We start from the raw sequence: 72,089 nt of genomic DNA, 5'->3' as shown, positions 1-72,089 counted from the left end.
TACTTTATGAATCAATAAGAAATTACAATTTTAATTAAAAACCTGTGTTTTCTATCAAAATTACTTCTTGCGTGAATTTTGGGACACCCTGTAGAAAATAGGTATGAAGATTTGAAGAATTTTCCTAGATGGGCAAGAACACGCTGCAGAAGCTGGAGCATCAACTTTATCCTTACTCTGTAGGATAAGCTTACTTATCCTAATAAACATGCTATGACTCATACACTAATATACTTCATGGGCACAGCAAACTGAGAGAAATTCTGAAATGTCACTTGTATATTAATCAGAAAAGATATCAAAAGTCTGATAATGAAAAACATGTATCCCTGCTGTTTGAGCTGTTTTGGCTCAACACTTCTTTACTTAATCTCATTACAACCATTTGATGTCGTCCATCCTATTAAAATTTAAATAATCACTGACCTCTGCGATAATTCTTATCTCATATTCTTGTCGAAAATTAAATTTGTTTCCACCAACGAGTAGTAAGGAGAAAAGACGAGAACACAACAGACAACTGCAGCCTTATCACATTTCTAATACTAATTAATATTCATAATTATCTTCTCCATCCGCCTAAGGTGGATTGAGGATACCATGTATAAGAGCTTTCTAGTCCAGATGAAAAGCCAAACGGCTATATTTTCTGGCAAAGTTAATTAAATTAAGGGGATAAAAGTGGTCACTTACGCTTGGATTCGCCGATAGTTCTTCGGCATGAAACTCGTAGATCGTAGTTTTCGATCTTAGAGTTTCGCATACTGGCTGTAAAATAATAAGGGATTTTTATCCCCTTAATTTATAGCTTTCTAGTCCATTTATGTGCAGCTAAGTTATTAAATTTCTGAAAGAGTTCTTGATGTCTTTATCTATTTCTTTCTATGTCTTCCCAGGTATCTTTCCTTTTATATTTATTTTGGAGAATTTCAGGAAAGGTCTTAGTAGTCATCCTGTAAATGTTGATACCATTGTACCTGTTTTCTTTGATTCCTGTTCTTATTGAAATATGGTAGTGTAATTCTTCTCTCATCTGCTGATTGGTTTTCATTTCAGTCCATGCTGTTTTATTTTGTTTTATGTTCTTCAAATATTTGTTTTCAAAGCCTACGAATCTTTATTCTTCTGTACGTTTAATAACTCAAGTCTCTGTACCATAAGAAATTGTGGAGAGTACCATTCTCTCTCTCTCTCTCTCTCTCTCTCTCTCTCTCGAGAGAGAGAGAGAGAGAGAGATGTACATGTGCATTTTTCCATATATTTATAAGTTTGATCAAAGTAGATAATTCTAGATTTATTCACTATTTATCAGTTTCTTCATACTTTAACCGGCCTGTGATCAACGCGCTTTAGTAATTAACTATGTTTTTAATCTCTTCCAGTTTATGTCCTTCCATCCCAATGGCAATTCAATTTACTACCATTGTTTAGGATTTACTATTTTTTTTCTGCAATTCATACACTTTGCTAATTTTATTTACGTTTTCAATTATATTCTCCAGTTTTCCTATTCTTCTTGTAATAATTAACATTACAAGTATAATATGTACTTTCTGTGGTCGATTTTTCTGATCTCCAGTTATAAACTGGCCTCTTCTGGAAGAAAACAACCTTCTTACGAACACCATCGGTCATTTAATTCCAGAACTGGCTTGTAAGAAGGTACACAAAAGTTCCTCGGAATAGTGATTAAAGAAGACCCTACTATATCTGGACTGGGTCATGGAGGTAATTATAAGTTACACAGAAAAAAGAAAAGAAAACTTAGTTTAAAAAAATCCTTGAATTCGAACCAGAATAACGATTATTCTTCTGAAGGAGTTAGTCAGTGTGAATAAAATAGGATTTTACCTTACAGAAAGTGAGCCTTTTGTCTTGATGAAAACCGAGTAACTGGAGAATTTAACTGACATAACAAAATAACTTCTTAACATGAGTTGTTTCTTTTATATATATACTGGGTTACTTATTTAGGGAGGGCCACTAGTGGAACTTCATATATTTTTTCTTTTATATGAGTCATTCATATATATATAAATAATTTAAAACTCAGTCTTATTAAAAATAATATTATTAAGGTGACTTTTAGATTTGATTAAATAATTCAAATTAATTCGTTTGACCTTGTCAATAACACTTTTTTTGTTGTTTCTCAGTAAAAAAATTACTGAAATTGATTTATTATGATGATAAAAGTTAAACGTTTTCTTTTTATTCTATTATTTACTTCCATCTCAAAATGGAAATGCATAATTTATGTAAAATCATTTGATTTGTTACCCACCTGCTATGAACCAAATAACGTTAAAGGTCATAAGAATCCATCCACAACAACTTAGATTTTTATCAAAATTATTTTTACTGCAACAAAGTGTAATGCACCAGTCCTGGAACAAACCAAATATGCCTCCTACAATTAGGTAAATGGGAATGAAAGGTTGTGCTGGGCAGTCTTTGAGATGAATAGAACCTGTAAATAAGAAAAGAAAACACATTTGAAAATGATTACTGAAATACGAAAAGAAACTGCAAGAATATTTATGGTGCATTTTAACAGAAAGTGAAACTAAATACGTACAACAGATTCCCAGAGGAATATGGAAGATGATAATCCCCCAGACAGCGTTTTCTCCCCCCCCCAAAAAATTAGGATGTTAATCTTAATGAGAATTGTATATTATCTTTGAATATACAATACTCTACCTCGCTAACTAGATATCACCCTCTCGACTGTTACTTAATTCTCTAACTACGACGCTAATACCATCAAAGCCGTCCACCGCCAATCATAGAAAACGACAGTATTTTTGTCTGTAAATTGCGTGTGTTCTGAAGGGCCAAGTTTCTGTACGCCAGATAAAAAACCCTAGTGCCCGGGAAAAAACCCTGCTACCTACGTATGAGATCGGCTAACTCATCTCCAATTGAAAAATCCAACATAAGTATTCCCCTCGTCAAGACGAGAATCGAACTCAAATCTTTTCGAATCGAAGGGCACAATGTACTGCTGTTTTTCCAATTGCGCTATTGAGGCACCAAATGAAGAGCCTTTGTTCACAGGATCGCCAAGAGTCGAAAATGCTTGGACGGCACATACCACAACAATCATATAATAATGATCTTAACATATAAAGAAACAAACAAAACTTTATTTTTATGAAGCACCCACCCTTGGATTGGAATTTGTTTTTCAAATTGCAGTTCTCTTTAAAAGAAATTAAATGATCACATATCGATATTTTTGCCTAACCTTTCTGTACTTTAAGCAGTTACAATCTTTAAAACTTAAAGTCGAAATGAAGATGGTCATGAACGAAAACGATTTTAATGATAAGGGAAAAAGTGAGATAGAACTCAAATCTTAAAAATTCAAAACCTGAGATGTCTAAAAGCGTAAAGTTGATTGAAGGATATGATTAAAAAATATCCTTCAATCAACTATGATAAATATAATATAAAAAATATAAACAATCAATAATAATAATAATAATAATAATAATAATAATAATAATAATAATAATAATAATGGCGATTATGTCTTTCCCGAAACGCCTTACTTCATCCGCTAAATAGATTTCATCTTTAAATCATACATTTATTTCTGCTTCTGAAGTCTTTACATTAGCCTTTTTTCCTAACTCAAATCCCCATCCTTTGGGAAATTAAGTTACGCAATTTTAGACTTTTAATGTATTTTAACTTTTAATTTTTCAAGTTTTATGATGCTCTTTATTGCCGTTTGCTGCTACTAGCATTGAATTTTCAACTATTCTAATGATTAAATATTACCAAATAAAAGAAGTTACTTCTGGAAATTACTGTTCTAAAAGAAAACGTTTTTAATAGGAATTAGATACAAATGCAGAATATTCGCATGAAAAATAAAATTAAAATTCAGGTTTAGGTAGTTAGCATAAACATTCTATAACAAGAAATCATGGTTCTTACCTATGGTGATCATTGCGATGGGTATGACGCAAAAAATCGCTATTACAACCAGACATCCAGCTATAAAAAAATAAGTGACAAACGTTTTTACCAAATAATGGAGAAGTCAGTAATTTTAAATGAAAAATATTTCTATTTCTCTAGCATTCCACACTCAGTTATAAAACCGTTCTTCAGCGACGATAAAATTTCAGCAGAAGAATTTAGGACTTCTGATGTGCTTATACAAAAATGGCGCTGATCAACGGAGCCATTTTGTATATGCACATCAGTCCATGAATTACTTGATGAGTACGAATTAAAAGTCTATCACGCGAGTGTATTATATCTGTTTACTAATCATGAGAGCTTCAATAGCTCAGTCAGTATAGACGAAGCCCTTTTGTCGGAAAGACTTGGGTTCGATTCCCGTCAGTGACGCGAGAAACCCTTATCTGGTCTCTTTCGATCAACGGTGAGTTATTTGGTCTCATGCGTGGGTAGGGTTTTTTTTTCACCTGGAAACTCGGGTTTTTCGTCCCCTAGAACAGACAAACCGGCCCTGAACACACATGGAATACAGTCATGAATATGTCCCAGCCACATGCCGGTCCTGAGCCCGGATAAAATTGAGTGGTTGCGAAAAGCAATAGTGAACCACCCTGTAAAACTCCCACTAGGAATACTTTGTTGGCAATGCCTATAAAGTCGCCTAAGGTCGGAAACGACTGAAAGGGAAAAATTAGTACTAATTATACGTGTCCTCCAATGCCAATTGCATATTTTATGAGATACAAAATCCAGGCCAATTGAGGTTGATAACGAACTACACTTCCTCTAAATTTTGAAATTGCTTCTGTTTCACAAGATCGATTCTGGAATTTTCTTCTACTAATATATCTTGTAATAAGAGAGAGAGAGAGAGAGAGAGAGAGAGAGAGGGGGGGGGGGGAGAAAGTACGACATCATTTCTGCCACCCCTCCCCAAAAAAGGGTTAGATCACAACGGACAATGACTTGCTTGAACTGTAAAAGTAATGCACACCGGATCTGAATTCTCATATACGCATCTCCCATTCCTGGAAGTAGAACCCTTTTTTTTTTTCTATTCTTCTTATTGTGATTATGAATTACGTGGCGGTAGCTAAGCCCAAGAGGGCAAGTGTATTATATCTTTGTTCTGTGTTTCTCATGCCAATTTGTCTCTTTTCTGGGGGGGGGGGAAGAGATCCAAAGTTTCCAGGACATTGAAACTGTGTGTGTGTGTGTGTGTGTGTGTGTGTGTGTGTGTGTGTGTGTGTGTGTGTGTGTGTGTGTGTGTGTGTGTGTGTGTGTGTGTGTGTGTGTGTGTGTGTGTGTGTGTGTGTGTTGAGACCAGATAACTCATCTTCAATTAAAAGATTATAAATGTTCATAACATACTTTGGGAATTTGAATCAGAGTTCTATTATGACCGTGGATGACGAGGAATTGTAATTGGTTGGTGATAAAACTTTCTGCCATTGATTATCACTACGAAAAATCGGGCTCCATTTCAGCAGTAGGCACTGTCCGTTGTAAATATCATGTGCATGCCGTTCTGCACAGACCCAGTTTGAGTGTTTGTGTGTGTAATCCCACAGATTAAACTTTTCTGTAGGTTAGTGAATCCGTTGCGTAGATAGGTTCCGTAGTTAGGCTAGGGCAAAAAGCGAAAACTCTTCTGTATACATTAAATGAAGCCACTAACCCGCTCAATAAACCTGATGATTGATTAGTCGGAGACTGAGCGATAAAATTCTTCTACTTAAAGACATTCATAATCATGTTATGCAATCAATATCGGACTTGTTTGTTGAAGAGCTGATATCTTATTCACTCAGGCAACCAGGCTGGAAATGCAGGCATGCAGTTTATAGGAAATGTTGACTTTTGCATTTCGTGGTCTAGTCACCGTTATATGCCACGATTGAGTTGCCTGAAGAATCTCAAATGTGTATTTGAAAACGGAACGCCCTCCACTTCATGACTGCTATTCTTAATCGGATACTTTGTTGTAGCAAAATATCTGAATTAAAGTTCTGAGGCAATATATATCTTTATTAAGTGTGTTCTTTTAGCTAGTTCGTCTGTTTTGGGAAATTAAAAATCTAAGTTTATGTGAGGGAAAAAAAAAAAACTGCACGATCTCGATATGTGACTGTGTAAGTCACCTTCAAGTTGAACAGAGCTCAAGTTCTAGACGGCATTTAAACGAGGCCTTTCCAAATAAACACTAAATTGCGAGGTCCTTTTTCATTCACCGATGATATACATCAGTATATTGATAATATAAATTAATATCGTAATGTATATACAGAAAGTAAAATAATAAAATACCAGTTCCAATCAAGATCAAAACAACAATCAATAAAAATGCCAAGTGACCTGAAGACGTTTGCTTTGCTTTTGGAAGTCTTTCTAAAAGGGATTCACAATATCGAAGCAGACCTGTAAATGAAAGTTATAATAATATTATTATAAAATTTTCAATCAAAATAGTTTTGATTTTGAACTTTAAGAATGGAAGAGACTGGATATAAAAAACAGGAACAATACTTTTATATCTTTGATATTTTCGAAAACTAATAATTTTAGTTAAATTAAAATGCTGAAAATATACAACTCATTCAAGTTCCACTTTCTTTTTTATCTGCATCCATTGAAATATGTTGTGGTGTACAGTGCGAAGCAAACAAAGAGCAATGTTTGTTAGTTTTGTCTCCAGCTAGGAAGTAGCAGTGTTATGTGTACGTTTTGTAAATAAAAGCGCATGGAAGCAGTTGTTGGATTTAAAAAATAATTTTTTTTTATGTGTGTGTGTGTGTGTGTGTGTGTGTCATAGATAACGCTCAGAAGAAGAATTTCGATATTATGCTATTATTTATTTAACAAATCATACAAGAAGCTCCCACTTATTTTTTCATGAGTAATAACCTCAGTGAAATTTTTGTTTTCCATTTTATTTTTTTATTAAACTTTTTATTGATGAATGAAATTTATATATAATTCACAATAGATATCGTAAACGTTATTGTTAAAATAAAACTTACGGTCACTTGCTTTGGTACATGAACAAGGCGGAGCTGCAGATTGTTGACCGCTTGAAATATTAGTCACGGGAGATCCTTCTTGACCGCTTGAAATATTAGTCACGCGAGATCCTTCTTGACCGCTTGAAATATTAGTCACGCGAGATCCTTCTTGACCGCTTGAAATATTAGTCACGGGAGATCCTTCTTGACCGCTTGAAATATTAGTCACGGGAGATCCTTCTTGACCGCTTGAAATATTAACCACGTGAGATCCGTTTTGAATGTGAACGCCGATGTTAGCAGAATCGGAAGAGGAACTTACCTAGAAACAAAATAAATAAAACAATACAAAAATCATGATGTTAAACATTATTTTTACACTTCGACCTAATGCTATAACCCACTATCAATTGCATAAGATTTCCAGACACGGACAGACTGAAGCAATTTGAAGCATCACAATCGAATGTGTCGTAATTTCCATTCTTTTAACGCTGGAGCCTGAATTCATTTCACGCATTCAGTTCATGTAAGACAGATTAATGACTAAAATCAAATTTATGTTTGGCAAGCAAAAACATATTTTTGTTGGTCACAACACTTTCCAGTTGGCGACTAAAACATATCATGAGACAAAAAATCTCATAATCATGCTGAGAGTTAACACAACAAACTGTCAAGAGGACAACCGCTGATCTATTAATTATCAAAAACATTCAGGTTGGATACCATATCCGATGTTCATTTACAAGTTTAAGTTATAATCAAAAACTTGTACTGGAGCATCCGTGGCTCAGTCGATATAGGCGAATCACTTTTTCCGAGAGACCTGGGTTCGATTGTCGCCTGTGACGTATAAGAATCTTTATCTGGTCTCTTTCGACGAAAGAGACCAGAACCCCCCAAAACAGACAAACCAGCCTTGTGTCGTGGTCCCGTGGCTGGATAAAAATAGACGGGGGGGGGGTTGTAATGGTTCTGTACCTCGACGTAAAAGGGGCTCACAGCAGTAGTATCATCATACGAAATAAATAAATAAAATAAAATCTGTGTGTAATGACTGCTGTTAGTGCAAGCAGAGGGAAACAGTGGACCTTATAGAATTAACAGACTGTACTGATGATTCACCAGACACTGATATAATAATAATAATAATAAACTTGTCAATGATTGGCATTCATAATCATACTTTTAGGATAACGTCAATTTAAATATTGAGACGTAAGCCGGCGACACAATGATAAAATTATAAAGTCACAAAATGATATTTACATTAGGAAAAAAAAATTGTGTTTGTAAAATTTTTTCAGCTAGATTTTCTAGCCATTTTGAATACTGTTGAAAAGAGATAAACAACAATAAAAAACACCACTTAAATTGCCGGCGCATGTCAGTACATGCTATCATGAACACGAACATTTCTGTGCTTTAGGAAAATCTTCATTTAATTCCCGGTATGAAGACCTCATGTTCCTAAACATAAAACAGATTTGTTAAAATAAACAATACAACCGGATCAAGGATACAAGACTTGCATAAAGGGACAATAAAATTGCAGATGTACACAAGGGATGCCAGCACTTGAAAACTAGTACACATAAACAAAATGATCAGAAAAAAAAGAACCATGTACTGTATTAACTAATTCAAAATCATTGGAACAATGCTAGTTATTGCTCGTAGATTCTGTGGCATAACTCGTGTCATACCCGCGGTTGTGGGAGTTTTGATGAATGAAGACCAGACTTGGTGTAGGTTTGAACCTTAGTTTTAATGATATTGTGTTCAGACTATTTGGTGGTGGAGAATATTTGTCGTGTATAATCACGATCTGTGCATTCTTTATTTTTTACCCCCCCCCTTCAACGCCTTTTATATCTTCAAACATACTAATCTCGCCACACCGTTCAATCTGGTTTATGTAAAAAATACCACAAGTGCAATGGATTTCGCATGTCTCATTTTTTTTTTGAAATGAAGAAATTGAAAATACGTTATCAACTGGACGAGGATAACTCCATATATAATTATTAGAATTCATAGAAATAAACTTGATTAATTACAAATGTATGTACCACAGGAATGAGAAGCATTACTTATAATGACTTGCCAAAATTGGGGGAATTTAAGGCAATCGTTTGTTGAGGTTCGAATTGTGAATGTGGGCTTCACAACTTTCTTTATATATTCTTGAATTATATGCCTGTTGGATAAGGATAGCTGGCCAAATCAGACTTATCCGAAGCTTAAAATAAAATATACTCTTGACGTTCTTCTAGACGAAGCTCAACTGAACGACCGGTCTGTTCATAATTACAAATGCCGCATGAATAACGGATCCTGTAAAGTATCCTTCACAAACATTCCGCTGACTGATACAACATAAATATCACGCTATAAGTTTCCTCCTGACATTCCTTCCTGCTGATGGAACCGACTTTGTCTTCTTTGGCGCCGAACAACCGGATTCTTTCCACTGTTTTGACTGCTGTTTGGATTCTGGTGTGAAATGGTGAATTCAAGTCTCATCCATAGTAATAAATCGAAGCACAAATTCAAGTTTTACTAAGTTTTATTCTTGTTAAAACGCTTCAAGCACTGTTCAGAGATTTTCATGCGAGTGCGTTTTTGATCTGCTGTGAGCAAGCGCGGCACCCATCTTGCGCAAAGCTTTTACATTTTCAATTCTTCATGCAAAATATATCCTTTTGAATATATATCCTTTCTTTTGAAATGCCTATAGTCTCAGCAATTTCATGCACTTTGACTGGCTGGTCATCCAATAACATCGTATCGTGCCCCTGATCAATGATTTTGGTTTTGTTACACGATTTTACGTCCTTCACGTGGATCATCTTCAAGGCTGGTTCGGCCACGTTTAAACTCGGCAGTCCATTTTTTAATTGTCGAAAACGAAAGAGAAGAGTGCCCATAAACTTTTATGAACTTGGAATGAATTTCTTTTGGCGTTAAATCTTCTTTTACAAAGAATTATAACCTCACGATACTCAATTTTATCCATTTCAAGCGATACGGACAACACTTTTGCTTCAGACAGCTGAATAAAACAAACTGCTTGATAGAGTGACTTACAGTTCACACGGATCCTTATAACAGATGTACCAACGTAGAAAAAAAATCGTGCCGATAGTGTTGCCTTCTATGGTCGAAGCTGAGAACGTTCCAGACCACCCTCGTATATATATAATCACTTTTTTATGTTTTATATTTTAATCAAATACAATGTTTATATAACTGTTATTACCGAGAATAAGAGAAAAACAATATCTCTTCAGGCACTTGGGATCAAATGAAGAAAACGGCTATTCAAAGAACAAAATGTGAAGCTAATCTTCTTAACGGAGTCAGTCTAAAGAAGAGTAATGTGAGCATTTTCAAAGCGGAAATCGGACAATAAGTATAACAATTATTTGAGCCTAATTTTCTAATGGATGTTCCAGTAGTTGAAGACGTAAGCAGCCAAGTAGGATATGAAACGGAGACATATAGAAATATTTGCAGAAAATATGGAGAAAACGGTTAAGCTAATGTGATGGTATCGTCTAGATTTCTTTTCAAGACAGAACTGATGATCATTAACAGCATGTTCCGACATAAAAAATTCATAAATTCATACGAAGAGAATACACGAAACAAGAAGAGTCTCGTAGATTACATCCTTGTTGTTGTTGTGTGTCTTCTGTTGATCTAAGAACCAAGCGTGTATATAGGATTTGAAACAGGAAATTATCAATTGCTATTGAGAAGGAAAATAATTAGATTTGTAAAGGATTAGATTTACGCGGTTATTGATTGGTTTAGTTAATCAGCAAACATCGCTTGACTGATTCAATAAAAAAAGCACGGAGGTGAAGTTTCCTGTACAGATAGAAAATAAAAGAAAACAACTCCATGGTGGATCAGAAATTAACGAAGGCATTCATAATAATAAGAAAAAAGTGCATGAACCAAACAACGTTGAATTACGTACCAGAATTGCTGGCTAATAAGTCAACATAATGCTATCAGAGAATATTGACTAAGTTATGTGAAAACGCATTTTGGATGTAAGGGAAGATGTTGAAAGGAATATAAAAGATAAATATCATTAATCTGGCAAAATGTTTTGGAGGCTCCTGAGAAAGATGAGAAACGGAGGAAAGCGTACTGCCAAAAGAATCAGATATCTTAAAGGTGATCTAAAAACTAAAGATAAGAATATGATGGATGTACGGAGTAATCACTTTGAAAGAAATACTAACCGAAGAAGTAATTCTGGGTAAGGCTGGAGGAACATTTGAGCTCATTTTTCAGCGGTAGAAGTCGAAATATGAAACGTCTGAAACGTGAAAGGTCGCTGGTGTAGATGGTATTCGACAGCTATGATGAAAGACCTCAATTTACAAAAAGAGAAATGGAACAGAATGTGAGGATTGTTTCAACAACAATTACAATCCTGTATTGTAATTGTTAAATCCTACTGTATTGTAGGAAATTTTGTTTTTCAAAGTTACGTGAAAGTACAATAACTAAATTTACATTTGTTGATGTCGAAAGCGCATATTGTAGTATGCCACATGGGAAAACTGTTTAAAACTCTAAATCTCTGAGGTGTGAGTGGGAGCATGCACTAAGCGAAAGATTGCTTGCAAACAAGTTACATATCAACTAGGCTTGAAGAATTTTTAGTAGATTGCATGAACATAAATCACGTGTAAGGCAGGACGCTATCTCCTTCAGTAATTGTAATCAATTCGTTATTAAGGAAAGTATTATCAAATCGCACATTAAAAGAGATATTATGCTGAATTCCTTACTCCAGGAATCAGATGCAGGTGTTCAAAGAATATTTATCCAAATTAAATCAGCTGTGACAAAATTGGTATGAAGAACAAGATCAACAATAAAAACACTTGAACTATGAAAATAGCGAAAAAAAAAATCATCAGCTGCATTCTCTGTAGTGAATCGATGAAGGTGGTTAAATAATTCAGCTATTTAGCACAATTTTAGTGAAGATGGATCTGCCTGTTGTTGGATGAAGAGAAGTTCAGGTATTAAGCTGATCGTCGCATGACAGTTTCCTAGATTTTTGGTAAATTAATAGAGTCATGATATTAATTAATTAATACAGTCGGCGAGAAGCTATGAAACAATCTTTGATTTTATCAAAATCTGGGAGACAGCCATTTTGCGATCAACTTAATACTTGTAAACTACTCATTATCAAAGAATAGATTGACGACGACATTAGGGCTTCAGTTCTTCTCATTGTCCGTTACAGTTTTAAAACTGTTCCGGCTAACAAGAGATTACTGGTGTTCGAACAGTGTGAAAAACTATTTATGCCCCGATGACGTTGCAGATAAAAATCCCACTTAAATATTAACAGGTAAATAAATAAATATCGTAACATTTAAGCTTATCTAGAAAAAATCAAATAGCACAATTCATAACAATTTGGAGACCAGAGATGGGAGAGTTATGAGCGAAAATTAGGGGGGCGAACAGATCGCCACAACAGCTGAATCATTCATTTTTATTCTGCTTTCTTTGAAGAGAAGAGTGTAAGAAATCTAATTTATGGTGGTATCGGCAGTTTGAAGGGTAAAATGACAAGCACAAGACTTACAGAAAGATCGGAACATAGGTGTGCTTTAGAAGATGGAAAACGTACGAGTTGATGAAATTTGAGGCCTGAAAGATAATAATTATTATTATTATCATGGGCGACTCCAGGGAGTCCTTAGACTAATCGAGGGAGGCCCTAAACATCATGTCTACACAACTATACGACATTCTCACAGTATCTATCATACCTTGTCTTGAACTCACTCAATATTAACAGGTAAATAAATAAATATCGTAACATTTAAGCTTATCTAGAAAAAATCAAATAGCACAATTCATAACAATTTGGAGACCAGAGATGGGAGAGTTATGAGCGAAAATTAGGGGGGCGAACAGATCGCCACAACAGCTGAATCATACATTTTTATTCTGCTTTCTTTGAAGAGAAGAGTGTAAGAAATCTAATTTATGGTGGTATCGGCAGTTTGAAGGGTAAAATGACAAGCACAAGACTTACAGAAAGATCGGAACGTAGGTGTGCTTTAGAAGATGGAAAACGTACGAGTTGATGAAATTTGAGGCCTGAAAGATAATAATTATTATTATTATCATGGGCGACTCCAGGGAGTCCTTAGACTAATCGAGGGAGGCCCTAAACATCATGTCTACACAACTATACGACATTCTCACAGTATCTATCATACCTTGTCTTGAACTCACTCACCGTCATAGCACCCACAACAGACTTTGGCAGCTTATTCCACTCATTTACCACTCTAAAAGTAAAGAACCCAGCTCTAACACCCTGCTAACCACACTCTTGCCCAGCTTCCACAGGTGTCCCCTATTTCTCCCACCACTAGTCCTGATCTCAAAAATATCCTCTGAATTAATCCTATAGAAACCCTTCAGTAATTTGAATGTTTCAATCATATCTCCCCTCTTCCGCCTATCAACCAATTTCTGCAACCCACAAATCTTCAACCTGTTCTCATATGGTTCTTTCCATAGACCCGCTATCATCTTAGTCAATCGCCTCTGGATCCTCTCCACTTCCTCCCCATAAAGAAGGAACATAGGTGACCAAATCTGGGCACAGTAGTCGATATGAGGTCTTATCAAGGCTCGGTATACAGAGGTACAATAACTTGATTGTCTCTGCTCGTCAAGGTATTTTTCAACAACCAAGTGAGGTGATGAGCTGATTTAGCTATTTTTCCAATGCGCCCCTTAAACTTCTCCCTATCCGCCAACACTCCTAAGTTCCTGGCCTTATCAATCTCCTGGAGTACAGTTTTACCAATCTGGTATACTGCTGCTAATATTTTCACCTCAAAATGCATAACTTTACATTTGGTCACATTAAATTGACATCCATTCTCCTTAGCCCAGAACTCCAATCTATCTAGGTCATCCTGCAAGATTTTGATATCTTGTGCATTCACTATCGCCCTACCCAACTTTGCATCATCAGCGAACAAATGAACTGTTCCTCTTAGATCCTTCCCTATATCGTTAATGAACAGATTAAACAGCAGTGGTCCAAGAACAGAACCCTGCGGCACACCACTAGTCACAGGCCGTCTTTTGGACTCTACTCCTGAATAAACTACCCTTTGATTTCTCTCCATCAACCACCCACCTATCCATCTCACCAACCCTATATCCATTCCCATATGCTGTAGTTTACGGATTATAATTCCATGCAGTATACGCCTTTGCCAGGTCCATCAGTATCACTGTAAACCCATTACCCTTATCCAGTTCAACCATCACCTTGTTATAAAACATGAGCAAGTTACTGAGGCATGATCTACCCTTCACAAAGCCATGTTGTCCCCCGTACAGTATCTCATTTTCATCAATCTATAATATAACAGATAACAGATATAAAGATAACAGACCATTTTGAAAGAGACTGTTGAAAGGAAACTGGTGACGGATTGGGTTGTTCTCAGTTAAATCCGATCCAAAGAAGTCTTCGTAGTGTATTATTTCTGCGTGTGTTCTCGGACAACTCTGGATTGCGAGCGAGATGAACATCGCGAGTTCATGTCGAGAAAACGCCTTTCATCGCCATATTCTTTATATAGGATCATTAAATGAAGGTGCTAACGCACTTTCCTTTAATGATTTAATACGGTATTAATGTAGACAATGATGTCTGCTGGTGTGATTTTTATTCGGTTATATGCGTAAGCCGTAGAGTAGCGAAATCGTATTTTCAATTTTAGGTTGTGAACTCGTTGAATATTTTTTCTTCTCCATAATTGAATGATTTTTAGTGGCAAAGAAATTCCAAAATATGAAATCAATGATGATAATTCCCCTTTTCTACATAGAATGTTATTAAAATTTTAGAATTATGATTTCTATTAAAATTTCATATGAATCCTGTCCATAAAAGACTGTAAACTTATAGAACATTAGTGCACTGGAAACGACAAATGGTTAGACAATCCAGAAATCCTACTCTCCAGACAAATAAGGAACTTTTACAAGTAACTTCTGGGTGGGCTCATACAGTTCATGATATTCATCCATCACTGAATGAGAGTCACAAACAGCAACGCCTGAGGTGGGATTCGAATCCACATTCTGTTTGATGGATGGCAAATATGTTATCCAATCAACCAACCGGACTAACGTTTTCTCCGGTCATTTTATTTTTAAAATAGCATTTTAATGCAAAATTAGCAACACGAATTATGCTGTTGTTAATTTTATGAAATAAGGTTGTGCCTTTACTATGAAGTAAAGAAGCAATTTTTTAACCTGAGAATAGTTGAGAAGTAGTTTCAACATACCTTTTTACTAGTGATGGACTAAATAATAGATAGGTTCAAAATTTGAAACTGAAAGTTTTGTTGTGGTAATAGCATTTAAATCCCTAGTGCTAAGCTGCCAGAAGGAAGACCAATATAATTTAGATTGTAGTCGTTGACTACAGGATCTCTGATTACATTTTATCTCATTTTAAGAGGATCTTTTATTTTGTATCTATAAAAGTATATCTTCCAACTAGATGTCTAAGTGGTAGATGTCTATCATCATCTGGTGAATTACCACCATCGTGTTTATTCGAGACGTGAAATGGTTGCAGCAATGTCTCGTCGCTAGTGCAAAGTTTCTGGTGTCTGTTCACCCACTCTTCCCATATATATGCAGTGAGACTGACACCCTCAATTGCATACTATTGTCACTGTAGAAGTCCAGGATCCTTCCGCTTTCGAGGATACTGCAGTAAAACGGTCCTGCAGGCCTCCCACTGGGTATTACACAGGACTGAACCAGCTAGTATCAAATCTGGATCCCGATCAGCCAGTGTTAAATCCTCAATCCACGTATTTGGCAAGATTGTGACTGGAGAGAGACCAAATACTCTGGCTACAGGGGAACTGTCGATGGATAGGAGATCGAGTTCTTTTGTGTTGGTGGAATTTTTGCGAGTGTGATACCTCTCACTGCATTCCCAGGTTCATATTTATCTCCTCCTGATAAAATGCAATGAACTACAACACAAAGAAATGTGATATTCCTGCAGATCGTAAAAATACTCTCACAAAAATAGTTAAGAAAAACTCATGAAAAACAAAAACATCAAAAATTAAACAACCCACCAACATCAATATTTACAAAAACATTTCGACATTCACTTCACCAACATCTGTGGTGGTCTAAACAGCAATATAAACTGTGTGCATCATCACACTCATCTATAGCAGAAGTACTATTCCTATCACACCTCCAACTGACAACTTCAACAGCAATTTCACCTGACCTGCCCAAGCTACACATTAGAGAGCTCTTTCCGCAACGATGGCGGCAATTCTGTATACATCAGAGCTGATATACCATGCCAGAGGCTGCGATTCCTTGAATCCCACACTGCTTGATCTGCTTTGACACAAAATTCTCTTCCTAACCAACCTGCCATTTCTATATACTTTCTCATTACCAGGTTAGCAACTTTGACAGCTTCAACTATTTCTTTCTAAAGTCTGACTTTCTGTAATCGAAATATTGCATTACTGAGGTCATTCTTCTTGGTGGCTACAATGTCCACAACTCACATTGCCTACCCTTCTAGACTTTCTCCCATGAAGCTGGCTGGGATGCTGAGGTGTTTTCCATCAACAACGACTTATTGCATATCATCAACCTTCCTACCAGAATATCAGACAACCCTTCCCTCCCAATTTGCCAACACACTTGACATCTTCTTTTAGTAGCTACCCTTTCAGCCCTTTCAAGTATACCGTTGCGGTCGATGCTCCACTTAGTAATTCAGACGACAACCTCGTACGTGTCTCTATTGCCATACAACAACCTTCAGTTGTTGTATGGCAATAGAGTTTCATTTTGGAGGGAACGGTCAGGGTTAAGGTCAGGTAAACAGTACTATAAGGGAAAATAAACGAGTCAAGTGTCTTTGCAGTTACGACAATTCGTTCATCCTGTGAAGTTATCGTATTGTGTTGTGGTGATTGGTATCCAGGAAAGTAAAGTAAAGTAAAATAATGGGTGAGCCACAAAAGTCATTGAAATTTTCTTTCTTCAGGAAAATAGCACGAGACAAAACTCTTCACCTAGCTCTAAAAGGATGGAAACCGATTATTATTTTAGAAGACACGTACATTGTGATGTATTTATCCCGGACCACTTGAGAAAAATTACGCAGGAAGTGGTCTGATATCCTCGGCTACTTGCAAAGAAGAGTTGACTACGAAATGGACCTTGGTGATTGTTATATTCTGAAATGCCAAGATGGGGAACTAATACTTGATGATACAGGAGCTGATGGAAGTAAGGTATTTTCTATTAGTTGTGAAGAAGCTGAGAGATTTTCAACAAAAATGTATGACATTGATAATCATTTACTATTTTTGGAAACTGAATTACCATCTGTCCGTTTAATGGGAAAAATTATCGCTCAACATTTAAATTCATCGATGGTAAAATTAGACTTTCAAGATTTTATCCAATTCGATAAAGATTCTTTATTTTGGGACATTTACGAACATTTTACAAAAACTGTTTGTGTATATTTGCTGACAAAAGAATACACAGAATGTTTAGCGAGGCATGGTGTCATTTCCAGACTGACACAATATCAAACGTATGGAAGTGTGGTTACCATGGTATCTGATTTAAAAATTCTTTTGCGTGAGCAGCTATTTTGATGTAATGTAACCAAGAAACAGTGAGTAACAAACATTTTATTCATTGAACTCTTTGGAAAATGTTAAGAGTCTAAACTAATTATTGTAAAATATTTTTAGGTAATTACATGTTTTCGAATTTTTCTCAGTGAATATAGTTGTAAATAGTATTTCAGCAAAATAAAATGTGCATTTGTAAACTTAAATGAACAAAGATGTGTGTTTTTGTTGTTGTGTTTTTCCACAGTGAATTTTTACTCAGTTATTCTGATTAGATCTTGATATTTAAGTCCACAACTTTATATCTTAATGCAATTGTGTTTAATTATTTAAAAAAATCACAACTGTGAAATTAATGCCAGGACAGGAAAAAAAAGTGGTGAAAACGAAAATCCATGTATTGATTATTTTAGAAATTGTCTAATGCTATCTATTGACATTATTTGAGTTATCTGAAAACAAATCGTTCACATAATCGAAAATCCGAACTGTTAGAATTTGGTTATTTTACAGAGAGAGAAAGAGAGAAGCATCTAATTAAACCAACAAAACGTGACTTTAACACTTCTTTAATGTTTGGCATAGAGAAAATGTTTGTACTCTGCAGATAACACATATACAAATTTTACCTTTCCCTACACAAAGTAAGTTAAAAACACACCAACAGTATATCCAACAGCATGTGAAAACATGTCGTTGAGTCATCTGCGCAAAGGTTCATTTTTGAAGGAACAGTCAGGGTAGGGGATGGTAAGTGTAAACAGTACTATAAGAAAATACCAGAGAGTCGAGTGAGTTTGGACTTAAGGTAATCGTTCATCCACTGCAGCTGCTGTTTTGTGATTTGTGTTTGGTAATGCAAAAATAATGGGTGAGCCACAAATTCATTGAAAGTTTCTTTGTGAAAAGTTCTAATTGTTTAGAATTTTGTAAACGAAAGTTACCATAAAGTATACGATCAGAGCTAATAATCAGTGAAATAATAATAAATAACTATTTATTTGTGGTGCCATATGAAGTAATCGAAGAAGAAGAATGAAGGAAAACGATTATGAAAAATCGACAGTGGGTGAAAAATACGAATTTTCACTTATCATTGGGATAATTGATGTACAATTTTTGTTGAATAAGAGTTCAAATTTATTTCCTAAAGAAATTTGTATTTCTGATGGATTTAGTGTAAGATATGCAGTGACAAAATCACCTTGTAGTTGGAAAGAATTATCTGAAAGAGTTAAAAAACAGAATTCTTGGTTAATAAAATATAACCATCAGCTGAAGTGGGAAATTGGTTCACTAGCTTTGGACAAACTAAGAGATTGGATTATAGAATCAACATGCAAATATCATGTATTACTTGCCAAAGGAAGAGAAAAATCAAAAACATTAACGAAGTTAACAGGGAGGCCTGTTCTTGATTTAAATGAAATTGGATGCCCAAAACGTGAAAACATAATGTGTACTTTTAAATGCTTTTGGAAACATAACGAAAGATTCTGTGCTTTTAATAATTCTCTGAAGTATACGTATTGGATTCGAAAATATAAATATGCAACCCTTAATTTTACTACTACAGTAATAAATTCCCAACAAACAAACACCAAATGAAAATTAACTTTCAGATGAGAATCACATTGTCAAAACCATACGATGGCAATTCCACAACCATGGAAGAACCTTTGATGTATTTTTCAATTTATTTATTTTCTGTATTGTTAGATTCAGTAAATACAATTTGTAAATAATATTTCGTTCAATAAAATGTGTAAATTAAATGAACAAATTGGGTGTCGTAGATGTGTTATACAAATTTAAGAAGGAAGATAACTTTTTTTTTTTTTTTTTTTTTCCTTGTGAAATTTCATGCCACAAAGTAACCAGAGAATTTTTTTTTTTGATTCATTGAATTAAAAGTCTTATTTGTTCGTTATCTACAAACAAGGTTAATAAATGAAAACTAACAGTGTGGGAAAATAATTCATAAATAAATTCTACTTACAGAAATAGGTTAAGAGCACAAGGAATCGAAGGTAAAATTAATAGTTATATTGGTAATTTCCCAGCGGAAACCAAAAGTTCGAAAAAACAAAACACACGATTTCTCGCCTACGTACAACAAAAGGCGACCGGATAAGGCTTAATGAGAAATATACAGTGTTGGAAAATAAATTCTCATATACTTTATATATTTATTAATTCTGCTCAGTTATTCTGTTAGAATATGACCTGTAAAAGTAAAATACAGAAAATAACCAATCAATTTGAAAAAAAAAAAATAAATAAAAATTTCACTTGTCTGAATTCCATACTCTAACAGCAATCGGAATTCGAAAGCGGAAATAACACTTATCCTAAACAAAATGGCGCATAGACTTTCCCACTAAGCTTGGGGAACTTTAAGAAAAAACTTAATGAGAAATATTCAGTGTTGGAAAATAAATTCACATATACTTTATATATTTATTAATTCTACTCAGTTATTCTGTTAGAATATGACTTTTAAAAGTAAAATACAGAAAATAACCAATCAATTTGAAAAAAAAAATAATTTCACTTGTCTGAATTCCATACTCTAACAGCAATCGGAATTCGAAACCGGAAATAACACTTACCCTAAACAAAACAGCGCATAGAGCTTCCTACTGAGGATGGACACCCGTGGGAAAGATTAATACAGAGAACCAAACGGATACTAAAGTAAATTAAGTAGTCCACTAGCTTTTCTGGTTATTTACAGAAATATCTATCAACTCCTATGTTTTGTGTGTTTTGTGGTGTGAATATATGTTAGCCACAGTAAGCTATAATGAAAAAGTGAAATGTTCTTTTCAGATTTGTGTTTGTGTTCTGTGAATACATGTTAATCAACAATTGGAATATTCAGAAAACCTACTGTAAAAGACTTAATGAGAAATATTCAGTGTTGGAAAATAAATTCCCAATTTACGGATGTGACTCATGTCATCCCCTTTGAAGAAAAGCGCTCGCTGGGGGATATTGCAATGACGAAACCTCACCATCTATGCTCCATAATCTAAAGGACGAAGTAACTAGTTCAGGTTACAGTATTTACAGAAATTTCATTCTTTGTGGTTTTTGTGTTTGTGTTGTGTTGTGGATATAAAATTGAACTATTTTGGAATAATCGAATTTCGAAGAGTCATCTGGAAAGCTGTAAGTACTTTTTTAACTTAAACATAACTGATCGCATGTTGTTTGGTAAGCGTAATTCTAATACTGAATAGTTTTTTTTTTTTTTTCCATAAGAATAATCATAGGTTATATATTAGAGTATCAACATGGACACATTAGCGATTTTTTATGTCTAATGTGTATGTGTGTGTGTGTGTGTGTTTAAGGACAGGTACTTTAAGTATATAATTAATTATTCAGAAAAGATCGAAACACGAGAGCCATCACGACTTTCTCTAAGAATTCCCACACTTTAACAGGAAAGAAATACCCAAAATGTATTGGAAAATTAGTACAACCATCTAGAGAAGAAAAAAAAAACTGTATGTTTGTGTGACATAGAATATAGTTAAATTAAATTATCATTCCAAACTCAATAACAACAAACATTCACGTCACGAATCCTAATGTTATCTTGATCTTGATCTTGTCAGAAGTGTCCCACCAATCACGAGACGATTACTTAACCACTAAAATCATCCTTCCCATTCAAAACAATAACGTCACTTATTTACAACTAACAACAAATATTCACGTTACATTTCCTTATCTTATCTTGATCTTGATCTGGTTTAAAGTGTCCCACCAATCACGATATGATTTCTTATCCACTAATATCATCCTTTCCATTCAAAACAACAACGTCACTTATTTACAAATAACAAATGACATTTATTTACAAATAACAAATGACGACATTTATTTACAAATAACAAATGACGTCACGTATCTACATCTGAAAACAACACACACCCACAACACGAATCCTTATCTCTACCATCACCCATAATTCCATACGCGAACCAAAACACAAGAACTGAAGCCATTCACACACTTGCCCACATGGAAATTCCAAACATTCCAAACTCATGAAGCCACGCACACCGGAAGCATTTGGTTTAAACTGTCCCACCAATCACAACACGAATCCTTATCTCTACCATCACCCATAATGCCATACGCGAAGAAAAAAAATCACCCACAATTCCATTCACGAACAAAAAAAATCACCCATAATTCCATAGGTGAACCAAAACACAAGAACTGAAGCCATTCACACACTTGCCCACATGGAAATTCCAAACATTCCAAACTCATGACGGCACTCACAATGACGTCAGGAAGCCACGCCCACCGGAAGCATTTGGTCAGAACCTCCAACCTGAAGCCATTGACACATATACCCTCAGGGAAAAGCCACGCCAACCGGAAGTATTTTGTCAGTACCGCCACCCCTACTACTGACCACTGCATAATTTCTTGTAATCCAAACACCTGCTCAGACATAATAAAAGAAATCAGCCTTGCAGGAATGAAGAATTTCGTTCTCTTATTAAACTCCAAATTTTCAGATGGGATTCAACCGTTGGTTATCAAACAAGTGTGCCAATGTTGTAAAAAGAAAAATCCTCTGCTTATCACGAATGGTTCAATATCAAAACTCTGGTCTCCTACTGTGCCTACACTGCAGCTTGCAACCATTGCAAACGAATAATTACCAAGTCCGTCATACTTCGAATGGGCGAAATGGTCCTTTTCCAAAACCATTGGGTAGAACTTCTGCCCACCCAGATTTCCAACCCTCAGTCAACTGGATGTGCTGTAGTCATCCCCATCTACAAACAACACCAACTACTGGCATCACTCTTCAAATTCCTGCATTGATAACCTGTGAAGATCTCTCCGCACTACCAATAATGGTTCTCTGCATGACGCCCTGTATAATCTTCTGACACAGAGAAATTGGAAGGATCCTCAATAACCTGAACACAAACAAGGCATCTGGTCTTGATGGTATCGCACCTATTATGTTACAAATTGTACCAAAGAACTAATACCTACTGTATCGCCTCTTCAACCTATCCTATGCAAGTGCCATCTACCGTACAATATGGAAGCAAGTCCATATCAATGCCATCCCAGAAAACAGTTGATAAAAGTAAGGCAACAATCTACCGTTCAATTGTTATCACTTCTTTTCTTTCTAAAATTGTGGAGAAAGTTGGCAACAACCATCTAGAGTCATACCAACTGATCAGTGACCAGCAGTATGGAATCGGCCACTCGAGATCTACGGCTGATCTTCTTGCTTTCACCATTCACAGCAGTTTTCAAGCCAAAGGAGAAAGTTGAGAAACTCATCTGGGAGTCCTCGGCATTTCAAATGCATTTGATCTGGTTTGGCACAGGGACCTACTCACTAAACTGCCATCCTATGGTCTCCCTTCCTCACTCTGCAACTGCATCGCCAACATTCTCACTGGTGGCTTACTACTTGACATTGTGAATGACTTACTCCCTTCATATTTTCCCACCGATGCAGGAATAGCCCAGGGTTCTGTTCTCTCGCTCACTCTCTCCCCCTTGTATATAAATCACATGCACTCTCAGACTTCCAATCCCATCTACAGCTTGGCTGATGATAGTTCACTTCATTCATTGTTTTCATTCGACAGACCTTGTAGTGCCCAAGTGTTAGAATCCTCAAAATCTACCATGACCAGTAACCTGAACTCAGATCTCTGCTATATCCCAGTAGGGGGAAAGTCAACCTTATAAATTTCAAAGCGACCAAAACTGAGTCCTCTCTACTCACCACAAGAAGGAACTAACATCCATCCCCCTTATCTTCAGTAATACTCAGATATTAAACACGATCACATTTCTCTATTGGGAATGACCTGCACCACAGGTATTTCCTGGCTCAACCACATTTCAACTATAGTTTCAGCAGCTGCCAAAAATAATCGTGTACTTTTTCGCGCAAGATACCACTTCACACCTTCCCAGCTGCTAACTCTATAGAAAGCCCAAATCCACCCAACCATGAAATATTGCTCCCATGTTTGGAGCGGAGCACCAAAATCCTCCCTAATATTGCCCTGATTCTGTTTCAGAAGAGGGCAATCCTGTTAATTAACCGTGCTACCGGCCAAGACGTCTATAGACGTCAAGGTTATCACGGATGTGAAGTGCATACTAAAATTGCAATACCATTGATATTATATTTAAATATATGATGGATACGAAGCATATGAGGATGCGTATTTGATCCATAATGACTGGTAAGGTGGTTAATGATCCCTCTCTCACAGACGTTGGGTTTCTGTCTTGCGCCTCTACTACAGATAATTTCGTCGAGAATGGTGTGCTGAATTAGCCACTATTATTCCTCCACTCTCCTTCACACTCATTAAAACAAGAGTCACCACTAACCAACACTCTTCTAGAGTTCATCTTAAAACTCACTGAACCAACTTCACAGCCTCCTCTTTCATCCCGTCTACTTCTGTACTTTGAAATAATCCCTTCTCTGGCTTTTCCAAAGATTACAATCCTCAGCTGTTCAAGCAAAAATGTGAACAGGCACCTCCTTTTTTCTATTCTTCTTACACAAACATGGCACTAAAGTGCTATAGGTCTAGTGACCTTACGTTTGTGAATTAGATATATAAAAATCTAACTCATTCTTCAATCGGTTACCGAGTTAGTTAATCAATGACCTGAAACTCCCGTTTTTCAACTTTTATTCAAGAAAATCGACTTTAGAAGTCATGCTATTTCAGACAATAATAGATAGTGTTGGGGTAAGAGACCAGTAGAATGCATAATTGTCTGTCATTTCTCCTCTCTGGACGCCAATAAAATTTTTCATAATGCTGGGTTAATAATTTTGATCAACACCCATGTCGATTAACTGCCCAATACCTATACCTGTTTTGACAACTCCATTTCGGAATAAAAGCGTTAGCGGATTTATTTAAAAGTGGGTTGTGGCTGCTGAAGTAACATTTTGATAATCAGTGAATATGTACAATCGTTAATTATCAATTAACCAAGTAATTAATCACAATACATTTGTTATCGATCACTTTATTAACTAGAGTGTGACAATCAACACTAGAAGCAGAAAGATTCAGTGTTATATCCTCCATTGCAATTCTACTGCACAAAAGTAACAACGAGAGTTCAATGCAACCGGTTTACCCAACCTTAACACCTCAGGTTCTAATGCAGTTTTCTTAGTGTTCGACATATGTGTTTAGTTGACAAATGTAGGTTAAATGTCGAATTTTGTGTATGTTTTGTTGTGAGATGAGCATATTGGTTTTGATTTTTCAAAAGCTTATTACTAACAGTCGTTCGATGAGTGGCACTGATTACTGTGGGCATGTGTTGAGTGAAAGCGAGCAAAGGTGCAAAGAACACTTTGTCTGCTTAGGTCTAGGAAAACACAACTGTATATTTGTGTTTTTCTATGGCCAGTTGGATAAACGTATTTCTTTTATAGACGCATTTTATATTATTTTATATACGGGATCGTTTTGCCAGGCAAAGATGTGATTAGCTATGCAAATCAAAAATTATAATCAGTCACTTTAATGTCATTCATTGGCCAGTAACAGTTCCTTAGCTCAGCATTATTTCATTTGGAGGGTAAACTTTTCCTGTCTTTCTTTAGGTATAAAGTCGCGAAAATTTCAGCTAAGAATGAAAAGATGAGCGCTCATATTTTAATATAAAGGTTTTTTCCCCTATATGGGTAGATTAGGCATTTTTAACCATATCTAATTAATGAAGACCGAGGATACAGTTCAATTTATACTTGTAGAGTTAACTCAATCAGCAGTATCACCAATTATAAACAATACCCATTGAAGAAGTGTAGAAAAGTGCTGCCTTCTATGTTAGGATAAGCGACCTAAGGGACGAGAAATTAATGGGAAAAAATCGACTGTGCATGCAAAAGATCGACTAAACTGGGAACTGGTCGACGAAAGGGTTAGAAAACGCTCCTGTAGTCAGGGACGCGAGTCGAAGTGAGAACATCTTTCTCCAGGTGGCCTACAGCTGTGGATTCAACTGCCACTTCCACAGGACTAAAGTGGCCTTGTTTTCAATAAGGAATGATTTTATATTTAATATTACTGAAAACGTTTGGTATCACATCACAACATATGAGTCTTTTCACTACACAACAAAACATTCATTTTCCCATTTTATATAGAGTATGTACATACTGGCTAGACACAAAGCCAGCAAAAAATTACTATTACTATTAAATACAAAATTAATGACGGAAAAATCTCGCGTAAAAAGATTTCTACTTGTGATTTTAAGGGAATATTCACGGTATTCCCTTACTAAGAGTTGCTATTACTTTACTTCACACCATTAAGGAGTTCAGGGTCCTTTGATGCAGAGTACTTTACTGTACACAACTCACCTTCTCCACTACTTTATCTATCATCTAGAGCCACTACCACTAGTATTTTATTGTCTGCAAATTTCGCGTGTAAAATACTTCGGTAATTATTTATGCCAATATTTTTAGTTCTACAGTATTGACGTTTATTATTTCTATTCATTACACAATCTTATTTTGTGATCAATTGATAGCTTGAGATTGATCTTTTATATATATATATATTTACTGATTGGCCGAAATCATCATAACGAGAAAACACTTCTTGAGTTCAGCAATAAAAATTGAAAATTACGAAGCATTACATATTAGTCTAAACTCAATTTGGTATAGTAACAAAATTGTTCAATTTTTCGTATTATATATAGCACAACAACAATATACACAAAGGCCAATTAAAATCACTACACCAATTGCAATAAAAGTTGAGTTGAGAAGCCAGAAAGAGAAATAGTACACTGTTTTGGCGCAATAGTTTTCATTTTTAGGATTGTCAAAATCAGGGAGACTTAGACCATAAACCCAGTAGCACCCTGAATAAAATACAAAATAACATAATCAATAAATTACTCATATGATAATAATAAACAAGTGATAAATATTTAAAATAAAATAAATACGTTATCAATTAAAATGGAACAAATCAAGATACTGGCACGAGTATTGACAATGCTTAATACAACCGTTATATAGAGAAACCTGTGAAGTATTCATAACTATAAATCCACACGTATGCCACAGTAATTAACGTTTTAATAATATGTAAATATTTCCTCTTAAGTACCATAAGACATCATCAGTACAGTTATTAAACAACAATAGGAATTAAATTCAAAAAACACATTAGTGCGCATGCTAACATTGGAATCCCTCTATATAGTGTGTTGAAGCACTAAATACTATTGGGCTGTAATTAAATTAAATTAAAATATAACTGATAAATTTATTTTGTGCAGTTCAGGATAATAATTTTCCAAACTTTTGGGACAGTGAGGCAGTCGTTAAGGTTAAGATTGGGTCTGTGCCCTAAGGCTTCAGCAATTTTTTTTTTATACAACCGTTCATGTTTATATGAGGATCGATGTAGTAGCATGGTCTGTTGCTATTAGATCCTGTGGTTGGCATTTTCAACTCCGTGTTGTGCGACATCAGATTTGTGAAGTTTGATAAGACGTATGTGGTCTTCATGTTCAGAGATGCGTTTATTTACAGATCTTGTTTGTCCATAGTAAGAAAGTTACAAGAACATGGCACTTTGTATACGCCAAGTAGCATCAGTGGTAATTAACTCTGAATTTGGTTTATTGGTTTAGAGGTAGCAGCGAGTTGGTATTTCTTCAAAATTTTTGACAAACGTTCAGAGACGCGTTTGATGTATGGTCCAGGAATCCTGTGGACTTCTACTAGTCTAAGTTGATGTTTGGGAGGGTGGCTAATCATTTTTTGATTTGTTGGATTATATCCATTTAATAAGGCTGTATCTTTAAATAATTTCCAATTCTTGTTTTAGAGATTCTTCAGAAGAACAAAATGTGTGTGTGCTCTACATACCAAAGATTTTATGATGCCATAATTTTAAGATGGATGGTGAGTCGTTGTGTTCTGGATATAACGAGCTGAAAAAGTTAGTTTTCTATAAAACAATGTGGAAATGGAACCCTTCTGATTATGTTGGATGTGTAAATCGTGGAAGGAAATACCTTACGATGATTCCTTTTCTAGAATGAATTTGATGGGTGGGTGTACGTGCTTGATATTATTTAGAAATGAGTACAGTTTATTGTTCCATGTCTCTCCAGACTGCAAAGACATCATCAAAATTAAAAATTTAGTTACTGTGGCATACGAGTGAATTTATAGGTATTAATACAACTGTATTAGAAAACGTGTATACGATTTGAAGAATTTTCCTAGATGGCTCCAGAAGATGGGCAAGAACGCTCTCTAGAAGTAAGTTTACTTAACCTACATCATATATTAGGACTCATACTAGCGAGCTTCATGAACACAGCTACCTATCAAGTAATTCTGAAATGCCAGAGGATCCTTTCTTTAATTTTAGAGGTACGGTAGTGGCGACGGTGCTTAACAAGTCTAAGGTCGATGAGCAACAAATATTTATTACATTTTTGAACTTCCTTTTATTATTACCACAATTTATTCGAATTTATCACTAAAGCATTCAACATTCAATTCTTCGTGTTATGATTAAATATACACACATACGTTTCTTTCTATTATTCAAATAAAAAGCCTATGTACCTGTGTGGAAGTGGCGTTTGCACTGCATGGTCATTGGCAGCCCAAAGAAAGACCTAGGTTCAATTATGGTATCTGACCAGAGGAATATTGTTTAAGCTTTCTTCGACCGATTCACAATTTAGTTGATCTCTGACGGGAAAACGTTTTTTTTTCTTCTCCCGGAAGCTAGGGTTTTCGATGTAAACGCAAGAAAAAGACTATAGAACCCACACTGACTCAGACAATAAATACATAGTATTATGATTAGGGACCACAGGTTGGTGGCGCTTGTCACCAGTGTCTTCACTGGATGCCGTTTATAATTAGTGATAATCTTGGCAAGCTGTCTCTGATTGGCTCTTCTCACTCACCCTCGGAAAGTTAGATATGGTTAAATGGCCTCGCCTTCCCTATAAGTGAATAAAAGGCGATAGCTGATTTATTTATTCATTTTTTTTTATCTTAGTCCTGGTCTCTTGTGGAAGTGTTGATCAACAGTTTAACTTCAGTTCCATTCTCTCTTTCTAGATTAAAGAATTCTGATATATTTCAATTTAACCAACATAGTAAGTATTACAACTGAAGAACTCTTGAAAAATTTAGTTCTGCATCAGAATCAGTCATAGATGCTTCCATAGCAAATTCACTGATTATTTGTCGTCAAGGTTCGCATCACCGTTCTTATCACCTGGCTGCAACTTCCGAATGGATTTTTCTCTAATCTAAAATTTGTGTGTGTCAATTAAAAAAATATTTTTTCAATTTAATTTGATTAGTTGAGAACGTGGATTGGAGAGGTGAAATCGGGACACCAAGAGGTGTCTATAGAACACTATGGATTGCTATCATACACAAATAAAAGTGCTCGGTTTGTGCATAAAAGTATATCTAACACAAAAGGTACAAACACTATGATACAATATTTTAATTTATTTTTTCTACAGCATTTGGAGATTGAGGGGAAATTCAATCTCCACCCGTAGCCAATAAGAGATAGCTGGTTTAAAACTATCAAAAACAGCCAACGTGTTTTATTCCCTCATAGGGCATAGGCAAGGTGTTTTTAGCACTATCTAACTTTTAGAGACTGATGGGAAAGTTCAATCTCCACCAGTAGCAATCAGATATAGCTGGTCTAAGACTAGCGAAGAGATGCGACTGACAAGTGCCGCTATCTCGTGGTCCGTAATCCTAACATGATGTGTTAATGTCTGAAAAGTTTGTGGGCCCCACGGTAGATTTTCTTGAGTTTATAGGAGGAAAGAGCAGAGTTTCTAGTAGAAAAAACTCGCTGGCCCATGGCAGAGATGGAGAAACTTGGGAACCGGTCAGAAAAGCTTATTAAGCTTATTAAAAGTTCCTGTAGTCGGCGATTACAATAGAACTTGTGATGCTCTTCTTTTTGGCGGTCTAGCGTCATGGACGGCACACGCCACTTATGCTGAGCTACACAGGCACTCAACGATCACCACTTCTAAATTATAAACAGCATCCAATGAAGAGACTCTGATAAGTTTTGCATCTCGCTGTTAAACGCAGGATGTAATTGTGTGAGAAAACGTGTTCCACCGTCGATTATCTTACGTTTACATGCAAAAACCTTAGTTTCCTAAAGAAAAAAAAAACAGTTTTCCCAACATCGACTATTTGAGGAAAATAAGAAGGGATTAGAAGCTCTTTTAGTCAGATTCACACTAGGAAGAATTGCTTTCTTCTCTCCTGGTGCAAACAATGAAACTCCACTTCTACAGGCCTCATTCATTATTTTATTTATTTAATATAATGAATTTCTAGGGGTCACTCGATGCGCTACATAAAGATTCCTGCAGTCATGTCACATTCTCTGCTTAAATAATGTAACCACAAACTGGAATATCCAACGATGATGCGCTAGATATTACAAAGTCACCTTTCAACTACTTGTCGAACTCTACTTGGAATATATGCTATCTACACTCCAAGTTGATAGTAGATGTGTTTTATTACCTGATGAATCATCACCATTGCTTTGCATATTGGAGTCATTAAGTGTCCTGCCTTCATGTTTTGTCTTCAGGGCAAGGAAACGACATGTAAGAGACACAGACCCTCTTTGACTTGGGGGGTACAGCAGTAAATGGATATTACATCATGGGAACGAACATGAGGGCAATGAATCATACTCGGGCAAGTTCGCTGCTTCCTAATTAGCTAGTGAAAACTCCTGCTGCCACTTCTTCTACCAGTTTGTACCTGAAAAGAGTCCAAGTATCGCGGTAAGCAGGGGCAACTGTCGAGCCTCACTCGGAGAGGAAACGGGGTCCCTTTTTATGCATCTTCCACTTCTAACACACGCTACTATCTATTTAATTCTACTTCTCGTTTTTCATCAAGGTAATCTAATATAATATGATTTTACTGAGGATACAAAATTTACTACAAAAGAATTTTAAAATAAATAAATAAATAAATAAATAAATAAATAAATAAATAAATATATATATATATATATATAAATATATATATATATATATTTGAAAATCGTTAAAAAAATAAACAGCAAAGAGAGTTCTTTTTCATATCCACTTTCTCAAAATTCTCAGCCTCAACAGCAATACAAACGATGTGTCCCATTGCCTACAGTTATCCTAATCAAACTTATTCCTAACGAAACCTTAGCTGGTGAGTGAGCTCGAAAAAAAACAACTTTCCAAATACATCTTGGACAGTTTCTTCTGTCAGAATACTGCACTTGTATATTAATAAGAAAAGATATTCCAAGTCAGGGAATGAAAAACATCGAGCCCTACTGTTTAAATTGTTTTGGCTCAAATTTTCTTTATTAAACCTTACTGCACTCATTTGGTGTTGTTGATCTTATCGAAATTCAAATACTCATGGACCTCTTCGATTAGCTATGTCTAAAACTTGATTTTTTGAAAATAAAACACGGAAACAATGAGATCATCTTCCACCGAGAATTCAGAGTCCAGAGGTCACATTGGGTTCTGTTTTCTGCTCAAATTGGATTCCCACTCTGTCTCTTGCTGATGAAGCAGGCAAGAATTACTTTGTATTTGCCATTAACAATAACGTAACACAGAGAGTCCACCCATCTAAACACAATAACAAACAACGTTTAACTTTCTGACAACACTCTTAACCTCTTCTCAAGAAATCCCACTTACAAATGACCTGTGAATTTTAGTACTTTCTTGATAAATCGGACAACAATGTTATCCAAGTTGCGTATCCAAGGGTGCAAACGGGGGTGACCTCTCTGAATTGTTTCCATTTCAAAATTACTACTTCAATTTTCCTGATCAAAGTACCTGTTCAGATTGAATTAAAAGAAATAATGCTCGCTGAAAAGGAACTTCACATCTCATTTTCAACCCAAAATTTCAAAATATCAACCTCTATTGATTCTCTAATAAATATATCAAGAGGGTCCATGAAAAAAGATCAGAATATCAAGAATGGCTCTATAGTAAATGGAATAAGACTGAAACTTCAGTGTAACAATCAGCCTGCAACAAATGCAAAAAACACAATAAGAAATCTAAACATGATTTTGAAAGAGTCAAATGCCACATACGTGCTTCCTACTTTGATGACATTCTAGCGTTCTAGTCACTCCCTCTAAGGACATGAGAGGAAATGTTTGTCCTCCTACTTTACTACCGCTTTCACAAACATCTACTATTGGAACATCACCCAAAGACAAGACTGACCTTTTGGCATTTCCTTTCTTCAAATTCTTGTATGAACGACAAAGGCGAAGTATGTCTAATCTACCAAGAACTAATTTTATTCCAGAAAGTCAGAATTCTGAATAACGTGGACACAAGAACTGTATCGAGTCTTGACAGTATCTCTTCGACTGGCCCCACAACAAACACTTGACCTATGTTGACTCTTAAACATTTCTCACTCCACTGGCATCAACCCTACTGCACATGGAAACATGCTTACATCTAATTCATTCCAAAATAACAATTCTTGCTTATTCCTTCCCTTCTCTTTTACCTTGCGAGGCTTTCTATTACTTAACAGCAACCGCATCGCGGATAAGGTGATTAAATCTATGAATGCAAAATAATAATAATAGAAATAATAAATCACCTAACACCTTTTATTCACATGGAGTAGCTTTAGTTCTTTAGCCTTATCTAAGTTGTGAAGCCTGAGCATCAGCCAAACTCCTCCATTAGCCACTCTGAGATAATTCGCCCAAGACCATCAATAATTTTCATAGCATTCAATGAAGAGTAGAAGGCAAAAGTCACCAACTCGTGGTCCCTAACTCTAACACAATATATTAGTGCTTAAAATAATCTTAGTAATACCGTCGATCCTCTTGAGTTTACGGACCGCTTTTATGGGGAAAAACCCGCTTAACTGCGCCAGAGATCGACAAACTCAGGTATTGGGTGAAGATGGATCGGCAACTAATATAGAACTTATAGTGTCTTCTTCAGGCTGTCCTAGTGCGATGGATGCAAACCCCATTTCCACCGGGTTAAACAGACCTTAAATTGTTATGAAAATCACCCATAACATATTGTCACCTATAACATTCAGATATACAAACATAATCAAATTCTTTTCTGGCTCTGACCTGATCATCCAGTCCTACTGGCAAAACACATCATATCAGCCATAAAACACAACCCGTGTTATTTTATAGCCGACGTGTTTATGCCAAACACTGAGCTGTATTTGTTCACCACGTTTTCCAAAACCTTGATGTACACTGCTTTATCTCCTACATAACAGCTACATGTAGGATAAATTCCAAATCTGCTCAAATCGGGCCCAGTGCTCATGCATTTGGGATGTTACGGTAAATTGCAAAGATTGTTTAATGCTATTCAAAATAGGGCATGAAATTAAATGATGATGATACCGTGCTCAAAGAATCATTCCGATTGTTCTCTCACTCTCACCACAGACATTCAGTTTCTGCCAAATGTCTCTTTTATTGTCACTCCATAGACAATGAATGCTCTGCTGAATTAGCCTCATTTTCACCCGAAACTGTGCGAACCACAATAGCTGCTCGCCAACATTAATTTACTGCGCACCTCAAACTTATGAAATCGACTTCTCTTTCTGCTCCTCTTGCATTTTCCAAACATGACATTGGTGTGTTGGAATGTTTCATTTATGGCTGTACATAGAAACGCGTCTTAATTATATATGTTATTTACATTTCTATAAGATTCTTAATGTTTTCTATTCATTCATTTTTAGGTCTTTCTACCTGGAAAGCTTTTAATAGGGTGCATTCCGTATCGATTTGGGCTGTTTACAGTGCGACAAACCAAGTTTCAGAGTAAAAATCTCCCTCATCCATACGCCGTTTAACTCACGCTTGAAAAGTTCGGATGAAGTTTTTTTGCGTCATGAACGGTATTTGAACCTAGATCATTCCATCCAAAGGGCATCGTATTATCGACTGAGCTACGTTTACTTATAAACACACAAATCTTTGAAAGTGGGTGTGCAGGTGGTCTATTGAAGTATGGCAGTGCAATTCTTATCTCATCTCATTGTCGAAAATTTAATTTATTTCTACCAACGAGTAAGAAGAAAAGACGAGAACACAACAGACAACTTCAGCCTTATCACATTTCTAATACTAATTAATATTCATAATTATCTTCTCCATCCGCCTAAGGTGGATTGAGTCTACCATGTATAAGAGCTTTCCTGCAGCCAAGTTATTTAAATTTATTGATGTCTTATATCCATTTCTTTCTATAGCTTCAGAGGTATCTTTCCTTTTACATTTATTTTGGAGAATTTCAGGAAATCTTTTAGTAGGCATTCTGTAAATGTTCATACCATTGTACCTGTTTTCTTTGATTCTTGTTATTACTGAAATATGGAAGTGTAATTCTTCTCTCATCTGCTGATTGGTTTTCATTTCGGTCCACGTTGTTTTATTTATTTTACTCAAATATTTGTTATCAAAGCCTAAGAATATTTATTCTTCTTTTATTCTTCTTTATTCTTTTAATCTTTATATATATATACATGTTAAAGATAACAAGACATTTTATTCTTGGTTTCAATCCTTTTTCCAAGTAAGCAAAACAAAGTTTTGCACGTGAAATATATTATCGTCTGAGCTACTTATACGTAGAAGCTAATAACGTTATATCGCTTTCCTTAGTATGTATCCTATAATGCAAAGCACCTCCCCCTCTCAGGCGTGTATAATGCAATGCATAATGGGAGGGACCACTACCCAGACTGGTTTCGACCTTTATCGAGGTCTCTTCAGTGGGAGCCATACCCGGATGAGATACCAAGGTTGAAGTAATGAAGAAGTCATATATATCTGATATACAAGTAGACAAATGATGCTTGACCTTATTAATACAAATCTCTGGATGAGAGAAAGATGTAGGAAGTTTTTTACCTTTGGTGTCATTATACTGTACACGCCCCTTTCAGGCGTGTATAAGGGAAGTGATATGAAGTCATTAGCCTCTATATACAAGTAACTCAGACGTGAATATATTTCACGCGCAAAACTTTGTTTTGCTTACTTGGGAAAAGGATTAAAACCAAGTATAATCTTTCTTGGTATCTTTAACGTATTTTACACCAAGGTAAAAAACTTCCTACATCTTTCTCTCATCTAGAGATTTGTATTAATAAGGTCAAGCACCTTTTGTCTACTTGTATATCAGATATATAAGACCTGCATTATTCAACCTTGGTATCTCATCCGGGTCTGGCTCCCACTGAAGAGACAAACAAGCAGTAAAGCAGAAAATGATGGCATGGGGAAAGGAACAGGCTTTCCTAGAAATGAAAAAAGTTGAAAGATCTGTGTTGAAAGTTGATAAAGAGAGAAGCTGGTTTGTAGCAAACCAATGCAATGGTGTAGAATGTAGCAACATCATTAGAAACATTAACATAGAGATAGAACTGGAAAGGAAGAAACAAGTAGAAGAAAGAAATTTTAAGATAAGTATACAACAGCACTTAGCAGGTAGCCTTTCAGCGGCCTTCTTCAATAGACAATTTACAAAATGTCGCAAAGAAAGGACTATCACTCAAATCTGTGTTGATGGAGAAAACATGTCCACCATTCAAGACATCCTTGACTCCTTTCAAAAACACTACAAAAACATGTTTGAAGACAATAGAACTGTTGGAAATTATAACTCTTGGAACATTAATGACTTTCCTGTTCATGTCCAAGATGGGCTTGACAGCCCCATTACAGCATTTGAAGTTACCACAGCCAATACAGAATGCCAGACAAGAAAATACCCAGGACCTGATGGTCTAGGAATAGAAGTTTATCGTGTGGCCTTGGATTTTATTCTTCCCATTCCAGATATAATATTAAATTCCTTTCTCTCATCAGGAGACACACACCAAGTGAATTTGTAGCAAACCATACAGTCCTCATTCCTAAACCTAATAGCGATCACACCTTAATCAGCAGCTGGAGACCTATTTCTCTATCTAATACTGACCACAAGATATTTTCCGCATTATCAATAACAGGCTCAACGTGGGAATAAAATACATAATTAAAGCACACAGGTGTATGGAGTACCAGGTCGAGCAGTAGAATTTAATCTATTTCTGATAGGTGATCTAATCTTCTTAGTTAACACGAAAAAGCAGTCGTTGGCAGCGCTATCAGTAGACCTTACTCAAGCATTCGATAATGTCCAGCATCCCTTTCTGTTCCTCATCCTCCACCAAATTGGTGTAGGTAAAAAACTGCTATCTTTTATCATAGGAGCCTATGCCAATTCAACCACCCGCCTCCTAGTTAATGGGTTCCTGCTAGACCCAGTAAAAATTCAAAAAGGAGTCAAGCAAGGTTGCCCTCTCAATACCAATGCGGTGCGAGGAATTACAGTGTTCCTTCAACTAAAAAGGAAAATAAGGTATTAGCATATGCCTATGATGTGGTTAGCATATGCCTATGATATGTGGCCAGAACTTTGAAGGATAATGATTCAAATACTGTATATATTTTTTGGTATTTTGGAAAAATATTCAGCAAAAGCAGCAGATTAATTATTAATGCAGACAAAACAAAATTGAAGTTTATGGAAAGTGAGATCTTGGAGGCTTTTCTTTTGAATTAACCCTAAAGAGAGAGAGAGAACCCCTCATTATACTTGGAATCCCCTTCTCCACTTACCCAATATTACCAGTCCAAGAACTTATATACAAGAACTTGGAAATGTTAGAAGACTGGAAAATAGGGGCACTCTCCTTTTCTTCAAAAGCCATAGTACTCAAAACCACAATCCTCCCTGCTCAATTGCATAATATTACAGACATCACAGAAACTGATGAAAAGCAATTCTATAGTAAACCTCTGTAATTTGTTTGGTCTAGCCGATACCAAGAAGTTAAAAAGGAATTTCTTCAACTATCAACGAAGCATGGAGGATTTGGATTTCCAGTCTTAAAATTCTGCTATTTAAGCAATGCAGCTTCAAAATTCCATAAAATATTGCAAACTAATCACACATGTGCAGACCTTCTCCGGTACTACTTGGGTTTTCATCTTCCCGGGTTTGAAGTTAATGATTATAAAGGTCCAAAATTTGAGATTGTTCCTGAATGCTACAACACTCTGTGCTTAACGCTGAGACTGCTAAAACACTTCGGAATTGACATCCTTTCCATTAAAAAAAAGTAAAATTTGGTATAAAGATATCTTTAATCTCTCTTGCCACGAACTTCCACAATTGGGTACTGACAACAACACTTTGTTTCAAAACTTATTGAAGTTCCAAGGATACCCTAACAGGAGGGATCTTGCTTGGTGAATTGCATATGGCCACATTCCAATTAATGCCATCAAATAGAGGTACTTTAACATCGGAGATCGAATCTGTGACATCTGTTACCAATTGGAAACAGTAGAACATGCATTCTACAACTGCCCTCTTGCTCTGCGTATTTGGAACAGATTATGTAATGTGTTCGACATGCCACTGCTTACAACAGAGCAGGTTATTTTTTTTCAATACCCACCACCTGTCAGCAATGGGAAGAGAATTTTGATTTTTATAATTAATGAAATAAAATACCATTTATTGAAGGTTAGAAAAACATGGATTTGCAAACCAGCAATATGACATTCAAATGCTTTATAATATTGTATTGTGGAAATTTTATTGTTCAGTCAGACGTTGTTTGTATTTGGAAAGAATAATTCTAGGAGATATCAAATTTATGAGTAGATGGTGAGACCACCCACATTATGCAATATTCACCAGGGGGAGGGATAAAATTCTGTTTATTCTTGCTATGAGAGATTCTTAAATAGTTCTATCCTCTTAATTCAATGTAGTCTTATAGCCAATTGCGGGGATGATTGGAGAGCAATCCCAGGCAGAGAAGGCCAACTCAAGGCGGTTAACCCAGATGGAGCTAACCACCTGGGGATCGGCCATCTTTGTGCTTTAGTTTCAATTGGTATTTTGGTTGTTCATCTATATGATATTGGTGAAAAAGGAAAACTGATAGCCTTTGGCTATATGATGATATAAAAGAGCTCAGGCCTTTTCTCTCTCTCTCTCATGCTATCTACTGTCTTTTTTTATCCTAACACTATTAGGCTCTCTTGCTCCCCTGTAATAACTACTCTAGGCCTATGATGAGCAATCCTTTACTTTTTTTCACCTCAATAAAGGTGTGTGTGTGTGTAACACACACACACACACACACACACACACACACACACACACACACACACACACACACACACACACACACACACACACACACACACACACACACACACATCATATATATCTGAATGATCCATTCAGAAAAGATTACATGCTGAACTACAAAGCAGAAAATTATGACCAACTGAGGAGTATACTGAATTCAGTGTTCAGTGGAGCGAGATCGATTGCTGGATGGAAGGAATATCGACAATACATGGGAAGTATATAAACAATATTTTACTTAAATGATGTGATATCAGAATGTGTCCCGAGAGTTCGAAGAATACATACAGTAGGAATCAAATGGATGCGTAATCTTATTAAGCAAGAGATTCGTAAGAAAAGGACGATGTGGAAGGAATAACGTTAGAATAAGGATGACGTCCGTTATGAACGTTATAAGCAGCAGGCTAGAATAGTCACAACCGTTGAACGGAAAGCAAAGTCTGATTATGAAAAGAAACTGGCTCTACGTGCTAAAGTCAACCCAAAAGAATTCTATTGATATGCTGCAAGTAAAAGAAAGAATTCATATGAAAGAATAACTCTTCTAAATACAGATGCCGTGAGGGATACAGATGCAGAAGAGATTGTTAAGTTAATGAGTGCCCATTTCTTTAAAAGCTATTAACCTGGTGAACGCAACATTGAGCTCACAGTTACCTCTTCACCAGATGAAGAAACGCAGGGGTGTGAGGCCGAGGTATTAGAGCTGTTGCAGAAACTGAATAAGAATACAGCAATAGGAACTGATGGAATATCAGCACGTGTGCTAAAAGAGTGTTCAGCTGAACTGGCCATTCCTTTGATCAGGATATTTAATATGAGTCTTAGAACTGGGAAGATTCCGCAGGAATGGATGGAATGTATGGTAATTCCATTGCAGAAGAGTGGTGCAATGACCGATGTATCCAACTATCGACCAGTTAGTATCTGAGGAGTGGTGGTGGTGAAGATTTTGAAAAAATTGGTCAGGGGCCCGCATTCAGAAATGGGTTGACAGTGAATATCTACTTTGCAATGAACAACATGGGTTTACTAATGAAAGGTCATGTTTTAGCAACTTGCTCACATTCTATAACAATGTTACCATTGAACTAGACAAGGGGAATGGATACACCATGATACTTTTGGATTTTGTTGAGGCTTTTGACAGAATACAGCATGGCAGACTGCTGCATAAATTGGATAAAATGGGTTTAGGTTATACAATATTAGCATGGATAGGAGGACGGCTGACTGACAGATATCAAAAAGTGGTATACGGGGGATCTGAGTCTGCAAGGTTTAAGGTAACAAATGGGGTACCACTAGGATCAGTGCTTGGTCCACTGTTATTTAATCTGTACATTAATGATATTGGGAAGGATTTGACAAGCGACATACGGTTAGTTACTGATGATGCAAAGATAGGCAGGGTAATCATGAATTCTGCTGATATGCAGTTCTTGCAGAATGATTTGAATAAGCTGGAATTGTGGGCATGGGAAAATGGGTGTCAGTTCAATGTCAGTAAATGTAAGGTCATTCACTTTGGCATGATTACCTATACAATGTCGTATTATATTGGTGGGAATAGGCTAGAAGAAACTAATGAGGCTAGGAATCTTGGAGTGTTAATAGATAGGAAGATGAAGTTCAGGGGCCATGTGACAAAGATTGCAAATACAACTCAAAAGATAACTTCAGTGCTCAAACAAACGTTCACATGTAAAGATAAGGATGTTATTTTCTTCTTTACAAGGCCTTGATAAGCCCTCACTTGGACTATTGTTCGCAGGTATGGTCTCCTGGTTTCCGTTGTGAATCTGATATATTGGAGAGAGAGAGAGAGAGTACAAAGGAGTGTGTTAAAATGATATCAGGATTGTGGAATATTGATTATGAAGAGCGATTGAGAATTTGTAGACTGTAGACACTAGCAAACAGGAGAAACAGGGTGATGAGATTGAGACTTAAACTTCTGAAAGGGTTATACAGGATTTCAATTGATGGAGTTTTTCAATTTATGGAGGGTGAGGAAAGGATGAGAGGGCATCCTTGGAAACTGAGAATGAAGGCTGCCAAGAAGGGTGTGAGGGCTAGATGTTTCACTCAGAGGGTGTTGCGTGATTGAAATGGATTGCCATTGGATGTTTTGAGTGCACGCAGTGTAATTGAATTCAAGAATAAGTAAGATAGCTGCTGGTGTGTGTAGAATGTGGCCTCCCTCGATGAGTCTCTGACTCCCTGGAGGTCTCTCTTAATATTAATAATATATATATATATATATATATATATATATATATATATATATATATATATATATATATATATATATATATATATATATATAATATTCATCAAAGCTTGATTTGATTCCTCAATCTTAAGAAAAGGCTGGTTATATTCCATTAATTCTAGCCCTACCCAAGGGCCTATGAGTTGTGGAAATACTTTCTGAAAATGAAAGCTGTGCCGAACAAAGCGGCCTTTTGCAGCTGCCCAATTTTTAATCCATTCCATCTAACTCGAGTGTTTCTAGATGTTTTTTCAATGTTTTAGGGATGGCGCCTAAAGTACCTATTATTATGGGAACAACTTTTGTTTTCTTTTGCCAGATTCGTTCAACTTCGATTTGCAAATCGCGATATTTTGTAATTTTTTCATTTTCTTTGTTGTCAATCCGACTATCACCTGGTACTGATATTTCGATAAACGTAACACTCTTGTTTTCACTTTTTTCAACCACTGTAATATCGGGTGTGTCACATTCCAAGCTTTTGTCAGTCTGAATTTTGAAATCCCAGAGTATTTTAGCTTTTTCATTCTCAACCACTTTCTGGTGAGTTTTATGCTTCATAGTCCTTAGATACTTCAAACCCATACTTTTTTTTTACATAAATGCCAGTGGATTATCTTAGCTACGTTATCATGCCTTTTACGGTACTCAATTTGTGCGATTTTGCTCCATCCACTTATAATGTGGGCTACCGTTTCTTCATTTTCTTTGCACAATCTGCATTTACTGTCTTGAATTTTTTGTATTTTTACCTTCATAACGTTGGTTTTAATGGCCTGTTCTTGTGCTGCAAAAATTACCGATTCCGTTTCTTTCTTTAGTGCTCCATTTCTCAACCATTGCCAGGTCAAGTTGCTGTCAGCGCTGTCCTCTATGCTGTGAAGGTATTTTCCATGCAATGCCTTATTTTTCCATCTTTCGGTTCTCACTTTTACTTGGTTGGTTTTGTATTCCAATTTTGTCTCCATGGGTTTAAATAAACCCTCTTTCCTTACCTCAATTAGAAAATTTTCCGTTGTTTGCTGCAGATAATCATTTAAATTTCGTTTTTCTTCTTCAATAACTTGCTTCACTTGTAATAATCCTCTACCTTCTTTTTTGCGTGATAGATATAGCCTATCAATATCACTGCGAGGATTGAGGGCATGGTGGATTGTCATTAATTTTCGAGTTTTTCGATCTAAATCTTCCATCTCTAGCTGGGTCCATTCAACAATGCCTGCTGAATATCTCAGAACAGGTATGGCTCAGGTATTAATTGCTTTTATCAAATTTCCAGCATTAAGCATTGACTTAACGAATTTTCTTAATCGTCTTATGTAGTCTGCTCTAGTTCTTTCTTTTATATATATATATATATATATATATATATATATATATATCACATTATATATATCAAATTTAAAATAAATTTTCTTTTAGATTCGATTAAATACCTCGGGTTAATATGCTTGACCTTGTGAATAACACATCAGTAAAATATTACTGAAATTGAATTATTACAATGATAAAAGTTTACGTTTTATTCAATTATTCACTTCCATCTCAAAATGATAGTAAATGATTTATTTAATATCATTTGTCTTGTTATGTACCTGCTATGAACCAAGCAACATTAAAGACCATGAGAAAGTACTCGCAACGAATTGTATTTTCATTTTTCCTTACACGGCATCCAAACGTAGTGCGCCAGTTCTCGATCAAACTAGATGTTCCTCCTACAATTAGGTAAATGGGAATGAATTTTTCTGCTGGGCACTCGAAGAGATACATAATACCTGTAAATAAGAAAAGAAAAACATCTGGAAATGATTACTCAAATACGAAAGTAAACTGCAAGAATATTTCTGGTGCATTTTAACAGAAAATGAAATTGAAAGTGAATAAGTACGATAGATTCGTAGAGGAATATGGGAGGTGTGATCTTCTGGTTTGCGTTCTCTCCCTCCAAAAAAGGTGTACGCATATCAACAACCACTCACCATTCCACACACTACCTTAGGTTTTTCAGATTAATGAGGATTTTTATCGCGAAAACTATGGTTCATGCAGTTTCTTTTATAATCTTTGGATTATATAAAGAGACAAGGAAAGCATTAATTTGATGAAGCACCCTTGGATCGGAATTTGTTTTTCAAATGCAGTTTTATGTAAATTAAAAGTATAATGAAATGATCAAATGTAGATATTTTGCCTAACCTTTCTGTACTTTAAGCAGTTACGATCTTTAAAACTTGATGTCAAAATGTAGATGTTGATGAAGGAAAACGATGAATGATAAGTAAAACAAGTGAGATGGAATTCAATCAAAGCTTAAAAATTCAAAACCTGAGATACAAGAGAGGATAAAAGCGTAAAGATGTTTGACGAATATGATTAAAGCATTCGCTATGAACTAAGAATACATTACATAAATAATAACATTAATAATGAAGATCATGATGATCCCTGTCCTGAAACGTCCTTACTTCTCCCCGCAAATGGATTTCATATTTAAATCATTCATTTATTTCTGCTTCGGAGGTTTTTACATTAGTCTCTTTTCCATCCTTTGGAGATTTAAATTACACATTTTTAGCCTTTTAATGTATTTTGACTTTTAATTTTTGAAGTTTTATGTCGCTATTTATTATACTTGCTGCCGGCGGCTACTCACATCGAAGATTCAACTATTCTAATAAATTCCATATTACCAAATAAAGGGGCAACTTGTGGAAATTACTGTTGTAAGAAAAAGAAGTTTTTAAAACGAATTACTTACAAATGCAGAATGTACGTAGGAAAAATAAAATTGTAATTCGGGTTTATAGAGCTAGCATAAACACTCTATAACAAGAAATCATGTTCTTACCTATGATAATCATTGGGACGGGTAGAACGGATAAAAACGCTCTCACAACCATCAGACATCCGACTATAAAAAAAAGAAGTAAGAAAAGTTTTTACCAAAATTATGGAAAAGTCAGTAATTTTAAATAAAACATATTTCTATTTCTGTAGCATAGCACACTCAGCTATGAAACCGTCCTTTGGCAACAACAAAATTTAGGACTTCAAATTTGCGTATACAAAAAATGGCGCTGATCAATGGAAGTTATTTGGTGAGTTCGAATTATAGTGGCAACAAATATGATTATCATGCGAGTGTATTTATTATATTTGTTTATTAATTATATGTGTTCTCCGATGCCAGTTTGCATATTTTATGAGACGAAAAATCCAGGCCTCGTGAGGATGATAACGACTACATTTCAACTAAATTTCGAAATTGCTTCTTTTTCACAAGATCGATTCTGTAATTTTCTTCTACAATTATATTTTATAATAAATCCAACAAAAATGACTAGAGAGAGAGAGAGAGAGAGAGAGAGAGAGAGAGAGACCAAAGTACCATTCATTCCAACCCTCCCCCTTCCCCGAAAAAAAGGGTTAGATCACAACAATCATGACTTGCTTGAAACGTGGAAGTAATTCACACTGGATCTGAATTCTCATATACGCATCTCCCAGTTTCTGGCAGTAGAAGCATTTTTTTTCTATTCTTCTTCTTGTTATTATGGATTATATGAAGCTACAAGCTAAGGCCTAAAGGCAGGTGTATTATATCTTTCTATGTGTGTGTGTGTGTGTTTCATATGCCAATTTGTCTATTGTCTGGGAAAATAGAACCAAAGTTTCCAGGACACTGAAACGTCTTGTGTGTGTTTATACCAGAAAACTCATCTTAAATTAAAAGCTTATAAATATTCATAGCATACTTTGGGATTTTGAATCGGCGTTCTATGATCACCATGTGGATGAGGAGGAATTGTAATTAGTTGCTGATAAAAACTTTCTACGGTTGATTATCACTGCGAAAAATTCGGCTGAGGAACTATCCGTGGCGAATATCATGCGCATGCAGTTCTTCACACACAGTTGTGTGTTTGTGTGTGTAATCCCACAGATTAAACTTTTCTGTAGATTAGTGTATTCGTTGCTCCTTCCATACTGCTCTTTGCGACTGCCGGAAAAGCAGTTCGTGATGTGGGTCGTTGGGGTGGGTAGCCAAGTCGGCGTTCAAATTCATCCTAAAGGTGCTCTATGGGATTCAGGTCAGGGCTCTGGGCTGGTAATTCGAATTCTGGAATGTTATTATCAACAATCCATTCCGTCACAAGCCTTGCTTTATGGCCCGTAGCATTTTCATGCAGATACTGGCAATAGTCATCACCGAATTGATCTTCTACCGTAGACAATACGCAACGGGTCAAAATGTCTGTATGGATGAGGAGGAATTCTTGATTTCTGCATTTCTTGGTGTAGTCAACGTCATATTCCACTACTGAGTTGCCTGAAAGATCTCAATGTGCATTTAAAAACTGAACGCACTCTGCGTGTGCATTCCAGTTATGGCTGTGCTATTCTTAATCTGAACCTTTGCTGTAGCAAAGTAATCGATATTAGTTGGAATTCAGGCCGTGAGGCAAATATATATGTTAATTACGCGTGTTCTTTTAGCTAATTCGTCCGTATTGTGAAATCAAAAATCCAAGTTTATGTGAGGAAAAAAAAAATTGTGCGATCTCCGTTATGTGACTCGATAACTCGCCTTCCAGTCGAACAGTACTCAAGTTCTAGACGGCGTTTGAACGAGGTCTTTCCAAATGAACATTAAATTACGAGATACGTTTTCATTCATCAATTATACAAATCGGTGCATCGTCACTGATAATATAAATTAAATTCATAATGTACATGCAAAAGTAAACTAAATAAAATACTTACCGGTTACAATCCACATGCAAACAACTGACAACAGAAATTCCAATTGACCTATAGACTCTTGCCTTGCTTCTCGAACTCTTCCAAAAAGAGAGTCGTAAGATGGAGGAGGAGATGTAGCTGAATGTTTAATAATATTATATTTTCAACCAAAATAATTTTAATTTTGAACTTAAAAAACTAAATAGATGGGAAATATAAAACAGAAACTACACTTTTTTTTATATTCAATACTTTAGAAAACCTTTAATTATAATTAAATTAAATGCTATAAATATACAACCCATGGAAGTTACACGTTCATTTTTATTTGGAGTGATTGCATCCTGTTCTAGTGTAGAGTGCGAAGCAAACTCAGTGCGCTGTTCGTTTTAAGTATACATACTCGTGGCTTCGTTTCCAGATAGAAATAGCAGTATTATATGTATGTTTTGTAAATAACAGCGCAGGGAAATAGTTCATTGATTTGTATGTGTGTGTGTGTGTGTGTGTCATGGCAAAAGTGCTAAACATGAATTTCTGTATTATGCTATTATTTAATTAACAAATCATACAAGCCGCTGTTCACTTAATATTTATGAGTGGTAACCTCAGTACAGTTTTGCGTTTGCATCTTATTTTTTTATTAAACTTTTTATTGATGAATGAAATTTATATAACAGTAAAATAGATTTCGTAAATGTCATTATTAAAATAAAACTCACAGTCAGTTGCTTCCGTATTTGAGTGATACGGGCCAAAAGATTGCTGACACGTTGAAATAGTAAATTCAGACAATTGAGGTCTTTCTTGTATGTAAACATCGATGTCAGGAGAATCGGAAGAGGACTTCATCTAGAAAAAAATAAATACAACAATACAAAGAGAATTATTTTGTACATTATTTTGACACTTCCACCTAATTTTATAACCCACTATCAATTGCATAAGATTTCCAGACACGGACAGACTGAAGCAATTTAAAGTATCACAATCGAATGTGTCGTAATTTCCGATTCTTTTAACGGTTGAGCCTGAATGCATTTCACGCATTCAGTTCATGTTAGACAGATAATTCTTAATGACTAAAAAATCAAATTTCTGTTTGTGAAGCTAAAACATGTTTTTATTGGTCACAACGCTTTCTAGTTGTCGATTAAAACACATCATGAGACAAATCACAAAATCATCTGCAGAGTTAACATAACAAACTGTCAAGAGGACAACCGCTGATCAGTTAACTATCAAAAAGATACAGAAGGTGAGACAGCATAACCGATGTTTATTTACAAGCTTAAGTTATAATGAAATGCGTGTAACAGAGCCTCCTACACTCAGTCGTATAGGCGAATCCCTTTGTTCGGAAACACCTCATATCGAATCTTATCCGTTACGTGAGGAACTTTTATCTGGTCTCTTTCAACGACAGGTGAGTTAACCGGCCTCATACGGATGCAGAGGGTTTATTTTTTCTCGGAAACTCGGGTTTTTCGTGCCCCCCAAAACAGGCAAACTCTCCCCGTGAACACGTACCGATTGTAGTGAGGAACACCTGACATAGGCGTGATTCGTCAGCTATGCAGGTGCGGAATCTGGATAAAAATAGGAGGGAATTAAGATGGTGCTGTAATTCCCGGTAAAAGGATCTATAACGGCCGTTGTATCATCATACGAAATAAATAAACAAAATAAAAACTGAGTGTAATGACTGTTGTTGGTGCAAGGAGAGAAAAGAGTGGCTCTTATAGAATTAACAGACTGTAATGCTGATCTGTTCATAAAACGTATTTATAAAATGAACAGTATAAACCGATAACGGATACAAGACGCGAATAAAAAGACTATGAAAATACAAAGGTACACACAGCAAATGTCATCAGAACTTCAAAATAGTATGCATAGAGTGATCAGAAAAAATATACTGTATTAAGTAATTCAAAATCTTTGGAACAATGCTAGTTATTACTCGTACGTTCTGTGGCATATTGCGTGTCATACCCGCGGTTGATGGATTTTTGATGAAAGAAGACCAGACTTGGTGTATTATTAAACAAACTTGGTGTAGGATTAGTTTTAGTTACATTGTGTGTGGGATACGAAACTTTATGAATCCTTCTCTAGAAGTGTCTAGAATTTCAATTCCATTTGTTAAAGGGTTGTCAGAGGTATATGGCGAGACTTCGCCAAATTGACGTGCAAGTTTCTTTCCGTCAGTTCGTAAACTTTCCTTTTTTCCTTCCAAGCCTTTCTGAAAGAAGAACATCATCCTCTTTCTTATTGTGGAGTTTCGATCCCGTGTGCATTTTGTTATTATGAGCTGGGCAGACAGTTCGTTCCGCTCAAATTCGTCTAGAACAGAGGTCGGCAACGCAATGCCCGCGGGCGCTTTAGAGCTTGCAGTGAATTTTTAGTGCGCCCTCAGAGAAATTATTGTAAACTGCTTTGGAACTCGCAGCGGTAATTTTGCAGCGTAGATCGCAGTATATCTGAGAGATACATTCATTACTAGTATGCGCTAAAATTCAAGAAAACATCAAGACAAAACACTGCAAATATAATACATGATGGTACAAATTAAGTGAATATTGAATCCAACATTATTTCATAGCCGAATATAAAAATTATGAGTTTCGTGCAGAATATATAAAAACTAAAAGTTTCGGCGAATGCAAGCATAAGTAGTGCCTTATGAGCAACTCGTAGTAAAGGTGGAGCAGGCTCCAGACCTCTTTCCTTAGTATTTTCCATAAATGTAAAGCACATCTTTCAGAGGTCAGCAACCTTTTTAATACGAAGAGCGCAATATAAAATTTGAAAATTACGGAGGACTCGACTCGTGACACAGGCATTTTTTTTCTCTCATTTCAGGCTCGCTATGATTAGTTGTTTTTAAGAAAAATTAGATTTCAAATTGTAACATTATTTTATTTACCTCGCTTTTACAACATATTTTTGTCATATATGAATGAATATAAAATAGCATAAAAAATAAAAAATGAATACAAAAAGAATATTCATGTTAACAATTAGCATGTATCTGTCAGATCAGATTCGAGGGCCATGCTTTATCAATCATAATGCCAAATGTATTTGTTTATTATGCAATAATAGTGTGGCTATTTCTAAAAAAAAGTAATATAGAAAGACATTTCAAAGCCATTCATGTCAATTGTAATTTAAGTTTGATTATTTAAATCAGGAGTCTGGAACGTAGCGCCCGCGAGCATCATAGAGCTCGAAGTATTGCGCCCTTCATATGAAAAAGGTTGCCGACCACTGGACTAGAAGAATATCAAGAGTATTTTACAGCAAGAATCTGATAAGTCTACTTTATTTATGAATTCGGAACAGCACTAAAGTCCTACACAAACGTTATCTTCTTCTTGCCTTAACAACACGATTGCCTTAAATTTCACAATTTTGAGAAATCGTCCTAAGTAATAATTCAGTAATAATTCCTGTATAATTATTTAAATTTATTTCTTTGAATTATGATAGTTGTACATGGAATTACTCTCAGTAGTTCATAGTATACGTTGTCAAGCGCTAGCAATTTAAGCGTTGTTCTTATTGTGTTTATCTCTTTTCAACTGTATTGACAATGGCTAGGAAGCCTAGTCGAAAATTTAATATTTAATCGAAATCTTAAATATTTTTTCCTAACATAAGTGCATTGTATTACTTCATAATTTCTCATTAGGATAATTTGGTTTGTTTTATATATATATATATATATATATATATATATATATATATATATATATATATATATATATATATATATATATATATATATATATATATATATATATATATATATATATATATATATATATATATATATATATGAATGTAAAATGATCGGAAAGACCAGGCGAATGAACATGCATTTTCCATCGAAGCGTCTTCCACCGTTTTGATGGAAACTTAAAACTTTGTATCCAAAACGTTCTGGGTTGGCATATGAAAAGAAGGACGTATTCGAATAAACTAGCCACTGCTGTGAGAATAGACCGTCACAAGATTTCTAATTCTACATTAAAAAAAATCGTGTTGACATATTCACGACTCATGATTAATTCTATGTTTGCCTAATATGAAAGCTTATCCAATAAGAGTAACGTTTTTTAAAACCGTTTTTTTTTTCACAAGATCTCAATGGTTAATCGATTTTCATCACAGAATTTCTAATAAACTCACTCTTTATTTCCACATTTCTGCACAATCAAATGGAGAATGGGCGCGCGCGCGCTCACACACATATGACATAAATGCTCCTAATCTTAATCAATAACATTACTTCTTATCTAGAAGCAAACAAACCTGTGTCTGTCGATTTCTCATCACCAATCCTAGGTCGACACCCGTTGCTATCCGAAAGCCAAAATGTTATTCCCTTTGGGAAATTAAAAAAAAAGTTGTTAGATTTATTTTATTTTATTATTTATTATTATCAGTAGAGCTGGTGACGCTAATCTTAAATATGCTTGTTTTTATGCTATTCTGTTTGTCACATTTTGTAATTTGAAGCTTGAAACTAAACTAAACCTTTTAGTTCATTTCAGCGCATTTCCCCACCCTTGATCTCTCATTTCGGAAAAATAAATATTCGGGATACAATCAATAATTTTACTCATTTATTTGTAAATGAGTAAAATTTATTTTTTTTAGTTCTTGACAGTTTACAATTCATTATTGCAAACTGTCAAGAAAATTTCTCACGTAAAGAAAGTCGTGTAAGATGCCAATGGTGTTTGGGGCAATTAAAAATTAATTTACAGTGGGTGACTGTCAGAGGTCACTTGGTTGTCCACGTCTAACACCTGCTGTCACAATGATGATGTCATGTTGTGTATTATTATTTTTCTTCCCTTTAACAGGTTTGGCCTTTTAAAGGGAAGATCGAGTAACTTGGTTTCATGAAAACCTTATTATGATAGTCTTTAATCCTGCCTGCATAGTCTTCTCTGTCCATCCTTTGCATCTACTTGCTGATTTTCCTTTCTTGTTGAATGCAGAATCCGAGTTTCTCGCCACAACTGCTGTATGAGTTCGACTAACTCGTCTTCAGATGGAAACTCCATACAAACTTTCTTCATCACTATGACAGAATTCGAATCCGTCTTTCCGACCAAAAAGGCATCGCCGTCATTACAGACTGAACTAATGGAACTACGGAGGGATGGGGGGTTATCTACCTTTGTAGAAGTAAAAGAAAATTAATACCGTTGACGGACACATAAGAAAATAGTTCAAACGATGTAAAGAATACGATGGAAATAAGTGAGTTCAATTTTCATTTCCCAAAGGAAAAGAAAAAAGGTAGGAATTGAGAAGCTATTTGAGAAACTGAACGGCAGAGAGAGTTTACATCTTCTGATTATGAAGATTTTATTTGATAGAGCAATAATGCTGTAGAAGACTATTTAATGGCAATAGGTTAACAAACGTCGTAGGTGGATTGACCTAAATTGACTGGAATAAATACTAAGGAAAGTGATCGGAGCTTAATCCACATTTACTACAAGTTGCCTCAGACTTGAACTATGTTCAGGCGCAAACTTAATTTACTTGTCTGTTTGCTTACTTGGGAAAAAGGATTAAAACCTAGCTTATAAAATTGCTTTGTATCTTTAACATAGTATATACCCAAGGTAAAAAACTTTCTACATCTTACTCTCATCCTGAGATTTATATTTAATAAGGTCAAAGCACCTTGTGGCAATTCGTTTAGGTAAAATTTATAAGCTCTGCATTACTTCAACCGTGGCATTTTTGGGTCTGGCTCCCATTGATAAAGGGAGTCAGAAATCATAAAGGCCGAAACTGGTCTGGGTAGTGGCCCTTGCCTTCAATGTTCAGGCGCAAACTTGACTTACTTGTCTGTTTGCTTACTATCTTTAACATATAATTGCATTGAACCATTAATAAATAAATGACAAAGTATAAAATAATTGAATGTCAAACAAGCGAAAGCATGAAAAAGTGAAAGTTGAGAATGCAGAAAGGAGAAATAATTGTAATTCCAAAATTCCTAATCATAACCAAATTCACCAACGATCTACTAGAAATAAAATGATATAGACATGTCAGATAAGAAGATACTGTTACAAACTTTCTGTTAATTTTTCTATTACCTTGCTTTGTCTGTTCTTTACTTAAAACGTCGTGAACTGCCGTGAAATGGACGACTGCCTATCGACTGCAGTCATTTATTTGTTTCTGCTAGATCCTGTTTTCTCACGCATAACGTTACTGATACCAAGGGTGAAGCAAGATGCTTTTATACTCTCCGTCATCGGATTACAGAGAGGGGAAAATTTATGAGCAGTTTGCTCGCACTGAGAGGGCATGGAGTTTACGCACCAATGTTAGAAATAAGATGGCTTTTTGGTCTTTTGTGTTTGAAGAGATCCGTTTTGCAGCTTGTTCACCTAGTTCATTGGGGTGAGTAGACGTTTTTAAGAAGCACTTTGCTGCTCGAGATTGCAGAAAATAGTACATATAAGGGATATCTGTGTCACGATAAAGTTGAACTTGCCTAATAAACCATGGAGCGTTTAGAATCATACGTAAACATTTGTTTTACACTCGTTGCAATTTGAAAATATTAGTATTGAATATGTGGCTCTAAGCTGAAGAAGTGTATGTGATTATAAGACGAATCATCAACTCGAAGGGAAACACTTCGGTTCTGATGTTTAACTTGATGTTCCTGTTAATTAGAGAGTAGAGCTGGGCGAAGGCTTTGCATTCTTTAGCAAATAAGGTTGAATACGATGGTTGAAGGTTAGTCTTCTATCCAGGAGTACCCCCGAGATATTTGGTTTCTGTTTGCCAAGGAAGTTTGGTATTGAACAGGAAGAGGTCCCCCTTTGGGAGATACCGATCTTCTAGTGAAAAGCATAGCTATGCTCTTTTTTGAGGTTATATATATATATATATATATATTTTGAGGTTATATATATATATATATATTTTGAGGTTATATACAGGGTGTTCGGGATAAATTTGACAGTTTCATAAGGAAAAAGAAAATCTTCTTTGTATCTATTAAATTTAATGAATTGACAAAAATCATTACAGGCAGAGTTAATTACAATACTATCAACAAGATTTACTCAAAATAACCACCATTAGCATCGATCACAGCTTCAATTCTGCTTCGGAACCTCGAACAAGCTGATGCTACAGTCTCCCTGGGAAGGGCCGCAAAAACTGTTTTAATTTTATCCATTAACTGGGCTTTTGTATTACTGGAAGTGCGATTGGTGTCTTTTTCAACTGCGCCCCATACAAAATAATCCATGGGGTTAAGGTCTGGGGAGTTTGGAGGCCAAACATTTGGACTGGTGAAGTCGTAGAAATTTTCAGACAACCATTTTTGACTTTTCCCAGAGGTGTGGCAAGGGGCCGAATCCTGCTGCCATACATACGGCCTACCATTGGCTACCCTTGTTATCCAGGGCTTGACTACAGTTAGCAACTCCACGAACAAAGCCCGAATTCCAATGCCAGGGTTCTTCAACACCTGTTCCTGCAGATTTGCGAGGAATTCTGCTGTACGAACGCAATCAGATCGTCTGCTAGGGATCTTTCTTCTTGCTACATCCTCGTAGTCACCATTGCAAGTCTCTAGTTCATGCCTGATTGTTTTTACTATATTCAGGGAGCATTGGGCAGCAGTCGTAATATCCTTATTTTGATGGCGGGCACGAATCATCATGATACAAGTTATTCTCTTCCATGATTCAGGTGGGTTCCAGCTATCCATCCTTTCTGACATCTTGTATATGAATGAAGAAGGGTCCAAACTTTTAAATGAAGAGAAGTGTGTGTTAATACATGTAACTTACGGAAAAATATAATTAATTATAAATATGTCAAATTTATCCCGAACACCCTGTATATATATATATATATTTTGAGGTTATATATATATATATATATATATATATATATATATATATATATATATATATATATATATATATAAACCAAATTGTTCTTTTGGAAGAATGTTTAACTTATTTACTGAGGCTTGAAGTCTAGAGAGGTTGATTTTTTCCGTTATTTTACCTAAGTTAGAGATCAGGCTGATGGACGCTAATTTTGAGGTTGGCGTGGGTCTTGACCTGGTTTTTGTATTGGGTTAATATCTGCGATTTTCCAAGAGGAAGAAAAATATAGAAATCTCAAGATTGAACTTATTATGTTGGTAAGATGCACAAAAGCTCTGCGGGGCAACAATTTGATTACTTTATTTGTAATGCCATCAGGACTAGGAGCTGTTTTATTCTTTAAGTTCTTTATGATGTCATAAATTTCTGCTGGAGAAGTAGTTGCGGATTGACAACTGCAGGTATCAGAGAGTTTTAATACGTATCTGACATGGCGATGAATTTTATAAATGTGGTTGAAGTTTAGAAATGTTTTCTATGGCTTCTTTTTCTGTGTCTAGCAAGGCTTAGGGTTTTTGGAGAGTTAGAAGAGATCTGTCCTTGTTTCTGAGATTCCTCAATTGCTTCCCGAGAGAGTAATCAGTAGGTGAGATAGAAGCTAACGTTTTTCCCATATTTGATTTCTATGAGCTTCAAGAGCACCTCTAACTTCACTGTTTAGTTTGTTGAGAATTTTTTTGTCTTGTGGGGCACGTGTGTTGTGATATCTTTTTCTCGCTTTATGTTTCTTTCTAATCTAATTCAAAATATCTTCTGGTAAACGATTGCACTTGGGGGCAGTTGTAGTTGAATTGATTGCCATTATGGCTGTATTGATTTGCTGCGTAATATTTTTGACAGCTGTATCAACTTCTTCTTTGGTTCTGATACGGAAGAACAGGATCAATATATTACGGAAGAGCTTTTGATAGTTTTTCTCAGGATATGAAGGAATGGGGGGGGGGTAGGAGGAGACAGTTATTTTTCCAGTTGGAGCAGAATTGCACTGTGGTCTGATGAAAGTTCATTAAATGTATTTAAGTTATACTGTAATTTAATATTCTGCAGAATGACAATATCCAGAATGTCATCAGTGCCGAAAGGACTATGATGAGCTGGCTCAGTGGTGCCTGCTACAAGAGCGTAGTTGAATCCAGAGGAGTTGTAAAGGATGCAGCCATTTTTGTTGGTAGTTCTACTATTCCATGCAGGGTGCTTGTAATTTAAGTCCCCAGCAATAATGATGGGTACAGCGTTCAAATCAGAATGTAGATTTTAACGATGGGTTGTAGGCTGCGTAGATTTTGAGTTTTCTGGCTGAATCTGTGAACTTCTATTCCAGTGATCTCAAGATTAGTGGTGTTGAAGGGTTGGTTAATGAATTGTGATTAATGTAATTTTTAATGAAGATGGCGGTGCCACTACCTCTGCAGTTGAGTCTCTTGTTTCTGTAGAGATGGTATCCTTTAAGTTTGGGGTTATCTGCAGGTCTCAAGGGCGATTCATTATTAAGATAATATATGGATTGCATCTCACGGTGAATTCTTGGAGTTCCAATACCATGTTTCTAAGGCCAGTCGCATTCCATGAGATAATCTGTTTTTTTTTTGTTTCTATACATTTATGAGTGGATTTCCTGTAAGATATTTTTATGGAGTTCGATAAAGGGTTAGATTTGATGAAGATCTGCAGCGCATTTGCAAGAGAAGCCGTGATGATAGCTGCTAGGTTTGAATGTGATTTTGGTTGATTCTTATGAGGTGTAGCCTTTCTTGAACGGACCACCTCTGCATAAGTCGTTATCTGCCGTTGGTGATATTTGTTCTCTTGAAGGTCTCAGGCTGCGGCTGTTGAACCTCGGTCATGTTTTGTTGAATATTGGAAGACAGTGGGGTTAAACCTAGTGGTGTTCGTAAACTAAAAGAGAAGGCGGATTGTTTGTTTGGTTCCAACCGCCTGTTTTCAGGATGTTGAATATATCCTCTGTAATTTGTTGGGTGAGGGCCACTGCAGTTTGCCATCTAACCGGGGTGCTTTTCGGCTTGGTGCAGGTGTTAGTAGGGTGGCTCTCGGCGCATTTTAGGCGTTTCTACTCTACCTTACATAACTTTGGAGCATGGCCAAATCTCTGACATCTGTGTCGCTGTTCTGTTGAAGCCCTTTTCCTTAGCGGTTCCGGGCTGATTTTTATCCCCCAGATCGATGTCAGGTCATAGATAGTTTTGCATGTGTGATGGATCTCCATCAGGACTAGTGGCATCGGACATTTGCCAGCTCTGGTCATTCTGCTGACCTTGATGGGTGGCAGGTCTTAACAGTAAAGATCAGTAGCAATTTCTTCTGTGGGAATATCCTCAGATACACCTCGGAAAATTACCTTCAATTTTTCTCCGAGCTAAGGGAAAAAGTATGATATTGCATGTCATTAGTGTCCATTTCCTTAATAATTCTTCGGTAGTCCAATACGTTGGCGGCTGGAACTTGATGCCAACGTTCACATTCTTGGCTCTTGTGTAAGCTATCTGTAGGTTAGACATGTTGGCCCTTAAAGACGTCTACCTGCTCTTCTCTCTAAGAATGATCGGTGGAACTTTCTCTTTGGGGGAGGAAGAGGAGTCGGAATTGGGAGCATCCTCATCCATGACATCATCCGTGGATTGCCAACTGTGGCTTGTGTTTTGAGCTTATTGCACACGTGACCTCTCTCTGATCTGAGGGAGTGGAGAACCTCTACTCTGTGACAAACAGAAGAGGTTTAGAAAAACTGGCCATTCCATTTCGAATTTTTTAAGTAACCTATCCAGTGAATCTATCAGGGCGTCAGTGTCGACTTCACTCATTGTCAAAGATAGTAGAGATAAGATACAGTCGAGAAGAGGGTTTTAGAGTCCACGCATGAAATCCTGAGATCCAATAGGATCTATCCGCAAAGAAAGATCCCGCAGCCCAGAAGGACTGCCATCAAGAAAGAGCGTTAGAAAAAACGCTCGACGCCGCAATGGAAGAGTCGTGATCTTCAACTGGGCCTCAGCTCGAGTTTTCCACTGCCTTAGAACCAGATATTCACCACTGGTACTCGTGTTGGGTGGGGCCTACACTGCCATTGACCTCATGTTTGGAAAACATGAGGTCAATGGCAGTGTAGGCCAATGGCATGAGGTCGATGAGGTCAATCCCGTTTGGAAAACACGGAAGTTTTTTCCTTCCTAATTTAAACTTTTTACCCCGCACACACAAAATGTTTACTCGGATTTTTTTTTCATACACACACACACACACATACACATCTATTACAAAAAAACATATATAATTATAATGATTAACAATAATAATGAATATCAAAAATTGTCATCCATAAGTAATCATTGCACTTGCCTTTAAAAATAGCTCAACCACGAAGAATTCAAGCAGGGTTCTGTTAAGGTAGAAAAGCGTAGCCTTTCTTTTATATAATACAGTTGTAAGGCAACTTTAGCCTAGTACTCCGCGATCAAAGTCACTTTGTTTGTTGTCGCTCCACCATAGCCCAGACTGTTTTTCAAGAAGCTGTTTTGTTTTGTTTTGTTTTTTTTTGATGACAAATTCAGACGCGCTGTCTAAAGACCCCCCCCCCCCCTTGATTACTTCCTATCAGAAATTTGCGGAAATCTTACGTATGTGCGATAGTAAAATGAAAGTTTCAATTTCGTATCTATATATGTATATCAAGACCTTTTTCATACTTCGTATACGAAGAATCTGCATTTGTTTGGGTGATCAATTTCTTTAAGTGTTTATCTTCTTATCAGAGCTGATTGCTTCAAGTATACTTTAGAAGAAACGGAAAGAAAAACCCCTGGACTTAGAGATAAGGTCCAGTGATTAGAATGCTATCAGAAAGTGCTTGACTTAAAGGAACTTAGTCACACTGATAATTTGGTAAACCTCGATGTGTAAGAATTGTTTCTTATACGTGAGTTCAAACCAATGCAATGTTTATTCCCCAGTACAGTCATTCCTCGACTTACGTCCGTTCGAAGATACGTCCGTGATCCTATAACGGAATAAATAACATTTTCGACTAGACTTTCGAACAAGACTGTAAGCGAGCGTAAAGTAAAAAGTTTTTTTTTTATTATTTAGCAACAATGTATCGCGCTCAGTGGTAACAAGGCATTCAGTGACGGCAACCTCCCTCGGCAGTCTTCACATGTCTTCAGCAGTTCCTCTATTGATTTTGTGTTTGAGAAATAGAGGTTATTTGTATATTTATCGTTAAATATTTTGCGATATTTTGCGCAACATGGCCGTTACACGCTCAATCAAAAAAATCTAGTAAAGAATCGCGGAAAAAGAGAGCAATTGATCTTGAAACGAAGTTGCAAGTAATAAAGGAACGTGAAGTTTTATCTTCGGATGGTCTCATTCTACAGTGACGACCATTTTGAAAAATAAGGATTAAAATCGTATAGAGGCTGGGAAAGGATCTGCTTACATTATATCGACGGCAGTGACGAAGCAAGGAAAAGGTCCTAGCGGTGACATAGAAAAGCTACTTGCTTCATGGATAGAGGACCCGAACCAAAAGTGCAAACCCATTAGCACAACGACCATAACCGCTAAAGCACTAAGTCTCTTCAACATGTTTATGTAGTATTATGTAGTACATAATTCTACATAATACTAGTATATGTAGTACATTTTAATGGTTAGTGTTTGGTATTCTGGGATGTGCCCTGGTGATGTCAGCTTCAATGACATCACAATTTGCCTTTGGTTCTAGTGTGGAATTCTGGAAGAGAATATCTGGTCAAGTGTTGAGGTATTTGGCTCAAGTGTGGAATTCTGAGAGAGAATATTTATCTATATGTCGCAGCAAGAGTTTTCAAATAATTTAAGCATGTGGTATTTCCTCCCTTAATTCAGACTGTAGGAAATTTTATTTTAGTGTAAAAAGAGTTACCACAAGGTTTTTTTTTTACATTCATGCTGTCTTGTGAATTGGTTGCAGAACACATTTTTCTAAAAATAATTAATTATTGAATTTCAGTGTTCACTTCCATTTTTTTGTTACCTGCATTAATGTCACTGTAGTGTGAACACATAGGTACGATTTGGTATTTCAAGTGTGTGGTATTTCATCCCTAATTTAGACTATAGGAATTTTGAGTTTAGTGTCAAGAGATATCGTCAATTTTTTTTTCACATTCATGTTTTCTGGTCAATAAGTTTCAATGTACATTTTAAAAAAATAATTAATTAATGAATATGAGTGTTCTCTCACTTTTTTCATTCCTGTAATAATTTCACTTTATATACATGCAGTATATACATTACGATTTGGCATGTTTCAGTCTTAAATATTTTTTACATGGATAATTAATCAGAAATCTCTTTTTTTTCCAACGATCGTTTTCATATATATAACTGAACCAATATTTTGATCTGCGTTAAAGATTCTGCTTAAAGATTTGTATTCTTTGTCACCAAATATGCACAATTGGGTTTCGAAATGATGTCATTTTGTAGATATTTAAAGTTTAAAACTTCTTTTTTCTTAATTAAACCTGAATTTTTTTTTACCATAATTAAACAAAATTATATTAAGGGATAAAATTATGGATTCATATATCAACTTCTAAACAGAATAACTGAGTTAAACTTGAACTGTGACGTTAGAAATATATGAGGTGTAATTTAAATATGGAGAACACACCAATGGCACAAACGGTTGTTCAGTTAAGTTTACAAATAAACATTTTATTTTACTGACATATTTATAAGTATATTCACAGATAATAATTCAAAAATGTAATTAACTAGAAATATTTCAGAAGATTTAGTTCACACTCTTCACATTTCCAATGAGTTTAATAATAAAATTGTTCGTTACTCTCTGTTTTTGGTTACAGCACATCAAAACAGCTGGTCAAAAAGAATCTTTAGATCTAAGACCAATGGAAGCACGGCTCCATACGTATGTTAGCCTGGAAAGCACATAATGCCTGATTAATGATTCCATGTGTTCCTTTGTCACTAAATATACGCAAGCGTATAGTGTTCGTAAATGTCTCAAAATAAAGAATCTTTATTGAACTGAATAAAGTCTTGAAAATCTGATGTTACCATCGAAGAGTGGAGATAAGTAGCTATTTTCTGACTCCTCATTCGAATAGTTGATAATTCAGTTTCCAAGAACAGTAAATGATTATCAAAGTCTTATATTTTGGGTGAAAATCGCTCAACTTATTTGCAGCTGAAAGAGAAAACTTTATTTACACCATCTCCTGTTGTTTCTATGACATTTGACATCTGAGAATATTACAGTCTGCGATGCCTGCTTCATAATCTGCGCTGTGCTGCAGATAACCGAGGACATCGTGCGAATGTTGTCACAGTGTTTCCTAGGCACTTCTCAATAACCTCATCAGATTCTATGTATCTTCCAAAATAAGAATCGATTTCTATCCTTTCAGAGATCTGTGGGGCTTTTTGTCTTGTGATATTTTCCTGAAGAAAGAAAATTTCAATGGCTTTTGTGGCTCATCCATTATATTACTTTTCCAGACACGCACAACAAAAGACGATTTTAGAATTAAATGAACGAAATTGAAAATACACTCAAGACTTGTCTCTTATAGGTAAGTTTAGCCTGTCCTTAAAATCTAAATTTTCATGGAGATGACGTCATGCACATGTTTTCTCATACTTCTCTATGTTGCCTTGCTGTGATGTTGGGACACATTGTGACGTTATTGAGCAAAGCCCTTCATATCTCTGCCCATCTGGGAAATTTTTACTCTAGTAATATGAATACATATTTTTTTAAACCAATGAATAAACTTTGACTATCGATATAAGCACAAAATCTTTGTTTATGTTTCCAGTAACATGAGTAAGTGAACAATATATCTTCATGTTTTGGATAACCAGTACAGTTGAAATCAAGAATAAGTCTGTCTAATAATTTCGATAACATTATCGCTTTTTTCTACTTTTCTAAGCAATATTTGATATTTTCATGTTGATTATATTATCCAATGGAACGAATTTTCTTTAAAAAAGTTGTGCCATTTTTATCATTTCATAGAACTTCGAGAAAAACTCACCTAAATTCACTTTTACTTGAAGGAGACGTCTAGTGTTTTCAGTTAAGAGCCTGTTTCGATTGGTAGAGCAAACATTCTTCATCAGAGAAAAATCTCTTTCAACTAGTGCTGTGATTCCAGGCAAGCAAAAGATGAACTCCATTAGCTTTTCAAAGTTTTGAATTTTGAAATCATTTTGAATACCCCAACTCATAAATTATCAACGCTCTATGTGGCCTTTTAATATTTTTCTCTATTTTCCCACCAGATGGCTTGTTTTCTCAATTTTACTCTTTAAACCTTGTAGTATTATTTTTATAATTGAAACTTGATCAAACAGTTTATCTATTTCAACAACTGCTTTTTCAGAAGGAGCTATAGAATTAAGAAATTCTGAGGATGCTTCAACATCTGGCTGCAGCACCTCGAAATCCCAACTTCATTGTATCCAAGAAAACTGCTCTGTAGCTTCGAGATTGTTTTCTCACATTTTAAAAAAGAGATACATTTCTCAGAAATATTCAAAATATTATTTTCGAAATCGTTTTCATTTAAGTCTCCTTCGTTGGCATACGAAGACAGCTTTTGGTAGCAAAACTGTGGGAAAGAACTTGTCTTTTCTGGCTACTAGTTTTACCTGTAGTTGAAATTTCATTTTTTCCCCAAATGTTGACACGGTTTCCTAAAACATTTGAAGACTGCCATGAACAAGTAAGAGTATAATTCACTGAGAGGATTTTCAAACGGTCACTGATTAGTTTAATCCTACCCAAATCAAAATAGTTTGCAGACCAGGTAGCAGACTTACAAATCTTGTAGTACTGTGTGACTGTACATATCTTGTACTCAATGTCTGCAAAGTCGCAAATTTCTTTTGGATTTTATACTATTAATGTAGAAATGTGAAAAAGTAAGAGCCGTTTCCTAAAGATTTTCTAACCATTTCTTGTTGTAACTTTGTATGAACGTTAGTTTTACCCTACATTCTCGTTGCCCCAAAATTTGCATTTGTGTTATCTGCAGAGTACGATACAGTTTTATTTTCTTCTTCTTCTTCATGTAGCTTCCTCCGTGAGAGGGTGCAGCACCATGTCCTTCCAGTTTTCTCTGTTAGTGACTTTCCTTTTTGTTTCTGCATGGCCATGCGATCCTGTCCATGATCTTATATCTTCAAGCGATGTCCTTCGTGTTTAGCCTCTTGATCCTTTTCCCATAATTTTTCCTTCTAAAACTGTTAGTATCCTCTGTCCTGCTGAACCTCTCAGTACATGTCCTGCCAATCTCATCTTCCTCTGGATCATTTCCTGTAATAAAGATCTCTGTGTTCTCATTCTCTGTACGACATTTGTATTTGTCACATGTTCTGTCCATGGGATTTTCAGAGCTCTCCTATAGCACCACATTTCAAAGGCCATTATCTGTTCCCTTACTCTCTTCTTGAATACCCAGGTTTCACTTCCATATGTGAAAATTGGCCACACTAATGTTCTTATTCTTTTCTTTGTCTCGTTACTCACAGAGCAATTTTATTTACTAGACCAAAATTTTAAAGAGTTTTTGTCACAGCTAAAATATCTGTTGTCTTACCTGTAAAATCATCAGATTCTATCAATCATATTTTAATTCCATAATGTGGAACAAATATTCTAGTCTGTTGGGTTCGTCTACCGATAAGTAATAACAAAATTGCCAATATTTATTTCATTTCATACTTCATCCATTACAAAAGCCACAATTACATTATATAGGTATGACTGCTGTGTTTGATCTGCTACTGGAATGGTATAGGTCATAAAGTTTTGAAATACGTTTCGATTGGCAGTCACATGATTAAAACTTTGATCATGTACAACTATGTGACAAGAAAAGAAAATTCAGCTGCTTTATCTGAACGAGCATAGTCATTAGTTTTCGGCTCTGTGTGTTTCAAAAATGCATTGAGAGTCTTACTAATATTACTTGCTCTTACATCCGTTTGATGTTTCGAGGTGTCTATTTCTGTCACTCATACGAGTATGTTAAAAATTGTTTGGATCGAAAAAAAAAAAGAAAAAAGAAAGTTCACAGGAAATGAGACTTCGTTAATATATTTTTAAGTCGTTTTTATACTTGCGACTGTATGGCTTGATAAAAAGTTATAGTGTCTGTTGTATGGTATAATTATGAGATAAATTGCCTTAGATAGATTTTAATGAAGAGCTTCATGAGATTACCCCTTCTCTTCTATTGGTACAGTTATCACGGGTTTGTAATGAGCAAAGGGACCAAATAGGGTTAGTTGGAGGGTGATGGGATAGGGTGAAGTCTCTTTCCCTAAAATGACCTCCCCTGCAGATGACGTGGTTATGAACCAAATAAGGGTAGGATAAAGAGAGGGGAACGACATAACTCGTGAGGTTCCCGTTTGTGGTTATCAGTTAAAGACGGCACTCAAACTTGCGCACTTTAATATCATTCATTGGGCAGTAACAGGTTGTTTGCTGCTCAGCATTATTTTATTTGAAGGGAGAATGTACAATTTTTGTTTCTTTCTTTAGTTAGAAAGTTGGTGAAATTTCAGCTGAATGAAATAATAAGCACTCAATAACTGTAGGAGACTGAGGATACCATTCAATCTCTACTTAGTATTATCTATCATTATAGACAATACCCAGTGTGGAATGCAGAAACGTGCTTTCCTGCGCGACCTACAAAACGAGTAATCGAGTTTATGGTGGAAAAAACTTCCATTCAAACGACTCACTAGCTCAGTCGAAGAAAGGGTTAGAAAAAGTTCCTCTTGTCAGTGACGCAATTCGAAGTGAGAACATATTTCTTCGGGTGGCCTACAGCTATGGATGCAACTGCCACTTCCATACGACTAAATTGGCATTGATTTTCAATAAGCAATGATTTTATTTGGGAATATTACTGAAAAACGTTCGTTATCACATCACATATGAGTCTTTTAACTACACAACAAAACATTCATTGACACATTTTATATGCACTATGTACATACTAGACACAAAGCCAACAAAAATATTATTATTTCGATTACTCCGAACTTCTAAGGAGTCCAAGGAATCATCGGGTGAGGATACTGTGCTGTACACAACTGACTGTCTCCACTACCTAGTCCACAATCTACGGCCCACTACTTATAGTATTTTATTGGCTTTAAATTTCGCGTGTAAAATACTTCAGTAATCATTTATACCAATATTTAACATTATTCAATTTAGCATTTATTATTTCTATTGATTATGCAATTTTATTTCCTGTAATGTAGCTTCTCTCTCTCTCTCTCTCTCTCTCTCTCTCTCTCTCTCTCTCTCTATTTTTCTCCCTCTCTGTCTCTGTCAAATATTTGTGTGGTTCAGAAGTATCTTTTCTGCAGCTCACTGACCAACATATTGATGCCAGTTAACTATGGAGCTTCTCATAATCACTCCCGTTATACTTCAAAATATCCGTTTTTAGCAGGAACCTATTCTTGTTTCACCACTTTCCAAACAAGCATCTAATCATCACTCTTATCAAGTGGCAGCATTGTCAATAGATCATTAACCACTACATTTTGTGATCACTAAGTCCAAACATTAGGCCTATAGCTGTTTCAATCACATGACACACACACACACACGCGCACACGCACACACACACACACACACACACACACACACACACACACACACACACACACACACACACACACACACACACACACACACACACACACACACACACACACACACACACACACATATATATCAGTGGCGTTGCGTGCCCATTTCGGTTGGGTGTACTGTCATGTGGGTTATGCAATACGTGCTACAAATTCAAAGTGAATTTGTCTGTATGCATGGGCAAGCGTCCACTGCAGAAACTTTTCCAGGGGGGGGGAAGTTTGGAGAAAAATAATTTCAGCATTTTTGGATGTAATTATTTATCGATGTAAACTATAAATACAGTACATTATTTTCATTTTACATCGAGTTTAATGATCTTTAATTCTTGGGGAAAAAGTATTCAGAATTAATACAGTTTTTAAGAACAATTTCATATATAAAAAAATTGACCAGCATATATTATTAAAAATAAACGAATTAATTAATCCCAAAATCCTAAATTAAATTATTTCAGTTTAAAAGCAAAAACATCATAAAACTAACAAGTAAAATGATATTAAAGTACATACAATTACCTTTTAAAAATATATTTTTCTATTTAAATTTGTTTCACTGTAAATTTACAATTCACACTTCACTCCCTGACTCACTAGACACAGAGGGCAAACAAACTGGTTTCGCTCTGCACAAATCAGAAAAAGATGAACCAAAAACAAAAACACGTGTTTTATTGCTGCAATAAAACACGTATTCTATGGCTACCCTGCCGTGTGCCGAAAAAGGCCAACCAATAATAACATTTTAAGACAGAAAACGCGTCCCATTGCCGAGGGTGTAAAGTTACATATCTCAATCACTTTTGCGATTATAACTTGTGGAATTTTTTACTCCATCCCGGGGGTTCCCCTTTGTTTCTCCCCCTCTGCAGATGCACATAACCGTACAATTGCATTTTTATCGATGTACAGTATAAAAGTTTTGAGAGTGCATAGCGCATCAGCGCTTATCTAAATTGGTACAATGCAATTGATTGAAGGATAACTTTGAATACCTCTGCAGTCAGGGAACAATCGGTTTGTTTTACGATTTATTAGAAAACAACAATGAAGGAGAATGCTATATTTGATTGGTATATTTGAAATACTCGAAGAAGAAAATATGTGAACCATCATTTATAAGACATATTAGAATAGGAAATGAAAATAAAGAATAAATGTGAGTAGAAATACTTTCATTAATGGTAAACGAATTATTAATAATTAACATTTGCGATATGTGTGTCCTATAAGTTGCTGGGTACAGCGAATAGCACGATCTTATAAAGTCTAGACACGAATAAGTGAATTTATGATGGCATAATTAAAAAAAAAACTTACGAGGAGACCGGGAATGGCAGGAATAAATATCGTTTGATGGAGCAGCAAATCATCTCGTAAAATTCGCTGCCCATATTATGTGTATTTCTCTGGTTTGTGTATATTTTGCTCCATTTTCCAAGAAATTTCTTTTGTTTACTGAGACTCAGTATACATAACATCCTAACATTACCGGAATTATCCACACTTTCGAGAATCCTCCATTCATCAGTTCTTTTTTTTTTTTATTTAGTATCAGCGGTTCTTCTGTCTCATCAATCTCACATATGCTTGTATTTTGTTGTATATCAACAACATCTTTTAATACACAGAATATTCGTTTTATTTCAGGAATAGATATTTTTACTGCGTGTTGTTTCCAAACAATAGAATAAAAATGTCTCTATACCTTTAAAAAACTTTGCAACCTCAACAGATGCTATACTGCATAGCAAGAGAAACATTTAACATTTTCCTCTTAACATCCCCTTTCAAATTTTCAGTTCCAGAAAACATGTGTAACAGCTGTTTGTAATAAAGCCATTGGATATAATAATTGCTCAACTCATGACAAATGACAACCTTCAATTGGATTGGTTGATGCAATGACCAATCAAAGCCTTTAGGTGCTGGGCGAGCTCAAAATGTTAGCTCACCCAGTCTCGCCATCTCAGCGGTTTAAAAATACTAAAACGCCAAGAGTTTGACCCACTGCGCCCTCTTTACATCTTTTCAAAGGGCTCAAAGGTGTATGCATTTTCAAAGCAACCTGGGCTATTAACGCGAATGTAACGCAATGTTCACGCGTCGAAAAGTGCCCTCTTCCTGAAGAAGTAATTCTTTATTACCCTCGTGAAGAAGGCAATGAAGCATTAGTATATTGTGTTTATTTTTAGGAATCACGTAAAGTCTGCAAATAATTAGGGGAGTCTTTAACGGGAATAAATGCAAAAATATAATATCTTTGATACTGATATTTCGTGGATGAGCACCGCACACCTAGCACACCCGGAATATTCGCCCCAATAGAAATAATAAATGTCTATTAATAATAAACCTTTGCATTGTCTGATTTCTTACTTTGTTTCTGTAGAACTTAATACCAAGTAAGAAAGTCAGCTCACATGTCACCTGATAGCTCAATCTCGAGCTTTTTTTTTCCTTTTTAATTTACTGACAGGTCGAAATGATCATCATGAGGAAACACATTTCGAGTACAGAAATAAAAGTTGAAAATTACAAAGTGAATTCATATCGGTCTAAACTCAATTAGATATAGTAATAAAATTGATCAATCTTCCCTATCATATATAGCGTAATTAGTGACACAAATGCAAGTGAAAATTATTTTAATTTCCTGAGTCGGGAAATGATCATGGTAAAACACATCTTGAGATCAGCAATAAAAATTGCAAATTACAAAGTGAAATTATATCACTCCAAACTCAATTTTGTATGATAATAAAACTGTCTAATCTTAGGTAATAGCTATAGCACAACAACTCATACAAATGCAAATGAAAATAATTATACTAATTACAATAAATGTTGAGTTGAGAAGCCAGAAAGAGAAATAGTACACTGTTTTTGCGCAATATTTTTCACTGTCAGGATTGTCAAAGTCGGGGAGACTTAGACCATAAACTGAGATGCAACCTGAATAAAACAAAAAATAACATAATGAATAAATTACTCATACATTATTAATAAACAGAGTAATAAATATTTAAAGTAAAATAAATAAGATATCCATTAAAATGGAACAAATGAAGATATTGGCATGAATATTGGCAACGATTAATACAACTGTATTAGAAAACGGGTACGAAGATTTGAAGAATTTTCCTAGATGGCTCTAGCAGATTAGCAAGAACGCGCTGAAGAAGCCAGAGCACTTTACTTAATGAGCTTATTCTTACTCTGTAGGATAAGCTCATTTATTCTACTGAACATGCTACGACTCATACTAATATACTTCATGGGCACAGCTACCTGTCAGCAATTCTGAAATGCCACTTGTATATTAATTGGAAATGATATCCAAAGTCTGATAATGAAAAACATGTATCCCTACTGTGTGAGCTGTTTTGGCTCAACACTTCTTTACTTAATCTCATTGCAGTCATTTGATGTCGCCCTTTCTATCAAAATTTAAATAATCAATGTCGATTTAGGCAAGAATTCCTTTGTATTTGACATTAATAATAATTTAACACAGAGAGTCCACCCATCTAACACACTAACAAACAACGCTTAACTTTCTGAGAAAACACTTAACCTCTTTTAACAAAACCCTACTTTCAAATAATTGGTAGATGTTAGTTCTCTCTGTTGGTAAACTCGGATCACAGTCTTATCCAAGTTGCTTATCCATGTGTACAAACGAGCTAACCTCACCGACTTCTACTACTTTCCGTTTCACAATTACTGCTTCAAATTTCTTGATTCAAGCACCTGGTGACGATGATTTAAAAGAAATAATGCTCACCAAAACGAAGGTCTTCACTTCTCATGTTCAACCCAAAATTTCAACATATCTGAGCTTTGATTATCTAAGAAATATAAAGTTTTGATGATATTCGAGAGTTCCAGTCCCACCTCTAAAGACACCAGAGGAAACGTTTGCCCACCCACTTTTTCTATCGCTTTTACGACTAGGTGCTATTCGAAAAGAAATCACCTAAAGACAAGATTAACCTATTGCCATTTCTTTTCTTCCAATTCTTGCATCAACGACAAAGGCGAAGTACGTCTAATCTACCAAGAACTAATTTTCTGCAGAAAGCCAGAACACTGAATAACTTGAACGCAAGAACTGTATTGAGTCTTGAGAATATCTGTTCCAACAACAAACTCTTGATCTCTGTTTACTCTTAAACATTTCTTACTATTCCAAAGTAATAATAATAAAAATAATAAATCAACTAATACCTTTTATTCACACCTGGGTAGCTTTTATACTTTAGCCTTATCTAACTTGTGAAGCCTGAACATCGGCCAGAGTCCTTCATTAGCTTTGCCAATTGAGATGATTGGCTCGAGTTTATCATTAATTTTAAATATGATCGAAAAAAGAGAGATAGATAAATGTCACCACCTTGTTTTCCCTAACATAAGACTTTATTGCCTGAAATAGTCTCGGCAATAAGGTCAATGGGGTTGAGTTTACGAGACGAAAAACCCGAATTCCTGGGAGGAAAAAAACCGCTTACCTGTGCCGGTGATCGACAAAGTCAGGAATTCGTTGAAGAAGGAGATAGAAAAAGCTCTTGTATTCGGTTTCTAGAATAGAGCCTAGTGCTTCTTTCTTCAGGCTGCCCTAGCGCCATGGATGAAAACATCATTTCCACAAGGCTAAACAGTTCTGAAATTGCTATGAAAGTTACATATAAAATTTTGTCCCAATTACACCGAGATATCCATACATGATAAGATTTCTCTTCTTGGGGTGACTTTGGGATCATCCGGTCTCATCTGTCAAAACTACATCTCATTCGAGAAAAAAAAACACAGCCTCATGTTTTGCAATAGCTCAGATGTGTTTATGCTTTTCACTTAGCTGTAATTATACATAACCGCTTCAAAAACCTTTGTGTACTTTTCCACACACTACACTGTTTTATTACCTCCAAAACTGCTAACAATATTGAATAATTCCACATCTGCTCAAATTGGGACACGTCTTTACGCATTTGGGATGCTATGCTCAATTGCTAACATTATGTAATGCTATTCAGAAGATGAAGGACAATCAAATTAAATGATGATCCCTTTCTGAAAGAATAATTCCGATAGTTCCACCCACCGACGTTCAGTTTCTACCAATTGTCTCTTTTACTGTCACTTAATGGACAAGGAATGCACTGCTGAATTAGCCACTGTAATAATTCCATTTTCACCCGAAACTGTGCGAAGAAAAGAGGCTTCTCACCAACATTTATTTACTGTGCACCGCAAACTTATCGAACCAACTTCTCTTTCTTCTCCTCTATCATTTTCCAAACATGACATTGGTGTGTTGGGATGTGTCGTTTGTGGCTGGATGGTGTAGACGCTTGTTAATTACCGTATTTGCAGGTGTATAAGACGCACTTTTAATTATGTATGTTATTTAAATTTCTGTAAGAAGATTCTTAATGTTTACTGTCCGTTTATTTTAAGTCTTCCCGTCTGCACACTTTCAATAGTGTGCGTTCTGTAGCCGGTTGGCCTTACAGTGAGAAAAATTCGAGTTTCAGGGTAAAAAACCCTGCCATAGATAAACGCCGTTTAACTCAAGTTTGAAAAGCTCGCATGAAGGTTTTTCTAGTCCTGAATGGTATTTGAACGTAGATCATTCCAACTAAAGGGCATCGTATTATTGACTGACCTACGTATGCTTATGAACAGACATTCCTAATCTTCGAAAGTGCGTGGGCAGCCGGCCTTTATTGAAATATTAGTGCAATTGTTATCTCATCTCATTGTCGAAAATTAAGATTATTTCTACCAACGAGGAGGCAGAACAGATGAAGAGAATGCAACAGACTACTGCAGCCTTATCATATTTCAAATCCTAATTAAAATTCATAATTATATCTTCCATCCCCATAAGGTGGATTAAGGTTACCATGGATAAGAGCTTTCTAGACCAATTAACTGCAGCCAAGTAAATATAATTTCTGAAAGATTTCTTGATTTCTTATATTCAATTCTGTGTATGCCTTCCCAGGTATGTTTCTTTTACATTTCGTTTGGAGAGTTTCAAGAAAATTTTAGTAGGCATTTTGATGCTCATACCACTGTATCGGTTTTCTTTGATTCCTGTTCTTATTGAAATATGGAAGTGTAATTCTTCTCTCATCTGCTGATTAGTTTTCATTTCAGTCCATGCTGTTTTATTTATTTTCTTCAAATACTTGTTTTCAACGTCTACAAATCTTTATGCTTCTGTCTGTTTGAAAACTCAAGTTTCTGAATCTCTGTACCATAAGGTACAGAGAGAGAGAGAGAGAGAGAGAGAGAGAGAGAGAGATGTGCATTTTAACATATACTATTAAGTTTGATGAAAGTAGATTAGTCTACATTTATTCATTATTTAATAGTTTTTTTCATTGTTTAACCATTCTGTGATCAACATTCCTAAGTAATTAATTTCTTTTTATTCTCATCCAGTTTATTTCCTTCCACTGGATCATGGAGGTATTTACAAGCCACAAAGGAAAAAAAAAGGAAACAGTTTAAAAAAAATCCCTGGATTCGAAACATAACGATAATTCTTCTGAAGGAGTTAGTCCGTGTGAATAAAGTAGACTTCACCTTACAAACACGATGTTTTGTCTTGATTATTATTTATGTAAAAACAAAACTTAAAACTCAGTCTTATTTAAAATAAAATGATTAAAATGACTTTTAGATTCGATTAAATAATTCAAATTAATTCGTTTGACCTTGTCAATAACACATCACATTTTTTTTGTTTCTCAGAAAAAAAATGCTGAAATTGAATTATTACGATGATAAACGATTTCTTTTTACTTTTACTGAATTATTTACTTCCATCTCAAGATAGAATTAAATAATTTATATAATATCATTTGGTTTTTTACCCACCTGCTATGAACCAAGCAAGACTAAAGATCGTAAGAATGCATCCGCAAAAAATTATATCTTCATCAAAATTCCCTTTACGGGAACAACATGTAGTGCCCCAGGTCTGGAACAAACCAAATATGCCTCCTACAATTAGATAAATGGGAATGAAAGGTTGTGCTGGGCAGTCCTTGAGGTAAATAGAACCTAAAAGTAAGAAAAAAAAACATCTGGAAATGATTACTGAAATACGAAAGTAAACTGCAAGAATATTTTTCATGTATTTTAACAATAAGTGAAACTAAATAAGTACAACAGATTCATAAAGGAATATGGGACATGTTAACCCTCCGGACAGCGTTTTCTCCCTCCCCCAAAAAATTAGATAGTTAAGTTAATGATAAGCTTAATTAGGTAGTTAAGTTAACCTATGGATCGCGCAGCCTCTTTCATAATCTTTATTTTATATTATTATTATTATTATTATTATTATTATTACGTGACACCTCAATGGATGCAAGGACTTATCGCAGTAGGACAATCTACTATACCTCGCTAAATACATCTCACCCTTTCCACTGATACTTAATTTTCTAAATACTATACTAATACCATCAACACCGTCTATCGCCCGTCATCATCAACATCAGTATTTTTTTGCTGTAAATTGCCTGTGTACTGAAGGGCGAAGTTTCTGTATGCGGGATAAAAAGCTGCAGTTTTTTATCCCGCATACAGAAATTTTTACAAATACAAAAATTTCGGGGATTTAAGTTACACATTTTTAATCTTTTAATGCATTTTGACTTTTAATTATTTTACTAGCTGCATGCTGCTACCAGCATTAAAAGTTAGCATTTTTGTTAGCATTCTTGTTTAATATTACCAAATAAAGGCAATTTTTGAATATTACTGTTGTATAAGAAAAACTATTAAAAGGAATTAGGTACAAATGCATAATATTTGCAGGAAAAATAAAATTAGAATTCAGGTTTATGTAGCTATCATAAACATTCTACAACAAGAATTCATTTTTCTTACCTATGATAATCATTGCGATGGGTATGACGCAAAAAATCGATGTTACAACCAGACATCCGGCTATTAAAAAAAGAAGTGGGAAACGTTTTTACCAACTAATGGAGAAGTAAGTAATTTTAAATAAAAAATATTTCTATTTCGCTAGCATACTACACTCAGTTATGAAACCATTCTTCAGCAAAAAAATTATTTCAGCAGGAGAATTTTGGACTTCTGATGGGCGAATACAAAAATGGCGCTGATTAATGGAAGTTACTTGATGAGTTCGAATTATAGCGGCAGCACATAAGACTATCACGCAAGCGTAGTATATCTGTTTACTAATTATGCGCGTTTTCCGATGCCAGTTTGCATATTTTATAAGCTGAAAAATCTTGGCCCAGTGAAAATGTAAACGACAACACTTCCTCTAAATTTT

The 72,089-nt window shown here is 35.6% G+C and overlaps 1 protein-coding gene across 5 annotated transcripts; it reads right to left on the bottom strand.

Annotated features, from left to right (window-relative positions):
- Positions 1-26,352: 26,352 nt before the first annotated feature.
- LOC150104763 (transmembrane protein 272-like) lies at positions 26,353-56,540 on the bottom strand. Of its 5 annotated transcripts, none has more exons than XM_090395938.1 (6): positions 56,402-56,540; positions 45,812-45,941; positions 45,111-45,227; positions 43,195-43,257; positions 41,939-42,121; positions 26,353-26,644 (listed from the first exon to the last, which is right to left on the bottom strand). In XM_090395938.1, the coding sequence occupies exons 2-6, from the start codon at positions 45,939-45,941 to the stop codon at positions 26,457-26,459; spliced, it is 681 nt and encodes a 226-aa protein (XP_090252064.1). In that variant the 5' UTR covers positions 56,402-56,540; the 3' UTR covers positions 26,353-26,456. The 5 variants fall into 5 exon arrangements, with proteins under 5 accessions (XP_090252064.1, XP_090252066.1, XP_090252065.1 ...); XM_090395942.1 differs by having other exon boundaries at positions 26,478-26,644; positions 42,012-42,121; XM_090395940.1 differs by lacking the exon at positions 41,939-42,121.
- Between the last annotated feature and the right edge of the window lie 15,549 nt (positions 56,541-72,089).

The sequence above is a fragment of the Typopeltis vanoorti genome, chromosome 7 (genome assembly GCF_054136105.1).
Source record: "Typopeltis vanoorti isolate ZY-2024b chromosome 7, IOZ_Tvanoo_1.0, whole genome shotgun sequence".
Classification (NCBI taxonomy): Eukaryota; Metazoa; Arthropoda; class Arachnida; order Uropygi; family Thelyphonidae; genus Typopeltis; species Typopeltis vanoorti.
This window is presented reverse-complemented; position numbering and strand designations above follow the sequence as displayed.

Coding starts and splice junctions, on each gene's coding strand:
- LOC150104763 (XM_090395938.1), bottom strand. CDS start 45,941: ATGAAGTCCTCTTCCGATTCTCCTGACATCGATGTTTACATACAAGAA. Junction 43,258..45,110: donor TTGCATGTGGATTGTAACCG/GTAAGTATTTTA, acceptor TTTTTTTTATAG/TCGGATGTCTGATGGTTGTG. Junction 42,122..43,194: donor CGTCCCAATGATTATCATAG/GTAAGAACATGA, acceptor TCTTATTTACAG/GTATTATGTATCTCTTCGAG.